A 65,990-nucleotide genomic window follows, 5' to 3' on the forward strand; every position below is an offset into this window, starting at 1 on the left:
TGTGCTACATGAAAAAACAGCCAGTATTATCCTTATGTGCAAAATAATAAACTAATTTGCACCCCTAGCATTGTAACATGGTTTTGTCCAGTAGAAAACTTAATCATTTTTTTGCCTTACTTTCCTTAATGAATCAGGCCCTAAATGTTATTGGAGACTTGAAACTTTCTAATCTTCCTCACGGCATCTCCTGGGAGATCACGTGAGGAAGATGATTGAACAGAATCTTTTACTCGAATCCTCCACAAATGTTGCACACAGCACCAGAAAAGACAATGTAACACAGTTACAAATACCAAATAAATTGTATTTTATGTTAACGAGACATACTTTATACATTTAAAGATAAATCGTTAAACCTTTTTCAAAATAACGTTATTGATTGTATCACCGTGACAGGACCACGTAAAAGTGGCCTGAGGGTGGCTAGCAGTTTGGCATCCTCACCTTTGGTTCTCAAACTTACTAGACTATATATCAGAACAATGACGTCAGCCAAAGACCGGATAGAAAATAAAACTTAGAAGGACCCATCCATTTAGGAAAAATCACAGAAAACATTTGTAAGTTAATTACCAATGAAAACTTCTCAGTCTCTACAACTTTTGGAGCAATGAAACTACAGTAACACGTTTTGTCTGAGAACCTGATTCTTTGCAATGCTTGAGATTTCGGAAAAAGGGGAAATTAGGGATAAAGGGCAGGGTTACAACAAGTGCATCTGTGGTCCTGCATTAATGTTATAGTGATCTGTGGCAGCTAATGCGTGCTCAGCTAGCAAGAACTCACTCCGTTCAATCCCATCAGACCTTCTCAGACGGAGAGGAAACCAGGAAACTCGCTCATTTGAGCATATTGTGGCTAAACTTGTTTCAAAATAAGCAACAGAAATTTGGACGGAAGTCAAGTATTTCACTACCTTAACATTGCTTGTGACATGCCAAACTGTGCACCGGGCGGATTCTTGTCTGGGGTCACATCAGAGTCAGGAGCTGCATCCAGGTGAAAGCGTTGGCTTGTGTTACTGCATTGTCCTGGCCAGGATTTGGCACTTAACCCAGCGCCTGCCGGAAACTCTTGCCAAAGGGCTCCAAAGTCAACACCCAAATGAATGCCTCAGAAATGTAACGAGAGTGCAAACAATGTTTAATGCGATGTCCAATTAAACCACACAAGGTAAAATTTTGGAAGACATTTTGCTAATATAAGAAACATTTAAGGCACTGTATATACAATGGGCCTGATTCATTAAGGAAAGGAAAGCAAAAAAAGGAGTAACTTTGCACCTGGGCAAAACCATGTTGCATTGGAGGGGGAGGTAAATTTAAAATGTGGGGACAGATTAATAGTTGGGGGAGGGCATGTCTTAGATAAACTTTAAATTTCAGAGTACAAATAGAGTTATCAAGTATTTGTGAGCTACATGAAAAAGCAGCCAGTATTTAACTTATGTGCAAAATAATAAACTGATATGCACCCCTTGTATTGTAACATGGTTTGTCCAAGAGCAAACTTACTCATTTATTGCCTTATTTCCCTTAATGAATCAGGCACAATGTCCTGACTGTTTATGTATCCTGTTGTGATACAACTAACATGCAGGGCCTTATGCACAGGGACAAATAAACAGCATACTGCCTGTCTGCCATACTCATGGGTTAATTGTCTGCTATCAAAAATTGACCCTAGTCTCTGTCTCTCTCGCTGTGTGTGTGTATGTTAGGGAATTTAGACTGTAAGCTCCAATGGGGCAGGGACTGATGTGAATGAGTTCTCTGTACAGCGCTGCGGAATCAGTGGTAATAATAATAATAATTTATATTAGCTCCAGAATAAGGCTCATCCACAGTGACAATTTCCTGAACCCTGTGTTGGATCAGGAAGGCAACAAGCAGTGTTTTCGGTCTTACTCATGATTCAGTAATTGTCAGTATGTATCTAGAGATGACTGTAGAGATTAATAATCCTTGTTATAACAGCCGCAAATGAGGGTGATCGCACCCCTTTAACTGTTTTTTTTTTAAATGACTTTGTCTGTTTAAATAGATAATAAAAGAAAGTGAATCTATTATCTGCAGACAGAAGCATAAAACAATATTGTAAATCATTATGCAAGTGGGGGTGTATATGGGGTACGCTATACCGTCACTTCTTCCACTGCCTTCATTATCAAACTATCACATTCCATTCACTTGTATTCTTCATACCGTCACATTGAAATTTCCATTTCGACCACTGAGCCAAAACATTGGTTATCCGTTTATCTATGATATGCTACCATCAATTTTTTTGCAACGAAAAGGAAATTAGATTATTTGAACAGGAGAACATATACAATTCTGGATGCTTCAGGATTCTAGATCCAAACCTGCAAGAATAAGCGGATTCGCACACCTGCTTGTAATCGGCTTAACACGTTACCCTATTTCTTAAATAAATAACAAGGCTATTGTGTCTTTTAAGACTGTGAACTTATTAGTATCTGTAAATTTGTAGATTTATTGCCCTAAACCTGCTTAGGCCCTGAAGAGAGAGGCAGGGAACGACCCATTAAGAGTTGAATGTTCTTATGTTCTTATTACGCATTTGTTTATCCCACCTCTCACTCTAGGTGGTCTTCTGACAATAAATACTTTAGTGAATGGCACAACCTAGCACTAATTGGTCAACTGGTAAAGCCAATTTCATTGTGTTTGTGCTATTACCAGTGTCAACAAAAGGCGAGATTACCAGCAGGCAAATAGATTAGTGGTTTAAATTTAAACGTTTAGCAGCTAATTTCAAAAGCAAACAATCTGCTAATAGATTTTTTTTTCGCTAATAAGAAGCGAACAACTCCAATTCCTAAACCTTTCATGAGTTATGTATCACTTGGAGACAGAGCTTGGAAAATAAAATAAAGGTTCACTATTTAATTTTGTCAAAATTAATTTATTAAATAAAAAAAATTACAGTCAAGATATAACATTAAAAATTGTCAAACGTGTTGTCCGTTAACTGGGTAGATCAAGTCATTTAGTATTGAGCAATGTCGAAAGTTCAGGGGAGATTTCACAAAAAAAAATTGCTTCCCCAAAAGGGTAGTAGATAGGTGGGTAAGCTTTCCATCACAGGTGGTAGAGGCTCAAAGAGTAGAGGAATTTAAACAAGTGTGGGATAGATATAAGAAGGCTATCCGAAATTTGAGAAAAAAAGCTAAGGATCATATAGGGTCTGATGTAAAAAATGGCCAACCTAGATGGGTCAATTGGATCTGTCAACCAATTTTCTCTTATAATGCCTGCGTAAAAGATATAATGGAAACAAATATGGAAAAGTATAATTATTTCCCTCTCTAATGTACATTGAATTATAAAAATATATGTATTTTCTATCAAAATTAAACTCATATCTGCCCTGAGAACATAAACCCCAAACAACATAAAATTAATTTATGTAGACTAAGAATTTAAAATACGTATCCCAATAAAAGCGATGTAACACAGAAACAGAAACATTGTTCTGAACATTGATGAATTGGTGAACTCAGGAGGAATCACGAAAGGGTTATGTTATAAATCCATAATCTGAAACAATTTTGTAATAACTATATAACTGTACAGTGTCGTATGTTTGCTGACGATATTTATGACACATTGACACGGTTGGTTTGTATGACAGGTTAAAGCAACATAATTGCCTTGTTAAAAGCAAATTAATTGTAAGTTAATTGGCTGCTATTAAAATTGACCCTAGTATGTGTATCTGTCTGTATGTGTGTGTGTGTTAGGGAATTTAGACTGTAAGCTCCAATGGGGCAGGGACTGATGTAAGTGAGTTCTCTGTACAGCGCTGGGGAATCAGTAGCGCTATATAAATGATGATGATGATGATGATGATGAATTGTATTGCTTTTCTCTCAGTTTTAGGCAAGCCTTTCATTATCCTATTCAAAGCACTGCCCATATTGACATTAGTAGTATTTATTGTAACATTCAGTCTACATTTACTCACAAATCGCTGCTGTTTTTGAGCTTTTCACCATATGGATAAAGATTCCTTTTATTCAACAATTTTAGGAACTTGCCAATTTTATTTAACAAGCACAGAGCAATAAAGTGACTGTAGTTGTAGGTCAGATATATTCCTTTTATATATATATATATATATATATATATATATATATATATATATATATATATATATACTGAATATATATATATATTCTTCGATACTGAGAAGCCTTGTTGTGTTTATGCTATTTTATGTGAATTAACACACCATAACTCTGGTCTGGATTTGCTGAATACAAAGTACTTTAACACTATTGATTAATGCAGCAGGGAATGAATGGACTTTACACCTACTTTGTATAATTAGGATAAGGAGCCTTTAAACAAAGGATACAGGATTTACAGTGTGGGAAGTAATTTGTGACCATACCTGACACACAGACGTTAACAGAAGAGTGTTTCATCATACCAATATTGTCACTTTCAAATGTATCCGTCACCACATAGCTTTGAATATCAATTATGGATGTATCTAATTGTCTGTTCATTACAGGAACAATGACCAATAACGCAAGTTTACCTAGAAGGAAAATATATATTGTATCATCTACAGAATGAAAAGTAAAAGTTGAAAGACCATGTTGTACAATATCAAAATGCAAGATGATTGTCAATTTATGTACACTTGTTACATAGCTCACAGTTAGGTTGGGTACACACTACAGGATTTCAGCTGATTATCGGGCCAATCACCTGATAAATGACCATTTGGCCTCGATATCGCATTAGTGTGCAACAATTATCGTTCCAAAGCACATCCTATAGTTTAATGTGATTTTTAAACCGGACTACAAATCTTCCTTGATGGAAGAGCCTTGTTCCAATCCTGCAGCGTGTACGCACTCAGTACCGGCAGTATCCATAGATCTCTATGGAGTGTGCAGAGTCACCATCTTTTCAGCCGATGGTTATGACAGATGAAGAGCACAGATCTGAAGGTAAATCGTGCAAAATGTGTATAGTGTGTACACAGGGATCGGCAGGCTGATCGGGACTTTTTTTTTTTTCAATCGTCAATCATTGGTATAATTGTTGAAGATAACACATCCTTACAAAATTTCTGTAGTGTGTACCCAGCCTAAGATATATACTATGGCTCTCTTGGTTGACTGCCAAGTATAATGAAAATGGAATAAACAAGGGAAGTGGAAGAATGTTATTAACTACTATAATCTTTTTAAACTCACTTGACACAGGTCATCTGAATTCTCTAGCAACCCGAAGATAAAGCAGAATTAATTACAGTGATAATGTAAGCTTATCTTCTTGTCTTATCACCAATTGCGGCATATGAATAAAAAGTGGTTGGCATTACCCTTTAAATGTTACAACCTTGAAAAGTTGTAAGCTCTTTATTTGAATATGACATGAAAATGTTTTGGTAAAGTATAAAATAATTACAGTGAGATCATGCCAGCCTGGCTGAGCCCTGTATGGAGGGGAGGGGTGATTCCATGTTGCTTGTCCTCCCGGAATTAATTAACTTAAGATACATGCAGCAACATTGTGTTTGACTCTAACTCGATGTTATGGCTGGAATCTCCACTCACCTAGAACCCCAGAACCCACTGTATACTACATCCAGAGTATTTTTGAATATTCATGTTGGAAAGACGAGAGTCACCCTCTCTGTCCGTCTATCAGGCTTGGCATGAAACGCGTTCCGCCGGATTAGCAGCGAGCAAGTCCAAAAGGAAGTCTTGTGATGTATTAGACATATTACCTTAGCGTCTCTTTTCTTGGCAGTCAGTCCAGGAAAAGTCATTTTCCAGAGCAATAAATGTCTCATAAAGTACATTACACTTCACTTGAACAATTTCTAACCCTGTGCACTATCTTCGCAAAAAGACGTATTGGCTTTAGAGGAAAAAAAATATTGTGCCAAATCGCTTTTTGAAAAGGACATTATATTGAAACACTGCTGATTTTAAAGACATATCCCCAAATTGACAAAGGAGGTCTCAATGGTGGTCTAAACAGTTATCTATAAAATGATAACGATAGCGTTTTATACCTGACATGCTTTGGTGTTGGACACAAACGAATTTGTATTTATTAAACTGCGGGTTTGAAACAGTGGAGATGTTGCCTATAGCAACCAATCAGATTCTAGTTTTCATTTATTTAGTGCATTCTACAAAATGATAACTAGAATCTGATTGGTTGCTATAGGCAACATCTCCACTGTTTCAAACCCGCAGTTTAGTAAATATACCCCCTTAGATATCTTTACAAAATCTCATCCTCTGAGATTGGAAAGAGATCCATTTATAATATGTATTTTTCAAATTTCACCATTCCTTTCTAGTCAAGGTAATTAATTCTACATGTTCCCGGTTACCTAACAAAATCCTTTTTTGGGTAACCAAAGTAATATATGATATCAATTTAATGTCTTCTGACAAAGAGGGTTTTTGACTTTTTTTTCGTTACTTCATCTTTATAATTTCCAAAGTACAGTCTTAAATATGCTCAAATTCACCATTATGGATCTTTAGATAATTATAATTCCTACATATATCCAAGTTCCCCATATATCCAATTTACAATGAAAATAAAGAAAAATGACATAGCTCTCAAAACCACAATTATGTAGATACATCCGTATCATAATACTTTTTTGGAAGTATCTGAGAAATAGTCTGAAATTAAGATTTATTGTAATTACTGCACAACTATTAGATAGTTGGAGCCAATTCAGATGGACAATCATATCTGGAGCAAACATTATAAAATACTGCACAAAGTCTTTTATGCATTTAATATTACATGTTAAGGTACCTAAAAAAATCAGATAATAAATGACCTAAGTGCAATTTAGTGTCCGCAAATCTATCTAATTGATTTGGTCATGTTACTTTGTTCAGAAGTTTTGGAAATCTACTTTACTTTTTATTGTTAAAATAATGAAGTATCAATTCTTTGCAAATTTTCATCTCTGTGTCCTGGGATTGATTCCATCAACGGAAGATTTATCCAAATTGAATTTTAAGTCAAAAATTTGGATCTAATATACAGTATATTGGCAGCATATAGAAGCAGCATTTTATTGTATTAGATTAAGGATACTCCACCAATAATTATAAAATATTTGGATTATTTATTTGACATCGTTCTGTATTGATATCTTCACATGAAGGACCTTCTCGAAGAAAATTTGCCTCTTGAAAAAAACACCCAGTTAGATATATGGATAGATAGATAGATAGATAGATAGATAGATAGATTTGGATCTGGATTAACTTCGTGCTTTGGTTTTGGATCCCTATTTTTTTCTAAAATCCCTATTTTTTTTTTTGCTAAAATCACATAATATTTTTTTTCTACATTATTATTATTATTAACCTCAATAATATTATTAATCTCAATTAATTTCTAGTCATTTCCAGTCAATTTTTGTCAAGTGACAAGAACACTGCTATCCCTCCTGTTTCTGTATGAGCAATGGCACTGAGCAATGTCACTGGAGACTGGAGAGTAACAAGAACACTGCTACCCCTCCTGTTTCTGTGTGAGCAATGGCACTGAGTAATGTCACTGGAGACTGGAGAGTAACAAGAACACTGCTACCCGCCTGTTTCTGTGTGAGCAATGGCACTGAGCAATGTCACTGGAGACTGGAGAGTGACAAGAACACTGCTACCCCTGTTTTTGTGTGAGCAATGACACTGAGCAATGTCACTGGAGACTGGAGAGTGACAAGAACACTGCTACCCCTGTTTCTGTGTGAGCAATGTCACTGCAGACTAGAGAGTGACAAGAACACTGCTACCCCTGTTTCTGTGTGAGGAATGTCACTGGAGACTAGAGAGTGACAAGAACACCGCTACCCCTGTTTCTGTGTGAGCAATGGCACTGAGCAATGTCACTGGAGACTGGAGAGTGACAAGAACACTGCTACCCCTGTTTCTGTTTTAGCAATGGCACTGAGAAATGTCACTAGAGAAAGGAGAGTGACAAGAACACTGCTACCCCTGTTTTTGTGTGAGCAATGACACTGAGCAATGTCACTGGAGACTGGAGAGTGACAAGAACACTGCTACCCCTGTTTCTGTGTGAGCAATGACACTGAGCAATGTCACTGGAGACTGGAGAGTGACAAGAACACTGCTACCCCTGTGTCTGTGTGAGCAATGTCACTGCAGATTAGAGAGTGACAAGAACACTGCTACCCCTGTTTCTGTGTGAGCAATGGCACTGAGCAATGTCACTGGAGACTGGAGAGTGACAAGAACACTGCTACTCCTGTTTCTGTGTGAGCAATGGCACTGAGCAATGTCACTGGAGACTGGAGAGTGACAAGAACACTGCTACTCCTGTTTCTGTGTGAGCAATGGCACTGAGCAATGTCACTGGAGACTGGAGAGTGACAAGAACACTGCTACCCCTGTGTCTGTGTGAGCAATGGCACTGGATCTCCTGGGGAGGGAGGTACTTATGAATCCAAAACCCACGAGATCTGACAACGCAGCGATGACGTTTTGCCTCGATTCAGATCCGAGGACGCGCGAAAGTACCGAGCCGGTGGATTCGGTTTTCAGAAAAACGAGCCCGAGCATCTCTAATACTATGTCATTATTACAATACAATTGGTTCTGCTGTAATATATTATATATAAGAAACAGATATTAAAAGTCACTTAGGTGTTTCATGACCATATAAAGGCTCAACGCCACAGTGCGTTCATAAAGGTCATTGATAGAACCTGGAAGGCTCTGTGTTGCCCATAGCAACCAATCAGTTTCTATCTATCATTTTCTAGAATGCACTGGATTAATGCTACAATCTGATTGGTTGCCACGGGCAACACTTTCACTTTTCCCATTTAGAATGTTTGATAAATCTACCCCTGTTAGAACCATCAGTGTATACAGTATATAGTAAGCAATGTCCATTATTGCTGCTGCACTGTTAATAGAGTCTCTACATTGTTACTTTAAAAAGGTAATTCCGTTGGAATGATATAATTTAATTTTCATGCTGAAAAAATATGTTATTTTAAAAGAAGCATGTCCAGTCCACTCATGAATGCAGTAACCAAATCCACAGGAAAATGATTCCGTGACACAACCCAAGGTTGAATTTCACTTGCTGATTTAATAAAAACTAACAGGATGGATTTGGGAATATTTCATTAATCTTTCTTTCCTTTCAGTGAAAAGGAAATTAAGTCCAATCTAGTTTAAAGTATGTTTCAGTTACCATTATACAATAATCTGCCAATGTCCATTTTCTCCCTGGCAGGCTAAATACTAATTAGTCACACAAAATTCTTCCGGACCCTGTCACTGCGCTGCAGGAAAGGCTACATCCCCGCGCTGGAGACGGAGATATTGGAGTTTTGTGTTACGGTTTGAACTTGTTATCTAAACCTTAAAGTGGAACTAAATCAACACAAAAAAAAAAATATTTTGATATGCTGCAGAGGATGGAAAAAGGCGTCTTCCTTTGAACGGCAGAAGTTGCCCGTTGCACGTTGCTGTCTTTCAGCGAAAATCAGGCTCAAGTCACAGACTCGGATCAGTGAATTGATAGCAAAAATGTTTTGTTACCATATACGTTTTAATTTAATTGACATACCCCGCTGTTTAAAAATAGTGCAAAGCATTTTTGGTAAATTAGGCTGTCAAATAAGCGCTGCAGGGTTTGCTGTGATTGACAATGTGGCCAATCGCACCTGTGAGTTAGCGGAACTTTAGTTTAACCATGGTCACTAGTTCTTCAAAGGAATTGAGGCTGATTAAAAAGCAGTCACTTAATTGGCTCAAAATTTAGCAATAAAAATAATAAATAATAATGTTGAAGGAGACTTCTTAAAGTTTTCCCGTCACTTTCAATGACTTTTTCCCAGGTGTTAAATGTTCAAATTAGACACAAAGGGGTGACCCTTGAGTCCTCTAGGTACAGCCGTCCCCCACTGCTCAGTCACCCTGATGACATAGATGGGTGGACCTAGAGTTTTTCTTAGGGGGGTGATTTAGAATAACCACGCCCTCCTATACTCTGATTGGTTGGCCCCGCCCCTCCTTTACTTTGATTGTCTCTCTCAGCTGCAATTTAAAGGTAAGTGAAGTGCTGCTAAGGGGGTGGGGGGTTGCCCTGATCACCCCCCTCTGGATCCGCCACTGATGACATCAACGGTTTCCCATGAGTAGCATGAAAAGCTATTGGCACTTCTCTCAGCCAGATATCGTGTTAGTGTGTATACTTACACGATGGACATCCGACCGCTTGAGAGTGGATCTAGAAACTGTTAAAGAAAGGATAAACATTTTAGTTTGAGTCCCTTTTGTGCAGTCACCCCCCTTCTCCCTCAAAAAAATCACCATAATGGTCTAACACTTTCATTTTTGTTTAATGTCTTAATAATTGAACACTGTAATTTGCTTGTTTTTGAGAAGTGTTTACCTAGCACAAAATAAAAATCTCCGTATTTCGGATGGAATGTCCTATTGTCAGTGGCTCTTGTATGCAAATGAGACGGCAGAGATGGATTCAGCTATCTATTGGTAGCTGTAACTGAACATGTCAATGAGGAATACATTACATATAACCCTGGAGTATTCTGAAGATCCTCATACTACTTCCGCAAGTCATTCATTCATCATCTAACATCACCAAGCTGATGAAATCATCAGCAACAAATACAGCAGTCTATCTAATCTTAGGAAAATGGTTTGTTGATTATTTTATTTCTACCACATTTTCTTGGATGATTTGGTGATTAATTGCTAATTACAGTTTGTCTACCATTTATTCTTCCATTCTCATTTAAATATATTTCGCATATACACATACTTCTGAACGATGTTTGGTGATGAGATAAAGTCAACAGAATACTTCAGACTGATTCCAAGGAGATATTTTTTTCTGCCTTGGGAAGGAGGTGGTTCTATTAAATACATTATGGATAATTTTCTGTTTGACAGTTTAATGATAACAGTGTCATATTTTTATCTGGTTGTCTTTGATTAATCTGTCTAAGTTAAGCTTCTGACTCTTGGAGGCAGATGTCCACAGAGTTTACAGTGTGCCAATCTTTTCAGTCGATGTTTTTGACAGATGAAATGCACTGATACATGAGGGTAATGTAGTGAGGTTAAGAGAGTGGTTGAGGAATATTATAAGCTTGACTGAAGAGGTGGGTTTTCAGAGAACGCTTGAAAGTTTGTAGACCAGAGGAGAGTCTTATTGTGCGAGGGAGAGAATTCCATAGAGTGGGTGCAGCCCGAAAAAAGTCCTGTAACTGGGAATGGGAGGATGTGATGAGGGTGGATGAGAGACGCAGATCTTGTGCAGAACGGAGTTGCCAAGTTAGGGGATATTTTGAGACAAGAGAGGAGATGTATGTTGGTGCAGCTTTGTTGATGGCCTTGTAGGTTAGTAAAAGTATTTTATATTGGATTCTGTAGAAAACAGGCAGCCAGTGTAGAGACATACAGAGGGATTCAACAGAGGAATAACGATTTGCAAGGAAAATCAATTTTGCCGCTGCGTGCAAAATAGATTGTAGGGGTTTGAGTCTGTTTTGGGGAAGACCAGTAAGGAGGGAATTGCAGTAGTCAATGCGGGAAATGATAAGTGCATGAATTAAGGTTATTAGTTTATTATGCCAACATATGGCCAGCTAATCAGAAGCAGCTGATGAGCATCATCACACGTATCAGACCCCATCGCCACAACAAATAAAAGGCATAAACAACGTTTCTGCCGACGTGTCTACATCTTATTGTGTTGTGATTCTGTAAACGCTCACTTATTGTACTCGGCTGGTGATCCCTACGTTTCCAATGGGTACGATCCCTTTGTCGGTAAACATATGGTTTATTGGTATGAATAAACAGCACGACATCCATCTCTTCCGCCATCGCAGTAACAGGATTAATTTACTAACCATTTTCTTCTTGCTGCGTTGAAAGGGATTAGATCATATTTTACACCAGCAGGAATTAAAAATTTTAAATGTAAGAAGAAAATATGCACTTAATTCCCCTCTGTCAGCAGTGGATATTAAAGATTATTAGCCAGCGCATAGCCGTCTGTACAAGTCACAATAGTCGCTCTGTCTGACTCTTTCAGTGATATTACACAGGAGTTAAATCCAGATAAAAGCCTTTGGGATCATCACTGATGTTCTTGTTAGAGGGATACAATAGGAATAAAGATCAGCAATGTTCAGAATACCTGTAATAATCTGGTAATTATTTCCACAGATACGGGCTTTGTGTTTTTTTTCCCATTTACATGAAATACCAGGTGAACTAATTGGTATAAATCAGACAGTGGATTTATTATACATGTAAGACTGACATCGGAACTCCAGCAGGCAGCTATAAGTCCGTAACAATGGATGGAGCGAGTCCCCAGTCCTGTGTGCAGGAAACTTACTATCTGAATGTCCAGGATCACAAGATAACGCAAATTTTACTAAATATATTGCTTTAACTTTCTTCAGTTATTTTTCACCTAAGACTTCCTAGTCACGTCTAAGATTAAAACAGATGATTGTTTCAAAATATTCATAGGCTTTGTAACCGCATATGCTATTTATTCTACATACTCTACAAACATAGTGGCTGATGCAGAGTGAGTAAGTCTAGTACTACTTTGCCTAGTGTCCGTGAAATCACTTTGGGCATGCCCAGAAATTCGGTGCACACATATGCGCCAATGTAAATTTTGCATGAATCTGCGACTTGTGCCCTTTTGCACTTGGAGAGGCGGAGTGGAGTAGTCCTAATGCAGGCGTACTGTAGGGTCGGACTGTGACGAAAAAAAAATCGTCCCTGGCATTGAAGGCACACAGCGGCTGTCAGCTTGGTAAAAGCCCGTGGGAGGAGCGACTGGGCGCGCCATTTTCCAAAGCCAACAGCCGCTAGTGCAGACAGCGGTGGATCTGATAAATAAGTCAAACAGTGATAGCAGGGACCAGTGAGAGCAAGTCAGCAACGGCACTGTGTCCAACGGCCCTTCTGTGCATATAATGGGCCTGAGTCATTAAGGAGAACAAAGCGAACAAAAAAGAAGTAATTTTGCATTTTGGCCAAACCATGTTGCATTGGAGGGGGAGATACATTTAAAATGTGGGGACAGATTGATAGTTGGGGTAGGACATGTCCTAGATCAACTTTACATTTCAGTGGACAAATAAAACTATCAAGTATTTGTGTGTTACATGAAAAAGCAGCCAGTATTTTCCTTACATGCAAAATAATAAACTAACCGCACCCCTTGCATTGTAACATGGTTTTGTCCAGGAGCAAATTTACTCCTTTTTTTGCCTTACTCTCCTTAATGACTCAGGCCCAGTGAGTTTACTTGATGAACGTTGAATTGATTACATCAAAACTTAACAATTATAAGCAATGACCTAAGAAATCACAGACAGTATTTACAGGAGTTTTTAAATATATTACTATCACTTGTGTATTGCGTAATACGTTGGGATGTTCTCATGTAAGGCTGGGTACACACTGGAGTATTTTCTGAACGACGTGTTATCTGCAACGATTGTACCTACGACTGAAGGTCCGACCGGTTGGGCGATTAATGAGTACACACTACACACAATTTAACCTCAGAGCTGTGCTCTTCATCTGGTCCTCTAGTCGTTTAGAGAATGACAGCTTAATAGTCATTCATTCCTGTCACACTGATTAACCGCCTTATTATAGCTATCCTCATGCCATAACGAATTTCGTTAGCTTCTGTGACTCTGAAACAAAATATTCAGTCTCAGAACGAATTATTCCATCTACAGCAGTCTCTACATTTAGTCCCCGGGACATGTTCATTGCCGGTATCGGCTGAAAAGACCATGACTCTGTAAACTCTATGGAGATCGTGATCGTGAGTGCATACACACTACACACTACACACTACACACTACATGATTGGAAGGTGCAATTTCAGGCTGTCCCTTATAACGTCCCCGATTATCAAACAGTACGACCAACCAAATGAAACAACGATCGGCACTTTGGGACGACTGTCGTTCATCGTGTACATATATGCAATAACGCGGTATCTGACCAAACGGTTTTATATTGGCTGATTGTCCCGATGATACTTTACGGAACATAGTTACAGCTCCTGCGTTATTTAGTGCAGCCATCAATAACTAGCCTTAATTCTACGGAGTACGCGGGATGGTCGATTTCCTTGAGGGCCATTTAGTAAGATAACGATTCTTCAGGGCATTGAGAAAATAAAATTGTTTCTACCCTCTCTCCCGATGCCTTTCCCAGATCACTCTGGAGGAGAACAGGTTTTGTTTCATAAAAAGGGGACAATAGAGGTGGAGGAAATTCATGATGTACCTTGTATAAAATAATTAAAGGGACCAACTTCCTATCAATGTTGTAAATCATCTGATGCCTATAGTGAAGCAGAGGGTCAATAGGTGTCTGAGGTTCTCTAAATTATAGGTAGAGATGCTCAGACTCGGTTCCTCGGAAACCGAACACACCCGAACTTAGGGGATCCGAGTACTGAGCCGAGTCGCGCTATTCGGATTCGAAAACGAGGCAAAACGTCATTGTGACGTCGTCAGATTTCACGAGTTTAGGAATCTATAAATACCGCCCTCCACGGCGATCTAGCGCCATTTGAGAGAGGGATACAGAAAGGGTAACATAGAGTGTAGAGCAGTTGGGCAGGCAAAGTTAGAGAATTGAAAGAGGAGGAGGTAGCAGTGTTAAAGAAAGTAATCAGTGACATTCAGGAGAGCTCCATAGCTCCAGTGTTAAATCTCATTGCAGAAAAATACAAATAATAGTGCTTACAGGGTTGATGTAATTCTGCAGTCCAATTCTACTGTGTTATATAGGTAACACACAGAAAGGAGAGCTCCATTGGTAATTCTCATTGCAGAAATACAACTACTAGTCCTTGCAGGCTTTTCTTCTAAATTTGCACAAAAAAGTGTAGGGTGTTATATACACCCAAAGAGAAGAGCTCCTCTGCTCCATTAGTAATTGTCATTGCTGAAATACAAATACTAGGCCTTGCAGGCTTTTATCTGACTTTTATTTTCTGCCACTGCTGTGTGCCAATGTTTCCTAGATATGCTAGGAGCTGCCGTGTGTTTGTGTCATTGCTCTGTCGCTTACCATCCAGCCAGGTCGCTGCAGTATTTGTCCAAAAGTGTATGAAAATAATAATGTGACCTGTGAGGTGGTCAAAATTGACTGAAAATGACTTGAAATTAGTGTTATTGAGGTTAATATTAATGTAGGATCAACCAACCAAAACCAAAACCAAAACAGACGAGGGCGGTTTTGCCAAAACCAAAACACAAAGCTAATCCAGATCCAAAACCAAAACCAAAACCACTTTACGGGGATCATCTAATTATAGGACACCAATTGACAAAGAATGAGAGTCAATACCCATACACAATGACAACATTAATCCTACTGTACCATTAGAAAAAACTTTTTAAGCAACTTTTTTAATTAAACCATCTAATATATATAAGCCTAGCGGCGTGTATTAGTGTGTGTGTGTGTAAAAAACTATTTTCTCAGAAAGGGCTCATCCAATTGACCTAAAATTTGGTATACTGACATTATTTGACAAAAAAATTATAATAGTGAAGTCTCGTAACTTCCATCATCCCCCCTTCCCCCGTGGGAGGGGTAGTAAAGGCTAAATTTACCAGTTGAGGGTTCAAACTCTTGACTCCTTCCGGAATGCCAAGGCATTATTATGCTATTGAGAAATCTGAATGTTAAGAGAGGACTGTGCAATGGCACTCGATTAGTAGTGACAGCACTGAAAACGAATGTGATACAAGCAGAAGTTTTGACTGGCTCTGCTGAAGGAGAGAAGGTGATGATACCTCGTATTGACTTATGTCCATCCGAAACAGGACTGCCATTTAAGCTAAGACGGCGGCAGTTCCCTTTGAAGGCAGCATTTGCTATGACCATTAACAAGTCACAGGCTCAAACACTTGACCGTGTGGGTATTTATTTACCAGAGCCTGTGTTTGGTCTTGGACAATTGTATGTCCCATTTTCACGAGTACGGAGAAGCAGTGATGTGAAAGTGCAGGTTATGATTACTGCCCTTCAAGGAAGACTGATTGAGCACAGCGATAAGGTGTTTAGCAGAAACGTTGTGTATCGAGAGGTTTTAGAACAGTAAGACGATGGAGATTAAGGATGTGGCGATAAAGATGAAGGATGAGGTGATGGAGAAGAATGATGAGGTGGTGACATGTGGACAAAACCACGTTAAAAAAGGGCGCTTACGTCGGGAAGTAACGCTCTTCCCCTGAGGAGGCCTGGCCTAGCCCCAAATGCATGACAAGAACCTTTTTAACACCTTTAGTAGCTTGATTTGACTAGAATGCATGAGTATCATGCACGGGTTAACTTGTATGTATATATATATATATATATATATATATATATATATATATATATATAATGCTGTCACAATTTATTTCACGATCCGAACACTGTTCTTCTGAGATTTGTAACCTCCACCGACCCCATACATCTCTAACCTTCATACAGCTAAAAGTATTAAACTATACATGAAAACTATTTTATAGAACAAAAGAAATCCTCTATATTCTCTTCCTGATTATGCAATCACAAGAAATATTTGTTGTGAACAGCATGACTGTGTTTTACAACGTCTTGCCAGCGGGTGTCTCCCCACCTCGTACTGTTTTACGTCTTAGTAATATATTATTTCAATTTGTTTGCATACAATATTAATAACTGATACGACCGGTGTATTGGGATCTTGCCGAGGAGAAGCTTCTGAAATATTTTCACTCATCTTGCAAAGAATTGAAATTATTGTCCCGATTTTTCTTCCCTCTCGGTTGAGCTAGATAATCCAAGCAGATTTACATGGCTATATATGTAGATGTAGACTTCGACACACACAACAAATTACAATATTAAAAACAGCAAGGAGCCGCGGGCCCCTGCAGAACAGCCGAATAAATCATTTGAAATGCATATAGTTAGAATTTTTCACCAACTTTCTGTTTTCAGCACCTCAGCAGGAGGTGATTTAACAAAGCAGAAAGAAAGTCACTTGTGTACAAGTGAATATCCGAATCCATTTAGTATTCTTACATATCAGATGCCAATCCAAACACATGCAGTATGCATTATCTTTGAGTGATCACTGGTGATTTAATATGAATAACATGACAATATCTGGCTTCTCTATGCATATATAACTACATCGATCAGCCATAACCAGCTGCCTAATATTGTGTAGGGCCCCCTTGTGCCACCAAAACAGCTCTGACCCGTCGAGGCATGGACTCCACAAGACCTCTGAAGGTGTCCTGTTGTATCTGGTACCAAGACGTTAGCAGCAGATCCTTTAAGTTCTGTAAGTTGCAATGTTGGGGCTTCATGGCTCGGAGTTGTCTTTCCAGCACATCCCAAAGATACTCGATCAGATTGAGATCTGGGAAAATTGGAGGCCAAGTTAATACCTTGAACTCCGTTATGTCCTTCAAACCATTCATCAACAATTTCTGCAGTGTGGCAGGGCGCATTATCCTGCTGGAAGAGGCCACTGTCATCAGGGAATACCGTTGCCATGAAGGGGTGTACTTGGTCTGCAATAATGTTTAGGTAGGTGGCACATGTCAAAGTAGCATCCACATGACTGCCAGGACCCAATTTATCCAACAGATCATTGCCCAGAGCGTCACATTGCCTCCGAAGACTTTCTTCTTCCGATGGTGCACCCTGGTACCATCTCTTCCCCAGGTAAACGACACACACGCACCCAGCTGTCCATAAGACCACCTTCTGCCATTGCTCCATGGTCCAGTTCTGGTGCTCATATGTCCATTGTAGGTGCTTTCGGAGGTGGACAAGGGTCAGCATGGGCACTCTGACCGGTCTGCAGCTACGCAGTAAGCTGCGATGCACTGTGTGTTCTGACACCTTCTATCATAGCCAGTATTGGCTTTTTCAGCAATTTGTGGCTTTTCTATGTGATTGGACCGGACGGGCTAGTCTTCTTTCATGCATCCATGAGCCTTGGGCGCCCGTGATCCTGTCACCAATCACCAGCTCACCAGTTGGACCCCTATTGGTAGGTACTAACCAGTGCATACCTGGAACACCCCACAAGACCTGACGTTTGGAGATGCTCCGACCAAGTCATTTAGCCATCACAGTTTGGCTCTTGTCGTTCAGATCCTTACACTTGTCCATTTTTTTTGCCTACAACACATCAACTTCAAGAACTGACTGTTCACTCGCTGCCTAACATATCCCACCCACTGACAGGTGCCATTGTGACCAGATAATCATTGTTATTCACTTCACTTGTCAGAGGTTTTAATGTTGTGCCTGATCGGTGTATATTCACACAGTTTGAGTTTGATGCAAAGTAGAAAGCAACTTGGGCATAACTTTCGTCTAACTCTGTATCTGAAGCATATGCGCCAGATTTCCGGCAGGCGTACTTAGACCCACATACATCATCATCATTATTTATTTATATAGCGCCACTGATTCTGTAGCGCTGTACAGAGAACTCATTCACATCAGTCCCTGCCAGGGGTGGATCTAGACATTTGTCCTACCCGGGGCGATTTTAGGAGGGGGCGATTTAGGCCCGCCCCCTTTCTGATGTCTAATGCTGCCGGCGGCTGCACAGTATGTGCAGGTCCGTTCAGCAGTGGCAGTGTGCTGTCCCGCTGCTCTGATTGTGTTTAAAGCACAATCAGAGCAGCCGGGCAGCATACTGTCCCTGCTGAACGGACCTGCACAGTGTGCAGCTGTCGGCAGCAAGCCCCTGGTAGGGGGGGCGATCGCCCCGATCGCCCCCGTGGATCCGCCACTGTTTCCTGCCCCATTGGAGCTTACAGTCTAAATTCCCTAACACATACACACACACACACACTAGGCACAATTTTTGATAGCAGGCAATTAACCTACTAGTATGTTTTTTGGAGTGTGGGAAGAAACCGGAGCACCTGGACGAAACCCACACAAACACAGGGAGAACATACAAACTCCACGCAGATAAGGCCATGGTTGGGAATTGAACTCATGACCCCAGTGCTGTGAGGCAGAAGTGCTAACCACTGAGCCACAGATCAAAAGCAATCATAGGCAATAGAGAACCGCGTGACATTGGCAGCATCTACAAGGGGTGGATAATTTTACATCTTCCAGGGTATAAGTCGGAGAGATCAGGGTGTTCAATGAGTGGAGAGCTGCATTATGAGCTGAGAATCCAGACAGCAAAGCCCCCACCACACTCCTTCTCCCGGTAACAGGTCTTGTGTCTTACACATCCTCGTAGGTGTCATAGATCGGATGCCGGATTGTGCTTTCAACAGGATGCCCTTTGCACCTCCCAGACACATGTTATACTGAATAGTACATTTTACATGTACAGATCACAGTGAAATAGAGACGTTTAAACACACAAATGTGAGAAACAAGATAAAGAAGGAAATTATTCTGAAAAGGGCACTAACTGAAAACCTTAGTAGCAGTCTTGTTTCTGCAAAATACCCACACATATCCCACCTTATTGTTGGCAGAAGACTTTGCATTTTTACCATTCGTTTCTTTATAACCCAAGACTAGAATGCACAGAGTAGTTTATGGTAAGTGGTGCGATAACGGAAAGTAATGCATTCAATTATGTACTAAAAACTTGTTGCGCAAACAGTTGACAACAAGAGACTGATATGTCTTTCTGAACAGCTGCAGATATCTCAATAAAAAGGATACTGCATTATTTATGGGTGGACTTAGTGTAAGGGACACCAGGGGGTAATTTTATCAAGCTGAGAGTTTCTGGGGTGGATGGGGGGAGGGGGGGGGGATTCTAGCTGTCATCTACTTAGTACACTCTGCAAAATGACAGCTAGAATCTGATTGGTTGCTAAAGGCAACATCTCCACTTTTCAAACACCCTACCACATCGGATGAGATAACAAGTGACAAACAGATAATGAATAAAAAGAGATTGCTGTTTGAAAGAGGCTATGCTCCTCTTTCAAATATGGGTGCCCAGGATATGTTGCAAATTGGGGGGCACACACACACACACACACACACACACACACACACACACACACACACACACACTACCTTTGCATTTAGATAAATATTGTGTTTTTGTTTCTTTGGTGATCACAATTGACCACCTGACAAAAAAGAAAAGAAGTCACATTAGCTTGAAAGATAACGCATTACTCAGGATATATTATTTGCGATTAATTTTTCATTTCTGCAGGACAATTAAACTTTAAGAAAATTGTAATAACAGAGATCTGGGTTCCATCATTCACAAAGTATCTATAAGCTATTTGCCGCTTTCAAGATTGCGCTGCAAATAGGTCTTTTCTAGATAAAAATATTCCGTTTAACTTTCTTTATTTTTCATCTCCAGATCATTGTCTGTTTCTACTACAATATGATAACTATATGTATAGCACACGGAAATTCTCAGGCACACGGGGAACCCACTTTGATTCCAAGATACACAAGACTTTCTGACAAATTCCAGAGTTTCCAGAGTAAGGGTCTGACAGATGGTCTCAACCATCCAATACGGCTCTTACACCTGTGATAAAATTCACCCACATTACAATTTTTTTTTTAATAAAAATCTAAATTTCTGTGGTGCAACTTTAGACTATTGGGACCTCCAGGATGGAATCCTTACCATTTTGTTACTAAGAAGTGTAAAGTGTAATACTACTACTACTACTACTACTACTACTACTACTACTACTACTACTACTACTACTAATAATAATAATAATAATATATGAACATTCTTTTATGTAGCTGTGAAAAAATGACAGCACAATCGTCCTGCATCAGTGTGGCATTAGTCTCACATTATGTGCTGTTGGAAGACCCTGCTCCTTCCACTATATAACTCTCAGTCTGTGTTTTCCTGCTGTCTCCATTCCCCTCCTCACAACATGTCACTGCCCCTGTCACATGCAGCCCTGTCCTCACTAACACATCACTCATCTCCTGATATACTCTGTGCTGCTGGCTGACCCTGCTCCTTCCACTATATAACTCTCAGTCTGTGGCTTCCTGCTGCCTCCATTCCCCTCCTCACATCATGTCACTGCCCCTGTCACATGCAGCCCTGTCCTCACTAACACATCACTCGTCTCCTGATATACTCTGTGCTGCTGGGGGACCCTGCTCCTTCCACTATATAACTCTCAGTCTGTGGCTTCCTGCTGCCTCCATTCCCCTCCTCACATCATGTCACTGCCCCTGTCACATGTAGCCCTGTCCTCACTAACACATCACTCATCTCCTGATATACTCTGTGCTGCTGGGGGACTCTGCTCCTTCCACTATATAACTCTCAGTCTGTGGCTTCCTGCTGCCTCCATTCCCCTCCTCACATCATGTCACTGCCCCTGTCACATGTGACATAATCAATTAGCAATGGAGCAATGGAGATCTCCTGAATGTCACTGTAGACTTTGAAGAACACTGCTACCCCTCCTCTTTCTTTTCTTCCTATGATGCTGCCCAACTGCACTAGAGACTGCCAAGAACTGTGCTACCCATTCTGTGTCCCTCTGTGGAATGGCGCTGGATCACCGTGGAGGGCGGTACTTATAGAATCCAAAGCTCGCGAGATCCAACAACGTAACAATGAAGTTTTCCCTCATTTTCCATTCAGAAGGCACGTAAAAGTATACTCGGATCTGCTAAGTTCGGATGTGTTTGGTTCTCGGGGAATCGAGCCTGAGCATCTCTATTACAGATAGGTGTCTCTTTCTTAGACTAAATATATTGTTTTAACTTATTGCTGACATTAAGGGTAACCTGTGGCCCCTTTGAGGGTTAGAGGGCCGTCCATAGATTCTGAGTATGTAGTGAAAGATACACTTATGCTTTTTAATTCAATATATGCCCAGTAATTAATCCACACCAACTTTCAGGAAACATATTAAAGTTCTATACATCCATAATATTACAAGTCCATAAAAAAAGATATAACGAACAAAATGAAAAAGTGAAAAAAAAAAAGAAAGAAATATTTTCTCTTCTAATCCTGTTTTCTTCCATTCTCCGGAGCCCAGTAAGATTCACACCGGCTTCTTCCCTGGACCTCACTGATATAAAGTGACTTTTATTGCCTCAGGGATATTTGTAAAAACCAAAATACATGAAATGAGCTCCTGTAAACAGCCTAATTATCTAGTGTGTCTGTGGACCGGCCCCGCTGTGCTTTCCCCTAGCTCAGCGTTTTACACCTGAAAGAGATTAGCCGAGACCACCAGTCGCTTGAAACCCTAATCTGCTGTATTCTGTTTCTGGGGCTCTTGTTCCAGCTACCGCAGGTGTGCTCATTAATTAGCTGAAGCCGGGGTAACGGGGAGAGTTCATTGTGTGTCTGTGCAAGAATTCATTTTACTGCTTCCATTTTATGTTCTATATTAAAATGTGTCTATGACGGGGTACCTTCAAGAATCCTGTGTACATAATGACACCTATCAATAGCATAGAATTATCCCCTTTAAGGAGCACAAATGTAGAATTTCAGAAAGAAAAAAATATTAAATTAAATATATATATATATATATTCACTTTTCCACGTTATTAATAATAATATACCAGCTTTTCAATTCCAAACAGGAGTCAATTCACATGAAGAAGGGAGAATAATCAATTATTTATTCTACATTTTCTTTCCTTTTTTCATTTTTTTCACTAGACTTTTGGGTGACTGTCAATCCTGTTAAAATTATATTTTTATTAAAAATACACTGCTGCAATTATTCTTGTATTAATGATATTCTGCTTTTCTGTATTCCGTATTCTGACTCACAAGTCTTGTTCATCTTTTTTCTATTTTATTTGCGTCAATAAAAAAAGTTTATGAAACAAATATACACTAAAAGAGAAGAGTAGCAACTTAGTTGTGTCGTTTTTTCATACATGTACTGTTTAGGTCACCTAATACACTTTGGGGGTCTTCTAACCTTCAAAAAGGGCCGAATATTACCTTTAATCTCAGTAATACGTAATGAAAAAATACATTAAATCAAAGAAAGAGACAGGTATCTGTAATTATTATTATTATTATTATCGTAGATTTGTAAGGTGCCACAGTTCTCCACAGCGCCGTACAGTAGGGAAAACAGGACATACATAAAACAGGGACATACAAGGTAGTCAAAAAAATGCAGACATGAAAACAAAGGGTATGGAGGACCCTACTCATTACAGAGCTTACATTCTAAGGGGAAGAGGGCACAGCTGAAACAAGAGGAGCGAGTGGGGCTCAGAGTGTAGACTGGGACAGTTGTGAGGGTGCATTAGTGTGAATAGTGTTATCGGGGATAAGGTCACCTCTAAAATAGAGATGGGCTTTCAAAGAGCATCTAAAGATTTGAAGGCTGTGGGAGAGTCTGATTGGGCGTGGTAGGGAATTCCATAAGTGGGGAGCAGCGCAGGAGAAGTCTTGTAGGCGGGAGTGAGAGGTGGTTTCCAGAGATGAGACAAGGCGCAGATCAGAGGTAGATCTAAGAGGGCGGGAGGGAGAGTATTTTGATATGAGATTTGAGATGTATGCAGGGGGGGTGTTGAGGACTTTGTAGATAAGGGTGAGTAATTTGAATTGGATTCTGGAGGACACAGGGAGCCAGTGTAGGGATTTGCAAAGTGATGCAGCAGATGTGGTGCGGTGAGAGAGGAAGATCAGTCTTGCAGCAGCATTTAGTAATAAAACATCAGCAGGCATTTAAACAAGTGTGACAAGCTGCAACAAACAAATTTGACAATAATGCAGGAAAGAGCTGGGGGCCACAGGTAAGGACAAAGAGGGCCACATGCGGACCTCCTGCTGCCGTCACTGATTTATATGCTTTAATATTGACATACTTTCTGGCTAGTAACATTTTGCTATAACATTGTTATTACATTTGCAGAACTACGCACTACAGACGCACTCGTAGCTTAATATAACTTATTACAATACGTACATATACAGCCAGGCAATAATATAACATTCAGTTTGTGTCTGTTTTATAAGCAAGTTCATTTTGAACAGATCAGTTCTGACAAAGCACACTTGAGTTTTGTTTTTTTATTATCCCGCAATATTAATATTGGCTTCTGTGAGTCTGTGAGGCTGGTTTAACATTTTATGGGAGTATTTTATGAAAACGGACTGGGACGAAAATAAGAAGAGAAATCTGAATTGCAGCCGGCTCGATCCACATTTAAGGACTGTTGTGTGTTTTAAACATTACCGCTGCATTTATGGTTTGTGCTCCGGTCGCGGCTGCCCTGGAGTTACCAAAAATGAATTCCTTTACTTAATCATCATCTTATTCCCCATAAAACCCAATATTAACCACTGTATATATTTATATAGCTCACATGAAGCATTGCAGTTTTTTGATCAATGTCTAATGGTCATTCTGAGGTTTAAAAAGGGAAATTGGCTTCTATTAATAAAACATTTGTTTCAACCTATTTTAATAAACCTTTATGAAAAATATATTTAGAAGAGACAGCTTTTGTCATATTTGCATTAAGTTGAATTTGCCAACCTACTTAATCTACAGGACTTGAATTAATTATCATCATTTTTTTTACATCCATCTCTAAATAGTGCAAATCATTTGCCTCTACTACTCCTGTTTTTAAACACCTCAACCAATTAGGTCCCCCATCAAAGAGAACTGACTCTTTAGGATAGATTTATTAAAGCTTATGTAAAACAAAGAGTGGAGCTGTTGCCCTTAGCAACCAATCAGATTCTAGCTATCACATTCTAGAATGTACTAGATAAATGATAGCTGGGATCTGATTGGTTGCTATGGGCAACAGCTCCACTTTTCCTTTTTAGAATCTTTAGTAAATCTTTGTCTGTTCCACTTGTTTCATTCTTTTTTTTCAAGAGGAAAAGAGATTTATAGTTAAATTGTAACATATAGAAAAAATATCACATAAAATAGAGATATCGCTCATTAAATCTAGGAATTACACTAAGAAAAAAACCCAAAACATAAATAAAAGAAATGGATGAAAATAAAGTAACTTAGCCTTAGACTACAAAATATAATGTAGATAAACTGTCAGTATAGGGAAACTGGAGCCGTGTCTTATGACAAATGGCCCAAAGAGATTCCATGGGACGTTTTATGCGCTGTAGGACTAGAGAAACAGATAGTGAGGGGGATCTTCAAATAGGAATCACATACAGCCATACAAATAATTTGTAGGAGGTGGGAGTGCTGCCCCCTGAAGCCTGGAGGTGGAGAAGAATTGAGACCTGGACAGCACGATGGCTAAGTGTTTAGCACTTCTGCCTTCAGCATTGGGGTCATGAATTCGATTCCCAACTATGGGCTTATCTGTGTGGAGTTTGTATGTTTTCCCCGTGTTTGCCTGGGTTTCCTCCGGGTGCTCTGGTTTCTCCCACATTCCAAAAACGCACTGGTAGGTTAATTGACTGCTATCAAATTAAGCCTAGTCTCTGTCTGTGTGTGTCTATATTAGGGAATTTAGACTGTAAGCTCCAATGGGGCAGGGACTGATGTGAGTGAGTTCTCTGTACAGCGCTGCGGAATTAGTGGCGCTATATAAATAGATGATGATGATGATGACCTGTTTGTATGTGGTTCTACATAGAATGGAAAAGATCTGTAATTAGATAATTCATTTGGTTTTATAGATGTCAGATCAATTGATATTAACACATTGATGTATAATGTCTCCTGGAATAGTACAAGGAACATAACCTACCGGACCAGGGCAGTCTTTCTCCCGGGCCACGCTGGGTAGTTACCCGGGGGCCCCACAAGCATAGGGCCAAATTGAAAAAAAATCTATTCACCCATGTATCAAGGCACAGCTGTACAGCATGTTTTTTTTAATGTTTAAACACTGATTTTTGTTGCAGGTATCAATAAATATAAACTTAATTTTATTGATAATTTACATTTTTATTCCTGTGAGTAGTTGTGCAGGTAGGGGTCCAAGTGCACTGCTTTGCCCGGGGGCCCCATAATGTTGTTAAGATGGCCCTGCTACCGACTGGGGGTGAGATTGAGAATTTTATTAATTTTGTCTAATATCAGAGGATAGTTGGAAACTATTCACAGAATATGCTGGTAGAAATTGGTACCCAGAGGTCAAATGCTCAAATTCCCCATAATAGATCCCCTGAAGAGCTTACGTTCATCCTTTAATGCAAAGTACTGGTCCTTTGAGAGTAGATATGGAATTTGTCATCAGACAATTGCAGAAAAGGTCACTGATCTAAGACTCCCCAATGTCCCACATAAGTATTACATTCAAATAATTGTACAGGGGGCGATATATTGAGAGGGTCCAAAACATTGCAGATAAATCCACAGACCTATATAACACCTACAATTTTCACAGTGCTGTCAACAGAATTAAGAAGACAAAATGATCTCTCCCAGGTCACAGGTAGAAACCACAGGGATTTGAAGCCAGATCTCCAGTAAGTTGTTATTATTGTATTATATAATCAGGACAATTAATTACTGAGGTACTTTCTTCTTCCAAAATAGAGTTTGCGAAGGTGAAAAAGGAATATTAAAGTCCATCCTGTTTTGGGACCAACCCTCATTAATGCAAGCTCTCGATTTTATAGCCATTGTGATTCGTTTGCACCATCATTACTTAAATGTACAGAGCTGTGTTATATGTTGGTGATATATGAATAATGTGTAGTAATAATAATAATAATAATAATAATAATCTAACTAGGGGCAGCACGGTGGCTCAGTGGTTAGCCCTTCTGCCTCACAGCACTGGGGTCATAAGTTCAATTCCCGACCCAAGATATACTGTTAGGTTAATTGGCTGCTATCAAACTTAACCCTAGTCTCTGTGTGTATGTTAGGGAATTTTTTAGGCTGTAAGCTCCAATGGGGCAGGGACTGATGTGAGTGAGTTCTCTGTACAGCGCTGCGGAATCAGTGGCGCTATATGATGATGATGATGATGATGATGAACTAAGGAAAGTAAGGGTACACTGATGGTGCTCGTATTTATGGAATCTATATTTGTATTTTCAAATACATTGGTTTACAGGGACTTAATTATGTATTCATTTTACATTATGTGGCTAGAATGCGCAAACTCCGCCCAACTGGAAAAAAAAAGTTAGGTGCTGCACAATTTATTTAGCTTTATCAAGATAAGCCATATAACCCAGGCAATGTATAGTTTTCCATCAATGATGTCATTAGTTCCTAGTGACTTCATAGGCTGCGTTCTGATTGGTGCAGAGTACAATATGGGTCTCTCCACAAAATACATACGATGAGACCATTGTAACGTATCACACTATTATGTCACCTGTATTTTAAAAAACTTACATAAGTAATAAAATCCATTTAATAGGATTATTCGGTATTAATTGTATGTTCATTTATGATAATTAACAATAGTATTATTTTACCCCTGATACCCTTTTTTCTGTTTAGGAAAATATGTCCTGTATCGTAATTAATGGAACACAAATATCCGTGAGTAACATAAAATCTACAACATGGTTTGGATGTTTAACAAGTCAACTTTTCACTGCAGGGAAAAAATGGTAATGTTGTTTTTTTTAACACGTCGGCCAATGCCATTTGATTTGTTATAATGCTGCCGAAATTACATGTTTTTATAATAAAAAAAAAAGGATAATTCAAAGCATTGCCATTCAAAACTATACGTTAAGTGTAAAATTACAACAGAATGATGCAAAAGGGGGTTGGACAGTGTCAACTTTCTGAACATCTCAGATTGCGATAAGGGTTTAATTTTCTTTCTGACCGGGGAGAGTCAAAGGAAATTGAAGAGGAGCGTTCGACACGTGCATATTAAACTCTGATTTCCCTGTGACATACCTGCGTCCTCGTATTGATATGTGTATTCATGCCGCTTTCCATTTCAACAGCTAACATTGCCTCCGTAATTATTATGTGACTTGAGATCTTTTCATTGGAGATCATCAGTCAATCTCCTTCAACCCAAGAGATAGATATTTTATTTAATGTAATTTTTTAAAAAAATGGTTGCAACAATTTTTGAATATTTTAGCCGCTTCAGGTCTGTACATCCGCACAGATCACTATAATTTCAAGTCTCTTGTCCTCTTCATAGAGACGTGATTGGTAAAGTAGAATGAACACTTTATATGTCAGTTTTTTGGGGGGGAGGGGGGCAGAGCCAGAAGTATTACTGATACTCTTGCTGGTTGATGCTGTCCCATATTTTGCTTTCCCTGGTATAAATTAAGCTTTGGGAGGTTCTAGTAAGACTAGGGCTAAGGTTAGAGTATACAGTGTGTAAAGCCTATAATTAAAGTTATCCAAATGTTATTTGTACTAATCAGTTTAAACCCAAAGGGGGTAGACCAGTGAAGGACAACGGGAAACACTTCTGGGGCTTCAAGATGTGGCCCCCTAACCTTCAAGAGGGCTTCCCTTAATCTCATTAATATGTTAAAACAGTACATTTACTCAAAGAAAGCATGAGGCCACAGGGCTGTTGCCCAGCACTGGTGTAGACAGATGACTTCGTATGTTGGCTCAGTGGTTAGCACTTCTGCCTTACAGCACTGGGGTCATGAGTTCAATTCCCGACCATGGCCTTATCTGTGAGGAGTTTGTATGCTCTCCCCATGTTTGCGCGGGCTTCCTCCGGGTGCTCTGGTTTCCTCCCACACTCCAAAAACATACTGGCAGTTAATTGGCTGCTAACAAATTGACCCTAGTCTGTGTCTATCTGTCTGTCTGTCTGTGTAAGGGAATTTAGACTGTAAGCCCTATGGGGCAGGGACTGATGTGAGTGTGTTTTCTGTACAGCGCTGCAGAATTATTGGCGCTATATTAATAAATGGTAATAATAATAATGTTCAATCCACCAAAGATGGAATTGCAGCAGGAATGGTGAAAATCAGGGGCTTTTGGGACCGGGGGGGCATTTGCCCCCCGTGCCGGTCCCATAGTGGGCTACCGTGGGCTGGGCCACCTGAATTTTTTTCAGTTTAAAATGCCCCTAATAGGCTGCTGAGCCCCCCTGATTATAATTTGCCAGCCAGCCCCTGATGAAAGGAATGTCCTAGATACATTCTTCTAGAGAGTATCTAGCAATGGCTGAGAATAGGATATCGGGGTCTATTTTGCATAAATAACCAAACAAAAAGTGGACCGAACTGCAATATTTAATGAGACACAGCAGGGGGACTATACACATCTAGCCGAAGGGTTCACCCCAGGATTGGGGTCATCACATGACTATTTCTTATCCTATTCTGGGACAAACTTTTCGGTCAGATACGTTTTATTACTGTCCAATCCCTTGGCTGTATTGGGATAAGTATTACGATGCGACTGGAGGTTTCTTACTTCTTCAAAATAAATACTTTTTGTTGTACATGCAAAATAGACCCACATCTATATATATTTACAAATATAATCCATATCCTATTTCCAGTCATTTGTTAGATACACTCTCAAGCAGAATGTATCTAGCATGTACCTTTCACCATTGCTGCTGCACTTCCATCCTTGGTGGCTAGAGGGTATAAAGTCTTCATCTACACCCGATCCATGCCATTGGCTTTAATTTTCCTATTATTTCTACTTAAAAGTCCAATTAATGGGTTAAACAGCAAAAGGGGCACTTTAGTGGGGGTTTTTTTGCAAACAGCACGTTAAAGCAACGTAGGTTTCTCATTGCAAGCAGCTATAAATCTGATGTGTTATTTTAAGTTCAGAACTGCTTTTTATAGTGATATAAAGTGCTCCTTTTTCAGGTACTGCCTGAAAAAAACAGGAGAAGCTGAAAAAAACTCCCCACTCACCATCTGCTTCCTGCATGAACGAAAAAAAAAAAAAACCAGAGCAAATTATTAAACGAATAAGTTAGAAGTCTGGGCTTAAATGACTTTTTAGCATCAGATTTACATTTTAAATGCATCAATTTGTAATTCTAAATTTGCAGCCGTAAATCTCTAAGAAAACTTTTTTCTTTCAAGAGTAAACACACATTGAGTGTACCTGGATATCTTGACGTGATTGAAACAACGTATTGACTGAAATTTCTTCTGTCATGTGACAGTGATAAAGATTAAGGAGCTGATGTGGAGTTGGTTGTAAAATGGGAATAAATTACTTTTTAAAACAAAGAAGAAAAAAAAGAGCGCTGAAAAATAGCGTATTTCTTCCCAGCCAGAGCCGCATATATTTTCGGTTGAGTCCATCTCTCCACATCAGCAGTGTCTGCTTCAAGTTATCATCATCAGAATCCATAGGCAAACCAGGGGGGAGGGAGTTTCCTAGTGCCTGGAAACCCCCCTCCAGGCCTGGGGCACTGTATAATTGAGGTGGCTGGACCCTGCTCCCGCTTCACATGGCTCTGCTCGAAAGGATAGAGCTGCGTGCACCTAACAGTAGTCCACGCAGCATTGCCCATGTATATTATGGGGATAGGAAGAGTTGGAGAGCAGCCAAGCACTCTCTAAAATTATAACCACACCCCCATGCATGTTGGTCACGCCCACTGGTGGCGTGGTGTGGAAATACCCCCTCTGCAAATCCTGCGTTTGCCCCTGAGAACCCTATAGCAGGTACAAATGTTACACCTCCAAACAGGTGTATATGTGTGTTTCTGCAGGTCTGCATGAGCCACATAAGAGTAAATATGACTTTACTGTACTTGTAAGAATGCAAGTCGACCGCCCCTTCCTTCCTCGCCTCTTCAGGCGCGGCGGGAGTTAGTGCCCAAAACACACAAGTTTGCATAGACGCATATGCGTGCACCTATTTTCTGAGCGTGCGCAGAGTGGTTTAACACACGATACATTATGGAAACTGGCGTATGTGCCCGACCCCATCAGCCCCTACGTACTAAGATCAGGAATGTTCAGCATTGGTACATTTACTTCTAATTATACAGGATTATGCAATAAATTTGTGCCATACAATAGGAACAGCGCCCCCTATCTGCCATCACATTTCCTTATATTGAAGTCTTCACCGGGGCACCAAAAGTGAAATAAGGACTATCCAGAAAACTGTAGATTGAGTTTAGAGAGCTGGCAATGGGCTGATAGACTGAGTGCAGAAAAGTGAAGAGGCGACTGTAAGGATAGTATTGTAGGAAGGTGTTGATATTTGGGAGTTATAAAGTAACAGGTGTGATAGATAATTCAAAGAGCACTTAGACTGCGATGGATAAAAGGATTTTCTTGGGCAACTGTGACATTTTCACATAGTATCATTAAGAGATGGACGTACGTCAATTTATTGAGCACCAAAAATATGTCTGCGAGTATCCGTATATAAAATGTTTTGCCCATCATTATCTTGTGTCTCCTTAAGCCTGAAGGCTGAGCCCAGGTAACATTAGACGTGGACATGTCCACAGATACGCCTTGGCTAAGATCAGGTGTAGATGCCTATGTAGGCAGTGGGGTTTAAAGGCGCCTCTGTAGGCAATGGGACAACATCTGGTCCTTAGGCTAGCAGGTCTGTCATTCGAACCCAAGGTGCTATGCTGCCCTAGCCGGGGTGGCCCGAAAATGTACAGGTGTTAGGATACCGCCACGTGCACAGTGTAAGGTATTTTGCACTGAAGACTCACTTTTCCTTCGTCCTAGCCTTTTGGCCGAGCAAGGACAATTTCTATACTTGCAGTCTATAGGGTAGGGTATTTTTTTCACACGTCACATTGACTTTTAACGTTTCTTGTGTTTGTGTGTGTTTTTTGTCACGTTTGATAGGACCCTTATGGGTCATCATCATCCCCACATTTGTTGGAGGCTCTTGCTTATAAGGGGGCTGAAGAGTCTGGTCCCAGATAAAAGTTACGGCTGACTCCTGGGAAAAATGGACCTACCCAAGCCTTGCGGCAGAGGTCAGCCTGAAGATCCTTGCCCCTTAGGGGGCCTTATGGCTCCAGGAGTCAGGGAAATAAAACGGCTCCGCTAGCTTCGGTGTAAGGGGTCTCAATACCCTTATCCCCTTAAGGGACAGTATGACTCCAGGGGATGGGGAGGAATGGGGTCCTTCTCCTTTTGGAGAGGTCCCAAAGGAGCAGGCCCCCAGCACAGTGGGAGCATTGCACCTTGGGCAATCTCTTGTGGGTACTTGGGGGCTGGTGCAGCGATACACAATGATAATGGGGATAATATCTAGCCGGTTCTAGTTGGCTCTTTGCGTATTCACCACTGCAGCCAATAGTATTTAAATCATTATCTTTGCAGCTATATTATATCAATGTGCGGCTTTCCATTTGCATTAGGTAATTGACACATCCATTTGTAATACTGAAGAAAAGAAGATTCCCATTTCATTTCCAAGCAAACCACACATACTGGAATGTAGTTTTTGTTTCTATTTACTTCCATTTTATTCTGAAAAATGTGACTTTCGTATTTATTAATATCCACTATTCTCTCTTGTATTATATGACACTTTATTACATTATTATATTGAATGCAAATAGAATAATACGGCTTATTAGCCTTTACTACTAACACTGTCTCTACGCTATTGTGAGGTATTAAGTATACACACTTGTACGTTTGATTTATGCCTGATACAAATGCTAGTGTTTTTAAGCTTGAGGCATCTTGAGATTCGTCCAACCGAATGTATTAATGGAAATACGCTTTATTTAAGTACGTGTTTATCTATCCATTTTCAGAGTGCAAATATGTCCACTGGTAAATGAACCCCTATGTGTCTCTAAGTTAATTAGAATATATAGTAAAACTAGTAACTGCAGGTCCTGTCTCCTAAATTCTTTAGAATACACAAATACCAATCTCACATTCATCAGAGTAGACAGCAAACTCCAGGACCCAGGTTCATTAGAATACATACCAGCCCCCCATGGTCAACAGTAATTCATGTGCCCCATGTTCAACAGAATATACAGCAAATCCCATTACTCAAACATTACAGTGCCCCCATATACCATTGGAACCAAGTTAATTGGAATATATGTAGAGCATCCACAAGCATTACCCAAAGATCACACAATAACTTTTCTTCTCTCCTCGCATTCTTTAATTTGCACAGAACGTCACACACTTGAAGTTCATGAGGACACAGAACAAGCCCCCTGACACACGTTTGTCCAATCACAGTTGTGTCACTATTACTAGTAGAGATGAGCGGAATTCAAAAATTGTTCCAAGCAGTATTCTCTTTGTTTCGCATTTGGCTGAGGAATTTTCCACATTTCGGAATTTGGCCTTTAGTGTTCAGAATCCCCTCCACTCGCACCAGAGCTCAGCTCTTTATAGGTAGTAATTCCAAAAACCGCGGAAAGCAGAAATGATTAACGCATTGCAGAATGGAGAAACAAAGATTGTCGTGACGAAATTTTGCACCTCTGCCAAACTGCGTGTTCTGCCTTAAAATTCAATTTTAGCAACGATCGTCTATGACGCAATGGTGGTCATTGATGAAGCACAACACAGCCGCTCCACAGCCCAAATTCATCTTTGTATTATTGCATACCAACTGCGGTCATTCCAACTGCACAAAAGGTCTTGAATTCAGCACCAGCTTAGAGCTGGTGGAGATTGTTATGAGCTCAGCTGCCAACGTCAAGACATCTCCCGTAGGTGAGTCCCTGGCATGTGAAACAAAAGTATATTGAGGGTGTCACAATTAAAACCTTCCCTGAGCGTCCATTTTCAAATTTTGCAGCACCTGAGAGGAGAAAAATTAATTTAGAGATCAGAGAAACCAAGATGCGCTTCTTTCAATGAATGAACTGTGAATTAAATCATTTGGAAAAGCGCTGCCAGGACAATTAAGACCACTGTGTATGTGAGAACAAAAGAAGAGATTATCGAGCACTCTACACATTGTATGTTGTTTGTTTTAGAGTGCTGGACTTTATTTGCTTTCGTTGGCTGAGATTGGGTTTTATCCTAAACTTTTATTGGGACCCGTTTTGTTAGTCTGTTGCCCTTTTGGCATAGAAGTACATTCCCAGGTGCAGTCTGGGTATTATGATAACACACGACACACACAAAACTGCCAATTGTGCTAAAAAGATTGGCACCGGCCCCCCCTTGCCAAATTCTCAACCAGTCCAAATGCTAGACAGCCAGGACTGGTGCCCAATATAACTGGGAGGCCACAAGTGGATGTGATCATTTAGATTGTCTGAGTCAGTCTTATTTATGGATTATTTTCAGTTTTTGCCTATTTTTTTATATTTGAGCGATGTCGGATCAAGAAATAAGAAAGATGTTTTTAATAATTATTATTATCCTTTATTTATAGGACGCCACATGAGGTCTGTAGCGCCTTACTGAGGGCAAACAACATGATACTACTTGGTATAGTATACAGTAAACAAAGAGGTACAGGCTGATACCTGTGCCCATTAGTGTGGGAGCAACTAACAGGTTTAAAGCCACTGATAGAGGTGCGAAGACAATGGAGTGGAGTCAATGGGCAGAGAGCCCGAGTAGGAGGTGCGCAGTGTAGCTGGTGAGCGAAAGTTATAAGTTATGAGAACATGAAGGAAATGGGCCCTGATCACAAGAGCTTACAATCTAACGAGAAAGGGGCAAATGGTTGACACGTGGGGGTGAGCCAATGTAATGGGATCTGAGGACAAGAAGTAAGAGTGGGAGAGATGGAGGATGAAGTAGGGTGAGGGATACTACATGGTGACATGGCGAAGTGGAGGACTGGTATTTATTTAATAAAGAGGTAAACTAGAGATTTAGTGAACATTTCACTCAATTAAAAATTTTGAAGGAACTCTGAGCACCCAGAGAAAACATACAAACTCCACATCGACATACTCTGGTCAGAATCAAATCCAACGCCCTGGAACATAACGATAAATAACTTCACAACCTGAATCGTGGGGAACATAAAAATGTCCCTTTCTCGTCTTACCAGTTTGTATGACCCCATGGAACGTGAGCATATGACATCTATTCTTGTGGTTAAGACCAAAACAAAACTTGTTTGATTTTTGGATTTGTTTCGCTTTCATCTTATCTACATCTAACTACAATTCTGGTGACTGAGTAACAATCTTATCTATCTGTAGTTATTTGTCATTGTACTGGTTTGCAGGAGACCAGCTAAGTATTGTGGCACAGTAAGGCTGGGTACACACTACTGAAAATTTCTCCTGATGTGATATAGTTAACGATTTAACTAAGGACTGAAAAAAAAAGTCACGCTCAGCATGACGATTCATATGTACACATTATACACGTTTTACATCAGATCTGTGCTCTTCATCTGTCATAACCATCGGCTGAAAAGACGGTGACTCTGCACACTCCATAGAGATCTATAGACACTGCCAGTCCTCAGTGCGTACACACTGCAGGATTGGAACGACGCTCTTCCATCGAGGAACAAGATTTCTAGTCTGGTTTAAAAATCAAATTAAACGATATGACGAGCTTTTGAAGGATTAATCATTGGAGTGTACACTGATACATCACTATCTCCTCTCCTCTATACTATATACACTGATACATCACTATCTCCTCTCCTCTATACTATATACACTGATACATCACTATCTCCTCTCCTCTATACTATATACACTGATACATCACTATCTCCTCTTCTATATACACTGATACATCCCTATCTCCTCTCCTATATACTATATACACTGATACATCCCTATCTCCTCTCCTATATACTATATACACTGATACATCCCTATCTCCTCTCCTATATACTATATACACTGATACATCACTATTTCCTTCCTATATACTATATACACTGATACAACCCTATCTCCTCTCCTATATACTATATACACTGATACATCCCTATCTCCTCTCATATATACTATATACACTGATACATCCCTATCTCCTCTTCTATATACACTGATACATCACTATCTCCTCTCCTATATACTATATACTCTGATACATCCCTATCTCCTCTCATATATACGGTACTATATACACTGATACATCCCTATCTCCTCTCCTATATACTATATACACTGATACATCCCTATCTCCTCTCATATATACTATATACACTGATACATCCCTATCTCCTCTTCTATATACACTGATACATCACTATCTCCTCTCCTATATACTATATACTCTGATACATCCCTATCTCCTCTCATATATACGGTACTATATACACTGATACATCCCTATCTCCTCTCCTATATACTGTATATATCATAGCGTTCAATTAAAAATATCTCATTTAAGGTTTATCCATATTAAGAAAGACCAGAAAAATGCTACAACACATTTAAAATAATTCAACATAATTTGAACTACTTTCTGGTACATAAATTCTGCCCCCACGTGCAAAGTGATCTTTGACCTGGTCTATTTTCTATAAAAAAAAAGGCAAAATATATATTACATGACATATCACATAACTAATTCATTATCAGACTAAAATCTCTATATAGTGTACTTTATAAATGTGACAATGCAATGCTATGTAACCTGTGATTTGGTATAGCAATAGAACGAGAATGTAATATTAAACAAAATTAAATCTTGTAGCAATAAAGAGTATTCAAACATCAAACATATATTGTGATATTAAACAATGAAGACTTCTAGAAATGCAAAGAGTTCTACAGGAACAAAGATAGAATGATGATTACAGTGATGTATCAGATGTAAGCTGATTGTGTAGAATATACCAGATGATAATGTCTCTGGGTTTGACTACAGATTGACACAATAGGTTCTAACAGCTCATTAACACCTGAAGCTGTGAATGTTTACTGAGCAATAACTCTGCCCACAGCACTGTCTGACACAGGGGGAAAGTGCTCAGTTGTTTTAATGCTTTGTTGATTCACATCTAAAGAAGAGTTGGTGTTCTGTGTGTTTTGACAGCATTACAAAAAGGATATGTAAAAAGTCTCAAGCTGGGCTAGATCGCTGGCTTTTAAACATTCGTTTTGGGCGTATTATTCACACAGGGATATTTGTTATGTGAGCAATGGATAGCTGGTCGCATATTACAATCTGATCATTCAATCTGATTTTTCCAATAAAGTTGTTAAAGAATTGGCATGTGCCTGGGTGGCAATCTATCCAATGCAATCCAATTTAGCTTGCCAAATCGTTTCAATAAATGGGAACTTTTTCCCAAAAGGAACTGATGGAAGCGTCAAGTGTGTTTTGTAATCCTATGATTGCAATCTAATAATCCTACAATTGTTATATATTATACATGTACAGTATATATTTCTGCCCTGTCATATCTAACCTGTAATGTGTATTGAGTTTTTTTACATTCACATTTTACATTTAATATAACTATCATTCATAAACCGAAACAAATGTAAACGCCATCTTAATCCATAATAAAAGATGTTTTTAGTTAAAACAATATGGTAATGAGCTGGTTAAAAAAAAAAACCTTAAAAGCTTTACCTAAAGGAACATGTTGATTCCACATTTGACTTTCCAAACACCATGAATAATGAGTTTTGAGATTTTTGTTGCTTTTATACTTTGTGGCATAACTTGCCATAAATTGTACTGATGATAGACAGGATTCAGAGCTGTGCAGCACAGAACTATATGGCATGGCGCACAGCCTTTAGTTGGAATTCTTGGTGTCCGCGGTTCTTTCATCTTTCAGTTTGTTAGAATATTCCGACTATTGTGTAAACGTCTGCCAAACAAACTGTAACGCATTAGTTACCTGTCACTATATTCACTTAGGTGGTGCCAGCAGTATCACGTGGCCAATGCCATGCCAAAGCGGTTAAATAATCACACCTCTCATATACCGTAGAGTAGAATTACGCAGAGCTCACTTAAAAGCCCCAAAGGGGTATAGGAGCAGGCTCCTGGGAATCCAACAGTCATCACAAACACAGTAAGGCGCAGAAAGAAAAGAGCACGCAGACGTTTGACTATTAAGTCACAGTGTTTATTGCAAAGCCATAGGAAGAGGAACATGGGCCTCATTTAGAGTAGGACACAGAGTCCATTTCAGGCGCATCCTGCACATTTCCACTGATGGGGCATGCGCAGTAAGCAACAGTTCCCCGCAGTTCCGTCTGCATTTCAGACGCAGTGTACACTGCGACAGCTTGCGTCTCAGTTCGAGGGAAAGGGTGTAACATGAGGTTATGTAGGCATGACCGTGAATAAATCAGATACTATGGGCGTCTACCCGCAAAAACTACCCTAGTTAGATCAAGACGCAGGCAGAACACACGTCAAAAGAGACTGAAGAGGTGCGGCAGGAATGAGGTGGCACAAGTAGTTAGCTAGCTGCAGGAACTGGTCGCAGCTGGGTAGGGTATTACGGATGGGACGCAACTGGGGTTGCATGCCGTTCGCAATACCCTACCAAGCTGCGACACAGTCCCACTCCTGCTCTTTCATGTACATCTTAGACGGACATTGCGTATGACTCTAAATGAAGCCCTATATGTCCATATATAGGTGCTATAGAGGGAGATCTGTCTCAGTCTGAGTGCAAACTGAGACAAATCCTTGGCCAAAAGTGCTTTTTGCGCTTATCAGTTGAACTTCCATCCGACTGTACATGAGGCACAATGTGTAAAGCATTGGATCAGTAAAAATACTTTTGCACACAGTATACCGCTGAAAAACAATCCAAAGATTAGAGGTCTAAATGGATGACATGTGTAGAGCTATCAGTATCTTGCATCCCATTCACACCTCTGGCTGTTACATGGTGACTGTTATAAAGTCATTATATGATCATTTCCTGAAAATCAGAATATAGAACAGGTACCCTATTGTGTCTCAGTAGGAAGGTGTATATTGGTCAATAGCACATCCCGTGGACTTGTGTATTGAATAAGAGAGAAAGAAGTTGGATTTTATTATGTGGCTTGTAAGCCATTCCAAAAAAATATATACCGGGTAAAAATTCTGGGTAATACCATTGAAATAGCAGCCATTTAAGTCATGACACAGGCTTGTGTTAACACACATTACCCAGAAGTCTCTTATGATTTTGAATGGCTTATTTGTGTATAGTCTTTAGTGAGTGTCAAATTGGTAACATCCCTAACTAGGTGCCATTGTTTTAGTGAAATTATCTGGTTTGCAAAGCCCTTCCTTTTCCCCTATCACTTCTGTCCGCCCATTTAAGGCAACAGTTTATCTCAGCGGTAGGTTTGCAGCCTATTTTCACCTATGCCTACCTACAAATTCCATTCACCTTGCAGCCATCAATTATCCCTATTGCTGTTCTAACTACTTGTGTCATAATATTATTAAGTATTTTATTTTACTACTTACATACTGATAGACAGTTCTTCATAAAGCAACAGCAGCAACATTTCATTGAGAGAAGCGCAGACTATAAAACAAGTTTCCCTTATAAAGATGGAGAGATTAGCAAAACCCTTTCTGATCTACTATTAAATCAGACAAGTAGAAAAACAGACTGAGGAGCAGATTTTTTTTAAAAAGTGGAGGTGTTGTCCATAGCAACCAATCAGATTCTAGCTATCATTTGCTAGAATGTACAAGACAAATGATAACTACGATCTGATTGGTTGCTATGGGCAACATCTCCACTTTTCATTTTTAGAACGTTTCATAAACCTACCTCAGAGATTTATTGTAGATTTGACCTGATAGGAAATAAGTGGGGCATTGGGATGGCTGATGGGACTTTTTACAACACAAGGAAAATAGAATAATGGGAAGAGATTGATGGGGAGGATTGTGTATAAATAGGTAATTGACGAAGGACAATGGGAGTTGATGTGAGAATAATGGCATTGTGAGTTTATAAGATGTAAACAACAATAAATGGCAATTGTTGGGGCAATTCTACAGGATTAATGCCATTTACATTTTAGACAGAAAACTGTATCCAATACGACCCTAAGGGCTAGATTTACTAAGCTGCTGGTTTGAAAAAGTGGGGATGTTGCCTATAGCAACCAATCAGATTCTAGCTTTCATTTATTTAGTACCGTCTACAAAATGACAGCTAGAATCTGATTGGTTGCTATAGGCAACATCTCCACTTTTTTAAACCCGCAGCTTAGTAAATCTAGCCCTAAATCTTTATTTATATTTTAAATAACTTAATGACAATAATGAGACAATGTGAATACTATTGTTTAAAGTACCACAATTATATATATATATTTATATTTTCTATTTATAATATAATATATTTATATTCAACATAAATATTTGGTACTCAATTGTTTGATACAAACAGACTGACAAGTGTACCAGTGAAAGGGTGTATCAGAAAAAGTACTATGTACAAAACAGGCAGAATCCATGAAAATCTTCCTGGTGTGGAGATAACTGGGGGGTGGGGTGGGGGCGAGAATTTTAACAGTCTGTAAAAAACATTAGGCCAGTATTTGGTAAGTCATGAGCCTTTATCATAATTAGATCTCCTCCCACTTGGACAAATCTGTCACAGGAGTCTTTAAACTGTTAGCCCATGTGGGCTATAAATACAATAACTATTTCTTATTCCTTCTTATAATTCTACATTGACCTCTAACAGCTCACAAAGAGCACACTGTATAATGCAAAAAGCTGTACCTGACACAGTGACATCTACAATAAAAATGATTTTTTACCATAGTAACATAATGAAATTATAGCATTCATTGAAAACCATTTCCAAGTGTGTTCCAGACCAGTCTAAAACTTACAGGAAGCTAAAAGCCTTGGCAAATAATGCCCTTCCTTGTCTAGGTCAAACTTTCAGCCAATCAGCATTCATTTTTGAGAGGAGAACTAGTCTTGCGTTAAAATGCAATCTGTGGCTTCCCATCTATTGTGGAACTATAAGTTCCAGCATTCCCTGTCAGTCTCTGGTTCTCAGGCTGGAACTTGTAGTTGTACAACCGATGGAGAGGCTGGTGAGCCATGCTGAGACCTGAGTTCTAAATGACTGGAGAGGCTGGGATTTGTAGTTCCACAGCTGGCTAAGATTTACACTCCTATAAAATAGTCTTTTTTCAGTTCCATAAACGTTTACATTTAAATAGAAAAAAACAACTTGTTAAAACCCAACATCATCCTGTACTTTAACTTGACATTGCATAAATAAAAGATAATTGCTTAGACACGCTTTATCTTGGACAGGCAGATAGCCCTGTCTTAAGTTATCTGATTCAGAACTAAAACACAACTTAATGACATGCTGTGCATCTGGTTAAGTGGCACCTAACTCCTTGTAAAGTGCTGGCAGATAATGTTATTTAATAACATAGCTTATCCATTTCATTCAGATACCACTAGCGCCTCCACAACTCATTTGAAACCTTTAATTCCAGATGGATCCTGGATTTTCAGATGCCCTGTCGCCTCCTATCACTTTGACACTTGGATGCTGAAAGGCAGCTTACACCAGAATACGGCGTGATATGGGTGTCACTTTCCTGAATGACATTCCCAGGCTCTGCCATAGCTACATCCCCAAAACGGTGGCTTTTTATTCCTCATAAAAGACTTCACGTTTACCTCCCTTAAAGACTGCACGCCAAGTTCTGTACAATTTCTACATGAATTTATTTTAACTTTAGACATTGCAGAAAAAAATACCTAAGTGTAGCTCTTAGCTCAAATGCGCTGACCCATAATTTGGCAAAGACGCACGAGTTCCATTTTTTTTGTCCTCCTCTCTCAAAATAACATATTTTCAAATACTTAAATAAAATAATTTCATAATTCAAATTTACAAAAAAAAAACACACGAGCTGATTGCAAAATTTCTAAACGTTGCTGCCTCTATTTAAATATTCATTTTTAAATGAGACTTAAAAAGACTTGAGCAGTATCGACCTATTCATCCTTGCCATCCAAATGTCAATACACATCTAATTATAAAGGGTATATGATTGAAAACAAAATCCGCTTACAATTGTCATATGAGGGACTTAATCCGGTGTACATTTACATTTCATTTTAGCGTCTGTATAGTACATTATTATTTAATAGGTATCACTGTATTTTTAAGCTTGTGTGTATTGTTTTGCTATGGAGCTGTATTTAAATACAATATATATGTGTATATATAAATATATATATATATATATATATATATATATATATATATATATATATATATATATATATATATATATATGTGTGTATGTATGTATGTATAATTTACTTCATTTTTATCTTCTAAATGTAATGGCAAATTATTGTGCAGGATAATGCACCTTCCAATTCTTGATAATAGAAGAAAACACCTTCATTTGAGAGCAATACAGTGTTTGTTTTAGCAAAGCTCGGGGGATTAGCGTGTTTAATAACCAAGTTTTGGTGTCAGAAGGGTTTTTATCTAAATCACAAACATAAATAATAAACATCAATTTTCCCTGCAACAGTTCTGCAAATTGCTGCATATGCTGCCTCTGCCTAAACTCAAGGCTCCGCCAATGTCCTGATCTCTTCCTTAATATGTTAAATAGGACGCCTATTATTAAAACTCACCAGGATTTCTCAACTTGTCCAATTTGCAGCGCAGGTCCGCGGCTGTGTGTAGAATCATTACCAGTTATTGTGGGGGAATCAATGCGCTGCTTAGTGCCAGCTCGCATCTTTCCACGCACCTTTGCGGCCCACGCTGTGACTCTACCGCTAACTGGGCGATTGCTTAGCAACCTCTGGCCACACAATTTACTGCGATTATTTAATATATTCCAATTTTTATTCTCCCAATGCCCCTCTCTGATAGACGATTAGGCTGCTTCTCAACTCCAGCAATGAGTTTGCAGAGCAGAAACCAGGAGACAATCTGATTTTAAAACTTTAATAAGCTGTCTGCATACAGGCAAATGATGGTGAATTATGCATCGGAAAATGCGCGATAATCTCTTAGCATTTATGAAAAAAATATCTCGCAGTTTTGCTGTTAATTTTGATAAGGTAGAATATATGTAATCGTCAGTCACTGCGCGTGGCTTGGTGAAATGCGCTTATATCCAGGTGATTAGGTTGAAAAATAGCAGTAAATAATGCGCATATGCGTTTACTGAGCTATCGATATTAACTATGTGCTTGCCAGAGTGCTGTTCTCTGTGTTGTGTGTGAAAATGGTTAGCTGGTGTTAATTAATGAGGAGCAAGTCAGGACCTCAGTAATTTCTAATTAATAGAATTGACAAGTCACATAATGCCACACTGACTGTCATATTAAAAGACACGATGCATTATCTATCTATCTATCTATGTATCTACTTATCTCATATCTATCTCTTTCATATTTATCTATCTATATATCTATCTCTTTCATATCTATCTATCTATCTATCTATTTATCTATCTATCTCTTTCATATCTATCTATCTCATATCTAACTCTTTCATATCTATCTATCTATCTATCTCATATCTATCTAACTTTTTCATATCTATCTATTTATTTATTTCATAAATATCTATCTATCTATCTATATTCTACATATCTATCTATCTATCTCATAAATATCTATTTATCTATCTATTTCTGTCATAGCTATCTATCTCTTTCATATCTATCTATCTATCTATCTATCTCTTTAATATATATTATCTATCTATCTATCGATCTCTTTCATATCTATCTATCTATCTATCTATCTATCTATCTATCTATCATCCCGCTATTTATCTATCTCATACATTATTTTTCTCATATATGTCTGTTTATTTATAATACACATTTTTATAGATCATATTCTTACATGTCCTATGTATAAAAACGCCACTTTTAAATAAGCCCCCAGACCAATATTTCCAAATCTCCCAATATCCAATGAATAAATCACTTATCTCAGGCAGAAAGTACATAGAAGGTTGACGGAATTAAGAGACCGTTACAAGTTTTGCTAGAGACTAATGGACCTTTCTCTGTTGGCCCAAATAATTTGTTTCTTGTAAACAGAGACTAATAGTTTGTTTTGAGATGCTCCGTACAATTTCCTAGTTCTCTGATAGATCTCTGATGGCAAATAGTCTAATCTGATTCACTTCACCTCCTGTGGATTGTACGGAGCAGCCGTGACAGACTGAGCCTTCTGCAAATCACTCAGCCAGCCAGCCCCAATTCTTAATAAATGCAAAATAAACTCCAATTCTAACAGCATCAACTTAGCTTTATGACAGATATTAAACATGTACCGTTCGTTTATTGCCATGCCAGCGATGTATAGAAAACTCACACATAGCGAACATCTTCCAACTCAATCCTTAAATTAACACAAAGGTGGATATAAATGTAATTAGCAAATCATTGTCATATTTCCTGACGTTTAAGCCTGTTTATATTAGAATTATTATTTATGTCTTAAGATTTGCAGGTTTTACCAATTCACTCCATTTGCATTGATAATTCTGTAAACCCTGCGTACACTAAACGTGTTACATTTTGATCCTTGTTAGGAAATATCAATGTATTTATTATGCCACTTTCATGGGAAATCTATCAAGCAGATCAACAACTTTTTGAACTTTACTTTTGATCTTATCTTAGGTAAAAAAATAAATATATTTTTTCTGATATATCACTAAATTCTAAACTGTGAGATATTGAGATTGAATAAAACAATATTTGGGGTCACAAAACAAAACTAAAAATAGTTTTATGCCGTTTAAAACATATTACCACTCACTCACCAATAATTCTTTAAAGAATTCATTTCTTTGACTGGGCAATGCTGACTCCTCTGGCGGGCGAAGGGTTAACGGTAGTGTGAGGATTGCAGGCCAGGGAAGTTGCACTCATTAATTCCCCATTACATACAATGAATGGGTTAATAGCCCTAGATTGTTAGCACAATAGCATTAATCAGATTATAACCGTGTGCAATTAGCTCACAGGGCTAGTTTAGGATAAGTCTGAGAGGTTTGCAAAGGGTTTTAGCAGTGGAGTGGATTAGATTGATTTCATTAAATCTCAATATACAGATCAGTCTGATGTCACCCCACTGAGCTGACCCCTCCTACCTATCCCCCAGTCAATAGTACTGCTGTGTATAGGATGTGCACATTACACAGACTGAGCGCAGGGTGACGTGGTGGGTGTATAAAAAGGGAGAGAGGTACAGCTGGGATAGGGCTGCATGAAGTTTCATAGGACAAGTTGCAGAGCTTCACTACTGAACGCTGCTCCACAGTCACCCCAATAGTGGATTGTCCCTACCTGAGGAGCCCCCCACCCAACAACAACAAAACAAGAGCACCCTGACCCCCATTCTCTGACCCACACCCCTGTGGAATGCCTTCTGGCATGTTTAGCATCGACAACATTTTGGCTGCCAGACCTCGCTGCAAGGAGTCGGTCTTGCTCCCACAGAATGGTCCTGTGGTGTTTTCCAGCTTGGGGGATTCGCTTTATGGGGGTGCAGACTACAGCGGATTTTACAACCGAGCAGTGGCCCCCGCTTCGTCTCTGCAGGCGGTTAATGGATCTAGACTGGGATTCAATAACTATTATTATGGACAGTTACACTTACAGGCTCCTGTGGGCCCCTCCTGCTGCGGGGCCCTGCAACCTCTGGGGGCCCAGCAATGTTCGTGTGTCACGGCAGCCACAGGTAAGGACCCTCTGTACATACACCTGGGGGTGTCTGATGGTGAATCCACTGCTCATATAATTCATATCAGTATTTCCACAATATAAATTATTCCATACGTAGATGTCCGCCTATAGAATATCCATTACACATACACTATATATCATGTACTCTACTGTATTTGTACACTCTATAATACATCCCATACATTGATTATACATCTATATAATATCCACTACACATACAGTATATACCATGTACACTACTGTATCTGTAGAATATATAGCATATTCCATACATTGATTATACCTCTATATAATATCCACTACATACATTGTATTTACTCCTACTCTTCTGCATCTGTACTGTATATAACAGATTCCATATCTTGATGTATATAGTATCCAATATACCTATACTATATATATATATATATATATATATATATATATATATATATATATATATATATATATTTACTGTACTGTCTGTACAGTATTTAGGACATTCCATACATTGATGTCATCCTATATAGTATCGACTACACATAAAGAGCATTGCATATAGTCTGTACATTATATACATTGATGTGCCTATATTGTACCAGCACACTGTAAGTTATATATATCCTGTATTTGTACAGTATAAACCAATTCATATTTTCGGCTGTATACAGAGTCATACATATTGTTGTAAGCCTCACGTACTCTATTATTATCATTATTATTATTATTATTATTATTACAGGGATAAAATCTAAGAAAGTAAGTTTGTGTAAATCTATTTGTACACCTCACTAGGTAATTATCTGTTAGTGACAGTAAATACAATTACTTGCAATGTCCGCTTTTCTACTCTCAAAAACGAAAGTTTAGTTTGGGTTGAATTTGTATATAATCCACATAAACTTATGTCTCTTATAGATACCACTACAGTGTATATCCAACACCGAATTAAGAACTTATATGCACTATAATACATCGAGTTCTATACATTTCTGTGTTATTTTCAACTATAGTTTTAAAAGTATTATAAAGTTCCTAGCACTGAATCCTCAAGCAGCTTTGGGATGTTGTGTGCTATACTTTATCTGACTGTAGTTCTAGGAATTTAAGCTTCAGTATTTGACCATAAAAAGAGGTACAAAGACTGTAATAACAATAATTATAATAATCAATAACAATAAAGCAATTTCTTGCGACACTGTACCATCAGAGTTTCTCACCACATCAGTAACTGATATAAGAGCAGAGTTATACATATATAAGAACCGGCTTCTAAATGATACTTCAGCCAACTCTAAACCTTTGCGGACCTGGGCCAGTCACGTAACACTGACGGACATGTAGAGGCTGCAGAACTAATTGTTTCCTTGTCCTCCAGGTTATGACGGGGCAGGCTCGGTGTTAATGCCCCCGGTGCCCCATCAGATGTTGCCCTATATGAATGTGGGCACATTGTCTAGGACAGAGCTACAGCTCCTCAATCAGCTTCACTGCAGGAGGAAGAGGAGGCACCGGACCATCTTCACAGATGAGCAGCTGGAAGCGCTGGAAAACTTGTTCCAGGAGACCAAATATCCGGACGTGGGGACCAGGGAGCAGTTGGCCAGGAGAGTCCATCTGAGAGAGGAGAAAGTGGAGGTGAGTCCCTCAGTATTAGGCCAGGACTATCCCTCTAGGGGCTGCAGAATGCTCACTGAGCCTTGGGGCTGCATAATGCTCACTGAGCCTTGGATGTCTCCCAAACTGATGTTTCATGTTTAACTCCTTCTGATCAAACATCACCATGTTTAGTCCATACTGTGCCCTCATGTCTGATTAACCAATTAAATGCTTGAATTTTTTTACTCTTACTCCTTGTTGACCCATATATTATCCCCCTCCCTCAGGTTAAGTAAAACATTGGCCAAATCTTTGTTTAACCCATTAATAGAATCACTGCTTCATCAATATTTAGCCCATACTCTGTCATTGCCTCTGATTAACCAATTAGCTGCCTGTATTATTTTACTCTGGCTTATTTAACTTATTCTGATTAATCTATCCAATGCCACATCGACGTTTAACCCATGCAATGCCATCACTTGTGATTATCCAACTAGCGTCCCTCATTCATTAACACTAATCACTGCCAGAGTAAATCCTATGTGACCCTTTTAGCAATCTTCAATGATTAACCCATGCACTGCCAGACCTCTGCCAACCTCTGCCCTTGGGCACGACAGCTTTCTAACCCATTCACGTTTCTGCAGGTGTGGTTCAAGAATCGCAGGGCCAAATGGAGGAGGCAGAAGAGATCTTCTTCGGAGGAGTCAGAAAATGGACAAAAGTGGAACAAAGCTTCCAAATCCTCCACAGACAAAGCAGATGAACAGGACAAAAGAGAACTGGACTCGGACAGTTGACTAATGGATTTGGGAGAGAGGCCAAAGGACTTGGACGCAAGAGGCTGCTCAGTTGCACACGTGTTGGGACCTGTACATAGATTATAATTTTACCTGTAAATAAATGTGTTGCCGACATGTTTCACAGATGTACACTGTACTGAATGTGCTATTTATACCTTAAGTTAAAGGAATCACGACAATAAAACAAATGGTGGATTCACCATTTTCTCTGTTCCCTCAGTCGTCAGTCTTTTGTGCAAGGACGGGAGTATTTTTTTGGGAAGGTAAGTGCCTGCTAAATTGTACCTTGTCGTTGGGTCTGAACCTTCCGGAGATAAGAAATAATTAGTCCTAGAAGAATTACTTTTTATACCATCTGACTCTGCAGTTGTAGAACTACAAGTCCCATAACCTCAGACTGGCAGACAATATTGGTACTTGTAGTTCCTCAAAAGCTGTAGAATTAAAGATCTGCTTTATTACTGATCATGCATTTTATAAATTTAGTATTCAATCATTGCTAAAGTTGTAGATGCATATAATATTTTTATAGAAGGTTTAAGATCGTAAGTATATACAGGTTACAACTAACTTAAACCCAAATAAGTTTTTTTTAAAAAAAAAAAAGCTGTCTACCTGTCTGTTTATCTAACTGCTATCTAATTAGCTATCTAGTGTTTATTTATCTCATAAAAATCTATTTAGCTTTAGATATATCTCATAACTATCGATCTATCTGTATTTTATTAATATATTTAGTATAATGGTACAACATATAGTTTGAATTTATGGGGTATCTTTTTATTTTCATAAATTAATAGTTATTTTTTGTGTAGTTATATTGAGTATCACGATATATATATATAATATATAATTTATTTTATTTATTTGTACTTGCTTAGTATTTATATTACTCGGGTAGAGCATAGCTCTGTGGGACAGATACATTCCTACGTGCTGACTTGCAGCCAGCTGGGGATGTATTAATCGTGATGCAAAGATTTCCGATCCCATTCATAAGACGTACGGGCTGCACAGTTCAAGGGTCCGTCTTAATTGTTGCAAATCATTGTACCTGCTTTTTCTAACCCTCTTATCACTAATCCTGGAGATGCACCGAAAGCTGTAACAATATCATACAAACAAATTACAAACTGACCGCATGCAATTTAATCCACTAAAATATTCTTCAGGAGGGAAGGAAGATGGTTATCGCTATATGTCTGACATTTTCTGCTAATTGCTCCCTGTATTGTATTAGAAGAAATCATTTTTAATATATATATATATATATTCTTTTCACATATATTTTAGGAGAAACTTTTTTGTTTGTTGTCTTCTCGGCTGTCATTAGAGACGGGTATTAGCTGAACTGAAAGTGTTCCTCCCAAATTTTACTGGTCTACCTCAAGTGTGAAATTTTTGTAAGAGGTGTCGTATGTGTGTGTGTATATGTATATTATGTAAATATGTGTATATATAATCTGCAGCTGTTTTGTAACTAAAGGTTCCACAATGGACTGTAGGACATGCTGAATCTTGTAGTTCCACAACATCTGAAAGCCACCGTTTGAAACTGTTTAGCTTTCTCAAAACATTGCTCCTTATAATAATAATTAATCACTGCTTTTACTGAGTAATGAGGAGTAATACCATGCTTTGCAAATCAGACCCAGCTGCCAGGAATAGACATACATGTAATGCAAGGGAAAATATATCAGCCTGAGATGATTTGATCTTGAAGGCATACATTCCTTGTGTGTGAAATTTATAACCCATTGATCAGTTTGCATCCACAGGCTACTCCTATATCAAACTGTATCAGGCGTGAAAGGTGATTTTTGGTTCCCAACAGAAACATAGCAAATCATCAATGTAACATAATGCAGAACACAACTTTATATTAATATTTGTTTAAGATTAAATGTTATGTTTATAATTCATATAACTAGAGATGAGTATTTGAAGGAAATTGCTCAAAGGTAACTTAAGAAAATAACAAATAATAACCCTGTAGCTTATTTTGTAATGCAACTAGAATAAACAGCCAAGTAAAATAAGAAAGATAAGACACACATTTTTCAGGTTACAGAATGTGTGTGTGTGTGTGTGTGTGTGTGTGAATATATATATATATATATATATATATATATATATATATATATTTTTTTTTTTTTTTTTTTTCTACCGGAATGTAAAGTGCAGAAATTGAGTATTTTATATCTTGTCTTAGGGGCAGATTCAATGCTATTAATTCTGGGACCTATAATGCTCATTGCGCCTGAAAATAGGGCTCAATTACGCTCATTTCTGTTTGCACCCTAGGAGATCTTAAATTTTAAACCTGATTAATTTTCCAAAGGCCTAGGCGGTGAAATCTGGTTGGGTGTTCGCATTCTATACTTTTCCTTGCACGCGTTATATGAATTGATACCTGTGTATGTGTATGTATGTATGTATAATATATATATTTATGCTTATACAATTTTATGTTTCTAAGTACAAAGAGTCTTTAACTCGGGGTCTTCATCCAAAATATTTACAATTTTTTTTACGACTCTAAATTTCCTTATATATGGTGTATTTAAATATGTTTAAACATCCCTGTCCCAGTTTAGTGCATTTTCTGTGTATAAAAAATGTTAATAGAAATCATCATTAATAATACTTAGAACCAATTTTACAGTATATACCATGGTAATATTGCGCTACAATTTATTTTTTTGTGGACAAACTTTAAGACTCCTTCAATTTATACTTAAAATAAATGTATTAATCATTAATATTTATTTTACACTTCCGCAGTAACTGTGCGTACAACTGTGAACTTACTGACTGCTGTTGGAAATTGAGAATTTAGTAGGTGGATTTATTAAGTTTTAGCCCAAGATACCAGATCTGTGTGTTTGCTTTCAAATTCAAATCAGGTTTGAAGTAAAGAATAACTTTTTAAAAAAATCAAAGCAAAAAAACCCCAAGTGTTCTCTAAATTAATTGGGTGTTGGAGTATAGCCGAAATTAAACATACAATTTTGTTACACCAGTTTCTTACTAATTTTTTCACAATTTCATTGGTAAATATAGCACACCAGATTTTTTTTACTGCGGATAAATACAGGGCATGCTTTCTTAATCATTTAAAATATATTTTTTTTACTTGTGATCTATTGCTCAATGTGGGGTGGCGTTAAATGGACAATAAGCTATATTTATCTATAAAAATATCTTTCAAATGATACTTTGAAAAGGATGCATAATAAATGCAATATTTCATACATTTTTGCAATTTTATTTTTTTAGAAATGTGACTTCTGCTCTTGTTTCCACCCAATATTATTACATTTTATTCATATATATTTGTCCCATAACTTACTGATGCAGTGCTTTCTATACTCTAAACATCCCAAACACGATAATTCTAATAAATGATTGTTATTACTATTAAAAATTACAAACTATTAATAATATGAATTTATACGTTTAACCTGAATACAAAATGCAAACAAACAGCACCAAATTCATCAAAGTGACAGCTCTTAGAGGGTGTTTGTTTTAGTAAATATGATTCAGTTCTGTTGCTAGAAGCCTGACATAGAACATACACCTCTTTGTGTCTCGTTTTGACCCCATGAATGTTTTTACTGTGTTTATATTCGTAGGACAGTTACTTTGGAAGGTAAAGTGAGTGACTATTTCTTTTTTTTTTTCTTTTATTCGAAATCCCCTAAGACCTGAAATTCAAAACCAGACAGCCATGAGTTCGTTCTAGGCTGTACGGGTTAAAACAGGCGATCTAGTGTGGAACTACAAGAGCCTGCATGCCCTCCAGCCAGAGGAATTGTAATTTCGCATACATTGCAGAGTCGCAGATAGTCTTAGCAGGGGCTAAAAAGGTTTCTGTTAAAAATACACTCAGATGTATGTGCAAAGGTTTGCGAAGCATGCTGGGAGTTCTAGTTCCACCTCAGTCTGTGGTTGCCTGGGTTAAATAATTTTGGAGAGTAAACGTACTTAGGTATGCATCAAACAACACAATGAACATTATACAACTCACAAGTGCGTCAAAAAATGAACTCCCCAGACTTGGCTATAGGGGGAATGACTGACCTACTTGCACACTTCTGCAAGGTAAAGTTTAGTGAATGAGATTCACACCTCTATTACTTCACCTTACTGGCAGGGTCCTTCCTTTCTGTATTTAATTTTGCTGTCCTTCCTCACGTCTATTATCTTTGTTTCGTCCCAAGGGCAAACATCTGCGTTGGACCTTCCATCCTTCTACAACACGTGACGCCTCAGAATTTCCATATCTCACGGTAAGCCGAGGTTCTCCCATCTTGTGCTTTTGCTTTTAACTGTTTCAATGGTATCGACACCTACAATGTTCTCCTGGATAGGAATTCCCAAAGTATCTTTTTTTTCCCCCATAAAATATTTTGAGTTGGCTACCAAATAGCATAGAAAAATGTAAACTGTTTGTGCTTTTCAGTTTCAACTTAATTAGAATTTACTTTACAAAATAAAAATGTATATTCGGGGTTAATATTAAGTTAATTTTGTCCAAGTTGTGCCTAGTAGCAGAATAACATTTAAGGATTTCAATCAGGGATGGATTAAATTTGCTGTCTAGTGGGTACAATTCTTTTTCCGCTTACGGACCAAATGTCCCCCAAGTCTCTTACTGTAAGCTCGTTTGCGCAGGGACATTTTTACCTACTGTGATATGTTAGTGAACGTAGTTCCTTTTTGTCATCATCCCCGCTGTGCAGTATGTCAGCACTATATAAATAAAGATGTGTTTGTCTGTATGTGTGTATGTTAGGGAATTTAGACTGTAAGCTCCATTGGGGCAGGCACTGATGTGAGTGAGTTCTCTGTACAGCGCTGCGGAATCAGTGGCGCTAAATAAATAAATGGTGATGATGATGATGTGTGTTTTTCCTAAAATAATATGTGGCATAGCGCAGTATTAAGGACCAAGAAAATAATTAAGAGAGTAAACATATTTGATTGTGGTGGTTGAAATGTATTCAGTACTTTGAGTTGTTTTTTTTTTCCTTTACATTTGGCCCTAAAGGTTTAGCTGATTTATTTAGATGAAAGAAATTGGGACGATATAAAGACATTTGTACAACAGAAACGTGTGCATTAAATGGCATACTTGCAATAGTGCAACAGAAGAAGGGAAATTTATTTATCAATAAATCAATCGCTAAAGAGCAATTTGGAAAAGTGTTTTGTTCTATTGTTTTATTGTCATTAGAATCATCTTGTGCCGATTGTGTCAACCAAATAGACTTCTGGGCAAAAAAAACAACCATTAAATGTTTATGGCTTATGCACCAGAGAGGTTGAATGTCTCTGATGGTGGGATTTAAACCATGATTGTCAGCTACAACAAGTGTTACTTTTTCATGGAGTAATCTATCTCTATTTCTGGTCATTCTTTGTCTTGTAGTGTTTTGGTTGTAAGAGGTTAACGTTATATTATGCACTAAAGCTAGTTCTAGTTCTGTCTCAGAGTCGCTGGTTGCCTGGGTTAAATAGAATTGGAGAGTAAACACTCTTAGGTATATGTCAAACAACTTTACACGTAAGACAACATTTTACTTTCTATCAAATGAGTTTGTTACTTTATTTACAAACGTTAATATCGCTAATAATACTACTTGTATTTAACAAAAAATGCTTGAGATCTGCAGGGGCCGATTTAAAAAACAAAAAATGAAATAATTTCTTTAATTTATGGTTTTCCTGTATCTTAGACATCCCGGGGCTCATTGTTAAGTTAAACGTAAATTGCGTGTTTATTTGCTGTATAATACACTTTTTTTTTTTTTTTTTTACATCTAAGCAGGTGCACCAACCACTAGTTTCGGAACTTTCCAAATTTAGAGCACACTAGATGCAGCATTAAGCTATTTTAAATGCTTCTATTTAAATTAGCAGCTGATATTCGTACTGCACTTCAATAGTAAATGTTCAGAATTTAGAAACGTAGAACTTATTTTAAACCCATACTGACATGACCTATTTAGTTTGACGCATTTATTGCCTTATTTATTTAAATTAACTTTGATAATCTGACCTCATTTTATTTTACATGCATAGTGTGATTTTTGCACGTAAAAATTTTAAATAGTAAAATAGTTAAAAAATCAGAAAACGATAATTTGTTCATGAAGAATATGTATTTTGTTCCCCTCATTTCTCTAAAGCAAAATGCAAATTGCCTGGCGTTCAAGGAACTTCTAAAAGTTAATATAATTTTGTGGATTTTCTATCACGTTACCTAGAAAAGATCACACAATATGCAGATAATTTAATGCAAAAAATAATCTTGCATACAAATATATATAGCTCCACACTACTATGATGAAATGTTTTTTAGAGTTCAATTTCCTAATTTTGTTAAAATTAATTTAAGACAAATGTAATGTTATCAATTTCCCAGATGTTTTCAAGGAATAAAACAAAATACTGTTTCACTTTCAGTTGTTAGTACATATCAATATAATATTGTGCACTCAATATATGAGATTTATAATTACCATAAATGTTTCTTTATGTAAATATAATTCAGATTTTTGAAAACATACGGGAGGCAAATAGGACTTTAATGTACTGCAGAATTTTACAGTATAATGGTATTATATAATGGTATTACACGCTTATCAGGTCAGTTTATATATCTGTACATTTGTAGATTGTGAACATGCTATTGCGTGCTTAGCACCTGATGATATGGGTAGCTGAAGCAGCCGATTTGGTCAAAAGCAGAGCATTTAAAATAAGTAATTACTCTGTTGGTGCTATAACAAGGTGCTTTGACACTCAAGGATAAAATGCAAAATTCCCAACCCTCTCTCCGCTTGTCTGTATATTATTAATGAGTAACGGTTCAAAGTGTGAGCTTCTGTGTGTTGTGACGACCAAAAGTAAATATAGGAAAAGTAGAGGCTCGGCCTTACTGGTTCTGGTGAAATGTTGACATGACAATAGAGGCTCGGCCTTACTGGTTCTGGTGAAATGTTGACATGACAATAGAGGCTCGGCCTTACTGGTTCTGGTGAAATGTTGACATGACAATAGAGGGTCGGACTTACTGGTTATGGTGAAATGTTGATATGAAAATAGAGGCTCGGCCTTACTGGTTATGGTGAAATGTTGACATGAAAATAGAGGCTCGGACTTACTGGTTATGGTGAAATGTTGACATGACAATAGAGGCTCGGCCTTACTGGTTCTGGTGAAATGTTGACATGACAATAGAGGCTCGGCCTTGTTGGTTCTGGTGAAATGTTGACATGACAATAGAGGCTCGGCCTTACTGGTTATGGTGAAATGTTGATATGAAAATAGAGGCTCGGCCTTACTGGTTATGGTGAAATGTTGACATGAAAATAGAGGCTCGGACTTACTGGTTATGGTGAAATGTTGACATGACAATATAGGCTTGGCCTTATTGGTAATGGTGAAATGTTGACATGACAATAGAGGCTCGGACGTACTGGTTATGGTGAAATGTTGACATGACAATAGAGGCTCAGCCTTGTTGGTTATGGTGAAATTTTGACATGACAATAGAGGCTCGGCCTTGTTGGTTCTGGTGAAATTTTGACATGACAATAGAGGCTCGGCCTTGTTGGTTCTGGTGAAATGTTGACATGACAATAGAGGCTCGGACTTACTGGTTATGGTGAAATGTTGACATGAAAATAGAGGCTCGGACTTACTGGTTATGGTGAAATGTTGACATGACAATATAGGCTTGGCCTTATTGGTAATGGTGAAATGTTGACATGACAATAGAGGCTCGGACGTACTGGTTATGGTGAAATGTTGACATGACAATAGAGGCTCAGCCTTGTTGGTTATGGTGAAATTTTGACATGACAATAGAGGCTCGGCCTTGTTGGTTCTGGTGAAATTTTGACATGACAATAGAGGCTCGGCCTTGTTGGTTCTGGTGAAATGTTGACATGACAATAGAGGCTCGGACTTACTGTTGGAGAAAGTTGGGATTCGTTTAGGCTACTTGAGTGACACAGCATACAGCATAGCGTATTCCCACAGTTAGATGCAAAGGGAGCCATATTCAGTTTTGCTTCATTAACCCTAGAGAAGCAGTTTTATAAAAAACAAAATAAAAAAAAACGGCATGTAATACAATTGAACAATATTTATGGTTAATTTCTTGGAGTCCTAATTATAAAATATAAATTGGTTTGCAGGCCAAAATTCCCCACTTGAATTTTAATGGACCATTGCACCCTTTTTGGAACAGATTTGAACAAATTACCCTGTAATCGGAGCCGATTGCAAATAAATAAATAAATAAATAAATAACAATTTTAATCATAAAAAAATTGAGCTCCGTATTCTGCCTGTGCCTTGTGTCACAGCAGTTGGTTTTAACCAGTCGGACATATGATGAAGATAAGCTAAGTGGTCGCGCAGTTCCTGGTCCAGAGACAAGTCTCACAGGAGGGTGAAAATGTCCTTATCAGAGAATAAGACGAAGTGACTTAGTAGGATTTTATAGTCACAAGTCCACTCAATACCCGTATGTTTGTCCCACGTATGTTTAAATACTTTAATTCTATAAGAATACTGTAAAACAGCATCTACTGCTTGTCTTATATTTTCTTTTTGTGCTATTTTATTTTGTAGATTTATTTGACGATTGTAAAAGCTAAGGTTCTGGTTCTGTAGAGGTCTGGACTTTGTTTGCATTCCTTGCGGAGTATAACAGAGTTTATTCTTTGTCATCCTTGTGTGCACTGTTACCTGCCTGTATACATGATACAAGTAATTATTTTGTGTATAGGGGATGTGACTTCTCCACAGACCTTATGTGCTGCCCGGTAACACTTTATAGTCCGCAAGAAAACCATTCAGTAGTTAAGAGGTGGCTCATTGCATTTTGCTTTATACAAGCATGAGTCTACCACTTCTATCTATCATGCTTAATTACTTCCCCTAAAGTAATGAAACATGGTAGCGTTAAAGTGGACACAAGTTGGTTTAATGTCAATTGTATTATTTTATGCCTCTGTCGTCATTTAATCTGTGATTATCTGCAATCCTCTGGATTCTTAATACAGCAATTTAATGTTATTTACAAAATAACACAAAATAAACCTTCAGGAAAATTCCTATACATTTTTAGGGGCATTTACACATATTTCTAAAATATCCCAAACCAGTGGCAACTACACTAAGGGCCTTCCTACGTAATGTGCCATTACGGTAGGAATCTTCGCTCATTTTTCTGCGCATCTTTATGTGCGAGAAAAACTGAGCAGAGACTCCCGCCACAACATTGGCGCGTTGTGTCGCCGTGGATGTTCCGGAGACGCATTGCGCTGGAATGAATCTACCTCTTAATTGTTGCAAAATATGGTCCATAATTGGGAAAAACAAGCTCTACAGAATGGTTTTATATAGTTAATCAGCCTCAGGACTTGGTACACATTATGGGGCTCGTGCAAAGTTGAAATCAAACTGTGTTCTTGGCGTATAATACTCTTTTCTACTACTGTGCAAGTGCACAAAAAAATTGTCTCGGAAGTAGAACCTTGCGCGCTTCTTGCGCAGAAGTAAAAAAGTGTATTATATGCAAATAATGCAATTGGTGTTCAACTTAAAATGTGCACCTATGTGAGAATTGGTAGTAAGAAAATAAATGACGTATAAAGCAACAGGCAGATTGGAAAGGTGAATATAGTCTATCAAAAATGACTGAAAAATTACATAAAATATGCTCTGCTTTTGTGAATGAATTATCTCAGTTGATTAAGTCTTTCTTTGCCTTTTAAACATTCTATAATCAACAATTCATTATTTGTATATTCCCCTAGTTCTTGAAAACAGTTAACATTACTCCTGGGTCTCTTGTTGGCTAATGTTATATTGTAAGCTCTCGCAAAGACCTGGAAACCTATAGACTCTTCTGCTTTTTGTATTAGTCCATACTCACGTTCGATCCAGGAATATATTTTGCTTTCTCTTATTACTGATGTGCTGAGAATGTCGGGGATCTATAAATACTTAAACACGTTAGAGGAATTTTGCTGCTAACATTATGGCGTACAGAGCTGTTCAACTTTTATACATTACAAAGTGAGTAATTAACGAGAAATGAATAACTTTCCTCATGATAAATGTTACAGTAACTGTTCTAAATCATTATATGTTTGTGAGTGTTTTTAGAGCGTTTGAGTTTTGAATCGTGCAGAGATGTGTTAATAGCTAAAACAGGAGATTGTGTAATACGTGGATTACAATAACACAATGTTTATTTTGAGTTTAATATTTGGGGAAGAAATATTGACGTTGGTCTTGGCAGTTAGTGTTTTGTGAAACCTTTTTATTGTATCCATGTATTGGCGTAAACGTTCTTTAAACATATAGGGGCATATTCAATTGACGGCGGGATCGCCGAAAGTCCCGCGCTCAAAAAATATTACCGTTAATATGGTAATCCTGCACGTAAAAACCGTTAATACGGTAATTTACTCGCTGGATTTCAGCTCGCAGCTCCCTGAGCCCGGGACTTTCGGTGATCCAGCCGTCAATTGAATACCCCCCATAGATGTGTAACTGAAATGATGCAATTGGGTATATGTAGTGGCTTTCTGTTGAAGTTCTAATATTGCTTGCTGTTTTGACAATGTAGGCGATGTACTGAAATCTTGAGTCCGATTTATTTGGGTACAGAAAAGATTTTTGATGTATTTTTTGTTTTGTGAAGACATTAGCCCTTTGTCGCATATTCTGATCAATTTACAATGCAGTCAGTCTCCAATTCACTCTTGCAATTTTACTTTCTAAATAAGTATAACTGCAAAATATCTTTATATAGCATTGTGTTGTTTGTGTACAATTTTTATCGCAAAGTGTTTTACTTAGTTAAAAGTAAATTGCTGAAAACTTTTTTCTTTGTGTTCCATTAATACTAGAGATACTCGGGCTCGGTTTTCTGAAAACCGAGCCCACCCGAACTTAGGGGATCCGAGTAGGCTCGCGAGCCGGCTTGGTACTTTTGCGCATCCTCGGATCTGAATCGAGGGAAAACATCATTGTTGCATCGTCGGATCTCGCGGGTTTTGGATTCCATAAGTACCTCCTTCCCCAGGAGATCCAGCGCTATTGCTCACACAGAAACAGGGATAGCAGTGTTCTTGTAACTCTCCAAACCCCAGTGACATTACTCAGTGCCATTCATTGCTCACACAGAAACAGAAGGGGTAGCAGTGTTCTTGTAACTCTCCAAACCCCAGTGACATTGCTCAGTGCCATTCATTGCTCACACAGAAACAGGGGTAGCAGTATTCTTGTCTCCATTCTTCAGTGACATTGCTCAGTGCCATTACTCACAGAGAAACAGGGGTAACAGTGTTCTTGTAACTCTCCATTCCCCAGTGACATTACTCAGTGCCATTGCTCATACAGAAACAGGGGTAGCAGTGTTCTTGTCACTCTCCATTCTCCAGTGACATTGCTCAGTGCCATTGCTCACACAGAAACAGGAGGGGTAGCAGTGTTCTTGTCACTTGAAAAAAATTGACTGGAAATGACTGGAAATTTATTGAGGTTAATATTAATGTAGGAACAAAAAAAGGCACAAATTATGTGATTTTAGAAAAAAATAGGGATCCGAAACCAAAACCAAAACACTTGAGGGCGGTTTTGCCTAAACCAAAACACAAAGTTAATCCAGATCCAAAACAAAAAACAAAACACGGAGGTCACTGAACATCTCTAGTTGATACTCTATAGCAGTAAACAACAATAAGGATGATCAATTCATATTTCAATTGATTTAATTGTTCACTACTAGCTTAGTCATTAGCACTAATTTGCTAACATTTTATTTAGTTACAAAATTTGCACTAAACAAAGCAGCCAATAAGCAATTAAGTTGTGTCTGTGTAGTACAAGATAAACAATAAAAGCTAGAATCTGATTGGTCACTATGGTTTAGGGAAAATGATTAACCTAAATGCAAGGTTTGTAGATGAGCGCTATTTCCTCTTCAGTGGAAGTAGAAACGTTGTCCAATAATATCTAGCTGGTAGATCTATAGATAAAGTGGACATGGACCAAAGCATCAATAAAATTCTTATCAATAAAATTATATTTTTAATGCAACTATCCCTTTTCCCCTCACAATACTGGGAAATGGAAAACACACTTAAATGGCCTTCGATGTACCAAATATATTTTGACTACATCGAAATAACAGATAAAATTCTAGGCCCTATTCAATACCAAGTACAGGTTTGTTGAAAGAACGGTGCTACCACTAGCAAATAATGGGTACATAAAATAAAATGCAATGTAATACTTTAACCAAAATATGAACCTATTACTTATACTCTTCTTTCCGAAAACAGTTGCCCTTTGTCTGTTAAACCCCAAGTCACAAGCATTCTGGGTAATAGATCCCATATCTGTATTAGATTCATAGTAAATGATTTATTGGCTTTGAGCAGTTAGAATCATTCATAGAGATTTATAATTGTACTCATTAAACTGACCAGCATTTTGTGAACATTTTGATGCACGCTTCATTAATTCTTAATAGTCTACAGATGACTGGATAGTTCTGCAAATTTAGGCACAAAAGCCATTTTCCCTTGTTGCTCCAAGTTTTATGCCACCGTGCAAGGATTTGGGTCGCTAGACGACATCTGCAACAAAAGAGTCTTCCTTGTCTATGATCATCTTGCAATTACATTTATTTATGTGCATGAGATATTAAATTCACTAAGGGGTGAAAGTAAATCCACCAGGAAAGTTGTTCCTCATTGGCCAACGTTTACAGAACTTTTCCACCGTGCACATGGCTGTTTGGTTATTCTAAGCACATCAAATAAAATGCACAGCAATCCAAGGTATTTAGAAAAACATGATTCATCTTAAATGCAAAGATTGAAATAAAGGCAGCCTAGAAGTCCCTTTACATTCATGGGTTAAATTTGAGCTAAATGAGCATTATTATTAAGGGCAAATCAGTGAGACGGTCCTTACAGGGAAGTAGGAAGTACTTACAGGGAAAAATCTTGTCTTCATAGTGAAGTAGCCAGTCCTTAAAGGGCAGAAAACAGTCCTTATAGGAAAGTAGCCAATCCTTACAGACCAGAAGACAGTCCTTACAGGAATGCAGTCGGTCCTTACAAAGAGTAAGAGAGTCCTTAGAGGGGAAGAACCTTGTGCTGACTTGGAAGAGGCTAGTCCATATAGGAAAGCAGTCCGTCCTTAAAGGCAGTAAGACAGTCCTTAGAGGGGGAGAACCTTGTCCTCACTGGGAAGAGGCTAGTCCTTATAGGAAAACAGTCCATCCTTAAAGGCAGTAAAACAGTCCTTAGAGGGGGAGAACCTTGTAAATAAATGGTGATGATGATGAGGCTAGTCCTTATTGGAAAGCAGTCCGTCCTTAAAGGCAGTAAAACAGTCCTTACAGAGGAAGAAGCCTGTCCTCACTGGGAAGAGGCAAGTCCTTACAGGAAAGCAATCAGTCCTTAAAGGGAGTAAGACAGTCCTTAGAGGGGGAGAACCTTGTCCTCACTGGGAAGAGGCTAGTCCTTATAGGAAAGCAGTCCATCCTTAAAGGCAGTAAGACAGTCCTTAGAGGGGGAGAACCTTGTCCTCACTAGGAAGAGGCTAGTCCTTATAGGAAAGCAGTCAGTCCTTAAAGGGCAGAAAACAGTCTTTATGGAAAAGTAGCCAGTCCTTACAGACCAGAAGACAGTCCTTACAGGAATGCAGTCAGTCCTTACAAGGAGTAAGAGAGTCCTTAGAGGGAGGAACCTTGTCCTCACTGGGAAGAGGCAAATCCTTATAGGAAACCAGTCCATCCTTAAAAGCAGTAAGACAGTCCTTAAAGGGGGAGAACCTTGTCCTCACTGGGAAGAGGCTAGTCTGTATAGGAAAGCAGTCCGTCCTTACAGGAGAGCAACAGTCCATATCGAGTGTAGACACTTTTTTTTTCTATCATAGCATAAAAGGAATGTTGAAAGCGTTAAAAAAAAAAGTATGAAAGGACAAAAGCATTTGGGAAGATCATCACTTGTTCTTTGGGGAAAGGTCCTAGTTTGGCACTTAGGCAAAAACAGACGCTGCAGCAAAATGTAAATGCTGATTACAATTGTGCTGCTGTAAACACCCCTTTTATTAAATATATACAAGTGTGCTATTTACAATGCGACTCTATATTCTTTTTTTTGTGTGTCTGTATAAACAATCACAGCAGCGGTTTCAGTGAAATCAGAAAGGGAATGAGGACTTTTCATTTTCACTTTCTCTGTTCTGTGGTTTTTCCTGCAAACAGTTTTGAAGGAAATTCTGTCCGACTTGGATTTGAGAAATCATTCTGGTTATTACACTGTGGCCATAGCAAATTGAAAAAGATACAAAAGTGTTTTATTGATTGCCTTAGAAAACATAACTGTATCTGTTAGCAGACACATGCTAACCATCTAAACAGATGTGATAAGTGTTTAAAATATTTAAATGATATATATAGTACACAGGAAGAACATTTCGGGAAAAAAGGGGCCATTCGCATAACCCCAATTCTGCTCCAAGGAATTGTGGATAATGTAAATAATGTACATCTCACTAAACGCTTTACTTAGGCAAATAAAACCAGGAGTTTTACATCCGGTTTACCATACGGTCTGAAATCTGCATACGATGTCTGGCGGTTTGCAAACTGCGCTATAAAGCCCCATTAGTAAATTTGCCCCTCAGTATCGTTAATACGTTCAGCACACTTAATTGCAAAGCAATTTATTTTACAATGCAGCCTTTAGGTGTGGAGGTTTTATTACATCACATTTTTAAGTCTTTTATTCTTAGATTGTTTCCTTGGAAGAAACATTACTAATCTGTACTCTGGACCATCCAACAATTTATCAAAGGTTAACTGATTTAAGTTGTATAATTATGGAAGGGATATTACAATTTATTTAATACATATTAATTATCTTCATTTACTAACTGAAGTAAAATTGGGGGCAAAGTTATAAAATGAGTCCTAGAAGTAGATGTACCAAGCTGGGAGTTTCCGGCAAGTTTGAAAAGTGGAGGTGTTGCCAATAGCAACCAATCAGATTCTAGCTGTAACTTTGTAGAATGTTCTAAATAAATGATAGCTAGAATCTCATTGGTTGCTATAGGCAACATCACCCTTTTCAAACTCACCGGAAACTCGCAGCTTGATACATTACTAATGTCTTTGGAGTAATTAACTCATGTGGAAAATATCAATAGTGAAATAGAATTGTTCCTACTACTAAATGTTGGCCAATATTTACTATATGCCACCGATTTATATTTTAATTAAACATATATTGCGAAGGATGTAATTTCAGCTCAATGGCAGTTTACGTTCATTATTTAATAGTATAATATACTTTATGAAAATACATTAACTTAAAAATAAAAACAAAACAGTGATCTGTTGCTGTAATAAAATAAAATATGCATATCTAACACAGTGTTGGGCAATTGGCATCATTAGGGCCACATACGGCACTAGGGCCACATATGGCCCTCCCAGCATTCACCTGTGGCTCTCAGCTCCTACCTGCTTTATTATCAGAATTGTGTTGTTATAGCTTGTAACACTTGTTAACATTGCCTGCTGATATGTGACTATAGATAGGTGACTCATTCTTTGATTAAATGTATTGTTTTAACTTATTACTGATATTGAGGGTAGTGTGTGGCCCTTTTTGAAGGTTAGAGGGCCACACCATGCGCCCCTGAAGTGTATCAATTTGCCCATCACTGATCTAACATGTATAACTATCCATACTATATAATTGTGGCTTAACTTTCTATTGCATGCTAAATATTTCGTTACATTCGTAGTAATAAAACTGGGGTCATAAGTTCTATTTCCGACCATGACCATCTGTGTGGAGTTTGTATGTTCTCCCCGTGTTTGTGTGGGTTTCCTCCGGGTGCTCCGGTTTCCTCCCACACTCCAAAAACATACTGGTATGTCAATTGGCTGCTAACAAAATGACCCTAGTCTGTCTCTGTGTGTGTCTGTGTGTATGCTAGGGAATTAAGACTGTAAGCTCCAATGGGGCAGGGACTGATGTGAATGAGTTCTCTGTACAGCGCTGCGGAATCAGTGGCGCTATATAAATAAATGGTGATGATGATGATGATAATGATGATAATAAAAACTTTCTACAGACTTACATATTTTGCATGAATTGTGTGCATTAGATTTTTCTTCATTTATAAGCCAGCCACTAGAGGTGAACAAGGTTACGATGAAATTTAGTGCAAACTAAGTTTCGTGGCAGAATAGGCCACTCTGTAGCAGCGCTCACAGCCTGCTGCGGGAGGGGAAAATCGCTGGTGATATGCGGAGATGTATGGCGTTTGAAAAACCGTCCCAAAAAATAAATCAATAGTAAATTTGCCCCATGGACTTTTTCATTAATCGTGGTTAATGCCATTAAGTTTTTCAAATTGCAATTCGAGGTTCTGAAATATTAAAAAAATAAACATATTACAATGAAAATACTAATTAGTTAATATACACATAAAGGTGCTTATGTTAAGTTGAAAGCAAACTGCCTTCTTGACATATAATATGCTTTTTTGTTTCTGCACAAGCAGTAGTTCTGAAACAAGTCGTTTGTAGCAAGCTCAGATGTAAATAAAAGTATATTATATGCCAAGAATGCAATTATTTAAATATATATTTTCTTTACAGTTCTGTTTAACTACACAGCATTCAAATATTTGATTACTTTGGGGCTTATGTTAAGTTGAACGCAAATATAAAAATATATATTTAAATATTTAAATAGCAGCGCCCAAAGATGCTAAATATTTAAATTAATATTTAAAAATACACATTTGGAGTGCGCTCATTTGATTAGCAAAAAATAGGCTAATTTGGACAGAGCATGACCATCCACAATAGTGTACCCCCAGGTCTGTATGCAGAGATGGTATTATTTTACACTTGCACTTTCTTATGACTGGAGAGGGGGTTCAGGGAACGAAAGGGGTGTGTGAATGCAGGCCGAGTACAGCAATGGCGTTTTCACGTAATTGTGAATGATGCTGATCTGCAGAAACACGTATATACATCTGACAGTATCCATATATTGTGGAGGTGCTTGAGGGTTGTTACAAAGATCTATGCATCATCATCATCATCAGTATGTACTTATGCGGTGTTTAAAAGATAAAAAGTCCATCGGCTTTTATATATATATATATTTTTCATATTAATAAAATAAATATATACTTTTTAAATTTTATTAATATGAAAATATCAAAAATATAGTAAATGTTATAAAAAAAAAGCATGGCAAGAGGTAATACCGCATCAACAATTTTGCACATCGGCCCACTATTTTTAGCTGGATTTTGGTTTTGGATTAAAGGGTAATTATACATTTTAAAAAAATCTCTTCTTTTCATGTGGCTTCTACCATTGTGGTCTCTGGTCGTTTTTTTTTTTTTTTAAATAATCTTCAGCCGTTCCAGCAGATATGTTGGGCTTCCACGTTAGACTGGCGCCTGGGTAATGCTATGAAAAATGGAAGGGGGGGAAAAACAGGTTCGTAGTTTTCTTCATCGGCAACATAGGAGCCTATCACACGATTCTTATTGATACGTGAAGGTAAATGTATTTAAGCTTTGCAAAGCTTTCTTTAAACCCTCTACTTTAAAGATTAAAATATTTACCCTCTAACATTATAATATATATGCATATGCAAATCTAATTTGTGAGAATATCCCTCGGTGCTTAGTGAACTGTTACACATAATCATCTCGCCAAAAACAGGTTTGTGTTAACGTCCTTGTTTTTCCAAGTGGGGTCCGCTAAACACTCGGGCAGCTCATCTCCTGCTGTCAATGTAGTATCAGTGATTTATATTTACCAAAAAAAAAAGAAAATACCTGTTTTCACTTTGTTTCAATATTCATTTCTAATATTATTTTATATTATTTTAAATATCATTAAATATTATTTATTTTAATATTATTTC

At 38.2% G+C, this 65,990-nt stretch overlaps 1 protein-coding gene across 1 annotated transcript; it reads left to right on the forward strand.

The window, feature by feature from the left end:
- Positions 1 to 45,086: 45,086 nt before the first annotated feature.
- GSC (goosecoid homeobox) lies at positions 45,087 to 48,145 on the forward strand. Its single transcript, XM_075191835.1, has 3 exons — positions 45,087 to 45,584; positions 46,947 to 47,206; positions 47,818 to 48,145. The coding sequence occupies exons 1-3, from the start codon at positions 45,266 to 45,268 to the stop codon at positions 47,968 to 47,970; spliced, it is 732 nt and encodes a 243-aa protein (XP_075047936.1). The 5' UTR covers positions 45,087 to 45,265; the 3' UTR covers positions 47,971 to 48,145.
- The last annotated feature ends 17,845 nt before the right edge of the window (positions 48,146 to 65,990 follow it).

Source organism: Mixophyes fleayi, chromosome 12 (genome assembly GCF_038048845.1).
Source record: "Mixophyes fleayi isolate aMixFle1 chromosome 12, aMixFle1.hap1, whole genome shotgun sequence".
NCBI classification, from domain to species: Eukaryota; Metazoa; Chordata; class Amphibia; order Anura; family Limnodynastidae; genus Mixophyes; species Mixophyes fleayi.

Coding starts and splice junctions, on each gene's coding strand:
- GSC (XM_075191835.1), top strand. CDS start 45,266: ATGCCTTCTGGCATGTTTAGCATCGACAACATTTTGGCTGCCAGACCT. Junction 45,585..46,946: donor GTGTGTCACGGCAGCCACAG/GTAAGGACCCTC, acceptor CTTGTCCTCCAG/GTTATGACGGGGCAGGCTCG. Junction 47,207..47,817: donor TGAGAGAGGAGAAAGTGGAG/GTGAGTCCCTCA, acceptor ACGTTTCTGCAG/GTGTGGTTCAAGAATCGCAG.